We start from the raw sequence: 70,994 nt of genomic DNA, 5'->3' as shown, positions 1-70,994 counted from the left end.
GCTTTTCAGCTAAGGGTAAAATTATTTCCATTGTTTCTTATTATTGTTAGTAGGAGCATGACAATTAAACAATAGAGGCAGAAGCGCACTGACAGAGTTCATGTTCAGTGCACTTCTGCCTTACAGTTACATCGTACAGAGTTGAAGGTCCACACACACACACACACAAACCTCAAATCAGAGGGTGACTTATTCCAGAATATTCCCTATCAGCTGTTCTGTGGGACTCAAGGGTGCTTACACTGCCAAGCCACTGGTATGTAGCCAATAGCAATCAGTGAGATCTGGAAATGAAGCCAGTCCTCTAGCCCGAGTCTAGTACTTTTCAGACTGGGCTAGTAGAAAATATGTCCAACTAGCCCGCCCGGCTGGCTAGTGAAATGTTTTCTTTATAAACGTTGCATGGCGCAGATTTAGGACCTGAATGTTACCCGGGCTAGTAGAAACCGCAGTCTAGTAGCCCAGCTGGCCAGTACCCAAAATCCTTCAGTTCCATCCCACAAACCAAACTCTAGTCAGCTCTCCATCTCAAGACTGGTCAGTCCTCACTGCGCCTGTTGCAAAATGAGATGTTCAGACTTATCGTACATATTCATGTCAGATTCACCATGAATATACACTACAAAGTTAGTGTCCACAGTTAGGAACTGATGAAGGCAGTCCAGTCATTACTGACAGGTTGACTGGATGTGGGAACACCCGCCTTGAGTCCAGGGTGCAATCGCACATATTAAAACAACACATTTAACACTGGATACAAGTGGCTATTACCTTGTGTTAAATATTAATTAATTTGTTCATTCATTTGTTCATTCATTCACTTTCTCATACACGTTCATACCTACCTGTACATGCAGTACATACATACATACATATGCCCATTCATTCATAAATCCATTCACTCCATGTCCTTTCCTCTGCCTCAGATTCCAGGTGGGTGCAGGCCTGTACCGATGATGGATTACAGAATATTAGAACTGCTGCTCAGATGGTTAAATCTCTTCAGCCATGTTTCTCTGCTGCTCATGGCAGAGGGTGCTACCCAATTCACAATGGGCCATGGTCATGGCTAATGTCATTTGGGACTAATCAGAGAGAATGGTGGTCTGCTCATACGTAAGCCCTCAGAACAAATGTGTCTTTCTGTGGAATGCCTCTGAAAGCGCTGCAGTTCTGTAGGTCTGTGTGTGGAATGCCTCTGAAAGCTCTGCAGTTCTGTAGGTCTGTCTGTGGAATGCCTCTGAAAGCTCTGCAGTTCTGTAGGTCTGTCTGTGGAACGCCTCTGAAAGCGCTGCAGTTCTGTAGGTCTGTGTGTGGAACGCCTCTGAAAGCTCTACAGTTCTGTAGGTCTGTGTGTGGAACGCCTCTGAAAGCTCTGCAGTTCTGTAGGTCTGTCTGTGGAATGCCTCTGAAAGCTCTGCAGTTCTGTAGGTCTGTCTGTGGAATGCCTCTGAAAGCTCTGCAGTTCTGTAGGTCTATGTGTGGAACGCCTCTGAAAGCTCTGCAGTTCTGTAGGTCTGTGTGTGGAACGCCTCTGAAAGCTCTGCAGTTCTGTAGGTCTGTGTGTGGAACGCCTCTGAAAGCTCTGCAGTTCTGTAGGTCTGTGTGTGGAACGCCTCTGAAAGCTCTGCAGTTCTGTAGGTCTGTCTGTGGAACGCCTCTGAAAGCTCTGCAGTTCTGTAGGTCTGTCTGTGGAACGCCTCTGAAAGCTCTGCAGTTCTGTAGGTCTGTCTATGGAACGCCTCTGAAAGCTCTACAGTTCTGTAGGTCTGTCTGTGGAACGCCTCTGAAAGCTCTACAGTTCTGCAGGTCTGTGTGTGGAACGCCTCTGAAAGCTCTGCAGTTCTGTAGATCTGTGTGTGGAACGCCTCTGAAAGCTCTGCAGTTCTGTAGATCTGTGTGTGGAACGCCTCTGAAAGCTCTGCAGTTCTGTAGGTCTGTGTGTGGAACGCCTCTGAAAGCTCTGCAGTTCTGTAGGTCTGTGTGTGGAACGCCTCTGAAAGCTCTGCAGTTCTGTAGGTCTGTCTGTGGAACGCCTCTGAAAGCTCTGCAGTTCTGTAGGTCTGTCTGTGGAACGCCTCTGAAAGCTCTACAGTTCTGCAGGTCTGTGTGTGGAACGCCTCTGAAAGCTCTGCAGTTCTGTAAGTCTGTCTGTGGAATGCCTCTGAAAGCTCTGCAGTTCTGTAGGTCTGTCTGTGGAACGCCTCTGAAAGCTCTGCAGTTCTGTAGGTCTGTGTGTGGAACGCCTCTGAAAGCTCTGCAGTTCTGTAGGTCTGTCTGTGGAACGCCTCTGAAAGCTCTGCAGTTCTGTAGGTCTGTGTGTGGAACGCCTCTGAAAGCTCTACAGTTCTGCAGGTCTGTCTGTGGAACGCCTCTGAAAGCTCTGCAGTTCTGTAGGTCTGTCTGTGGAACGCCTCTGAAAGCTCTACAGTTCTGCAGGTCTGTGTGTGGAACGCCTCTGAAAGCTCTGCAGTTCTGTAGATCTGTGTGTGGAACGCCTCTGAAAGCTCTGCAGTTCTGTAGGTCTGTGTGTGCTACATCAGCCGCTTGTCATTACTACAGGCACTCTGTGTGTGTGTGTGTGTGTGTGTGTGTGTGTGTGTGTGTGTGTGTGTGTGTGTGTGTGTGTCACCATCAGTCCATTATCATTAGTCAGCTCTACAAGCACAACGCAACTTGGAAACCTGGTTATTGGATTATTATTGGACAAAAACATTCCATAACTGCAGGTAGCAGTAAATCACCAATGTGGCTTTATACCTTTCAGACTATACACAGTCCAGCACAGTCCATGGTGGTACACACCTGTTCAGTTTATTTACAAATGACCAAAACACTCATAGAAGTAGAGGAAATGTATTACTTTAAAGGGGAGATAGCTGTTAAAGGGGAGATAACTGTTAAAGGGGAGATAGCTATTAAAGGGGAGATAGCTGCCCATGCTGTCACAGAAGACCTAATTTGCAAGGTTAGCACACATTCTATCTTTCCATATCTATGCTGGAGCCTGTGTTTAATGCTGCGTTCGTAACCATGTGGGAGGTGGGAATTTACCATTTATGAAGTCGTAAATACTAGTTGGATACATTCACGTGCTTTGAACTTGTTGAGAATTTGATTTGATATATTAGGATCCCCATTAGACTACGCCAATGGTGACAGCTAGCCTTACTGGGGTCCGACATATAACAAAAAAGACATTACAGACAAAATACTTTACAATTTACATACATTTAAAAACATTAACATTTAGTGTGTGTGTGTGTGTTTGCATCTATCAGTTCCACATACATGTCAGTACATATACACAACAAGTAGGTCACATGGGAGAGAGGCGTTGTGCTGTGAGGTGTTGCTTTCTTAGTTTTTTTTTAAACCAGGTTTGCTGTTCACTTGTACTATATAAGATGGGAGTTCCATGCACTCATGGCTCTGTATAATACTGTACGTTTACTTAAATTTGTTCTGGACCTGGGTGCTGTGAAAATACCCCTGGTGGCATGTCTGGTGGGGTAAATGTGTGTGTCCGTGCTGTGTGTAAGTTGACTATGCAAACAATTTGGAATTTCCAACGCATTAATGTTTCTTATAAAAACAAGAAGTGACGCCTCAACTCTTAGCCAAGACAGACTCTCAAGCACAGTATTAATATCAGCCCTCTGATTACAATGAAGAGCAAGACGTGCCGCTCTGTTCTGGGCCAGCTGCAGCTTAACTAGGTCTTTCTTCGCAGCACTTGACCATATGTCTGGACAATAATCAAGATAAGATAAAACTAAAGCCTGCAGGACTTGCTTTGTGGAGTGTGGTGTCAAAAAAGCAGAGCATCTCTTTATTACCGACAGACCTCTCCCCATCTTTACAACCATTGAATCTATATGTTTTGACCATGACAGTTTACAATCTAAGGTGACACCAAGTAGAGTCCTCAACTTGTTCAACAGCCACACCATTCATTACCAGATTCAGCTGAGGTCTAGAACTTAGGGAATGATTTGTACCAAATACAATGCTCTTAGTTTTGGAGATGTTCAAGACTACCTGGCCACCCATTCCAAAACAGAATGCAAGTCTTTGTTAAGGGTTTCAGTGACTTCATTAGCTGTGGTTGCTGATGCATATGGTTGAATCATCAGCATACATGGACAAACATGCTTTGTTTAATGCCAGTGGCAGGTCATTGGTAAAAATAGAGAAGAGTAGAGGGCCTAGAGAGCTGCCCTGCGGTACACCACACTTTACATGTTTGACATTCGAGAAGCTTCCATTAAAGAAAACCCTCTGAGTTAAATTAGATAGATAGCTCTGAATCCACGATATGGCAGAAGTTGAAAAGAAATAACACATATGTTTTCTCAACCATAGGTTATGGTCAATAATATCAAAGGCTACACTGAAATCTAACAGTACAGTTCCCACAATCTTATTATTATCAATGTCTTTCAACCAATCATCATTTGTGTCAGTACAGTGCATGTTGAGTGCCCTTCTCTATAAGCATGCTGAAAGTCTGTTGTTCATTTGTTTACAGAGAAATAGCATTGTATTTGGTCAAACATTATTTTTTCAACAGTTTGCTAAGAGCTGGCGCAAAGCTGATAGGTCTGCTGTTAGAACCAGTAAAGGCCACTTTACCACTGTTGGGTAGCAGAATGACTTTGGCTTCCCTCCAGGCCTGAGGACAAAGACTTTCCTCTAGGCTCAGATTAAAAATATGACAGATAGGAGTGACTATAGAGTCAGCTACCATCCTCAGTAGCTTTCCATCTACGTAAGTTGTCAAGGCCAGGAGGTTTGTCATTATTATTTTTGTATTTATTTAACTAGGCAAGTCAGTTAAGAACAAATTCTTATTTACAATGACAGCCTATGAACACTGCCTTGCTCAGGGGCAGAATGACAGATTCTTACCTTGTCAGCTCGGGAATTCGATCTAGCATCCTTTTGGTTACTGGCCCAACACTCTAACCACTAGGCTACCTGCCGCCCCAGGTAATTTTTACACTTCTCCCATACTAACTTTACAAAATTCCAACTTGCAATGCTTTTCTTTCATTATTAGTTTTTTTTATACATGATTACGATGGCTCACTGTTCGTTGTTGGCATTTCCTGCCTAAGTTTGCCCACTTGATCAATGAAGTAATCATTAAAATAATTGGCAACTTAAAATGGTTTTGTGATGAAGCCATCTGATTCGATGAAAGATGGAGTTGAATTTGACTTTCTGCCCATATTTTTTTCCATCATTCTTTATATCATTGATCTTGGCTTCATAATACAGTTTCTTCTTCTTTTTGTTTAGTTTAATCACATAATTTCTCAATTTGAAAAGTCAGCTAGTCAGATGTGTAGCCAGACTTATTAGCCACTCCTTTTGCTCCCTCTCTTTCAGCCTTACAGGTTTTCAATTCCTCATCAATCCATGGAGCCTTAACAGTTCTAACAGTCCGTTTCTTAACAGGTTTATCAATAAACCTATCAAGTGCAGCGTCTGGGATGCTCCTCATTAATCACATCAGACCAACAAATATTTTGAACATCATCAACATAAGAGTCACAGATAAATATTTTGTATTATATTTTGTATTATTTTGTATTATATTTTGTATTTTTGAACATCATCCACATAAGAGTCAAAGATAAATATTTTTTCTCTTAAACACTATTTTAGGCCCAGCTTTTGGAACGTTGGCTTACCTGGATAAAGCTACTATATTGTGATCACTGCATCCAATGGGTACGGATACAAAAATGTGATCAATACATGTGGATTATCTTGTTCTTGTAGTGTTTGTAAACACCCTGGTAGGTTGATTAATAACCTGAACCAGATTACAGGCACTGGTTACAGTGAGAAGCTTCCTCTTGAGCGGACAGCTTGATCTTCTCTAAGCATTACAGGGATATGGCTCTGAATATATACAGTCCCACTTTCCCCATAAGCATTCCTGTCTCTTCTATAGATGTTATATCCTTGTATTGCTACTGCTGTATCATCAAATGAACTAAGTGAGTCTCAGAAATGGCTAATATGTGAATGTTATCTAAAGTTAGCAAGTTATTGAGTTCATTAACCGTATTTCCAAGCCTACATATATTAATATGGGCTATTTTCAGCCCTTTCCTGGGTAGCTTATTGGCTAATGACCAACACTAAAAGTACAGCTATCATGCTTGTAAACAAATTATAGAGTAAAACAATTATATTAATAGATTGCTTTTTATAAGTTAGAGGGCTGTTCAAGTGGTAAATTCCCACTTCCCACTTGGTTACAAACGCAGCATAAGGCTCCAGCATAGATGCCATAAAGTAATTGCCTGGGGAATCACCCCAAAACAGAATCAAACATTAAAAATACTTTAGTAGGCCAATCTCTGTAAACTGAGAATCTAGTTCATGCATGTTTCTATTTCTAATCAAGCCTCATTTAGTTGATTATTCAACTGGAAGTAACTGTTGAAAACATCTCTGGTTTAATATCTACCATATCATTTATTCAATCAATTTAGCTAAGCAAATGGAGTTAGTGAACTATGATGAGTAACCTTGCCTGAGACCTGAAGACTTGTGTTGGCTTTCTGAGATAATCTCATCAGAACCCTGTCATTCTGAAGATGGTTCATTAAGGAAATGAGACCTACAGATGTGTGTGTGTGTGTGTGTGTTCACCTGGGGTGTTCTTGGGGTGTGAAATCTGAACTCATGCTCATTTTCAGTGCAGTCCCTAGAGCATAAACACTCTTCCCGTTCTCATGAAATATTGAAGAGCCCTCACTCTTGTGGTTTATTGGGGAAGAGATACACACACACACACACACACACACACACACACACACACACACACACACACACACACACACACGCACAGGGGAGAGAGAAAACACACACACACACAGGCGATTTACAAACAGGTTAAACACAAGGAGACGGCCAAAAGACTGTGGAAGAGAGCAGTGATGGAGCATTCGGGAATTGTGTAAGTCTGCGTCCCAAATGGAACCCTATTCGCTATATACAGTGAGGGAAAAAAGTATTTGATCCCCTGCTGATTTTGTACGTTTGCCCACTTACAAAGAAATGATCAGTCTATAATTTTAATGGTAGGTTTATTGAATACTTATTTCCCTCATTAAAATGCAAATCAATTTATAACATTTTTGACATGCGTTTTTCTGGATTTTTTTTTTGTTATTCTGTCTCTCACTGTTCAAATAAACCTACCATTAAAATTATAGACTGATCATTTCTTTGTCAGTGGGCAAACGTACCAAATCAGCAGGGGATCAAATACTTTTTTCCCTCACTGTAGTACACTACTTTTAACCAGAGGCCTATGGGCCCCGGTCCAAAATAGTGCACTATAAAGGGAACAGGGTGCTATTTATGGATCTGCTTATATTTAACATATTTCCAGTTTGTTAGAACATGTATAAGGCCTGTTGTTCATGCTTTATACACTGCTCAAAAAAATAAAGGGAACACTTAAACAACACATCCTAGATCTGAATGAAAGAAATAATCTTATTAAATACTTTTTTCTTTACATAGTTGAATGTGCTGACAACAAAATCACACAAAAATAATCAATGGAAATCCAATTTATCAACCCATGGAGGTCTGGATTTTGAGTCACACTCAAAATTAAAGTGGAAAACCACACTACAGGCTGATCCAACTTTGATGTAATGTCCTTAAAACAAGTCAAAATGAGGCTCAGTAGTGTATGTGGCCTCCACGTGCCTGTATGACCTCCTTACAACGCCTGGGCATGCTCCTGATGAGGTGGCGGATGGTCTCCTGAGGGATCTCCTCCCAGACCTGGACTAAAGCATCCGCCAACTCCTGGACAGTCTGTGGTGCAACGTGGCGTTGGTGGATGGAGCGAGACATGATGTCCCAGATGTGCTCAATTGGATTCAGGTCTGGGGAACGGGCGGGCCAGTCCATAGCATCAATGCCTTCCTCTTGCAGGAACTGCTGACACACTCCAGCCACATGAGGTCTAGCATTGTCTTGCATTAGGAGGAACCCAGGGCCAACCGCACCAGCATATGGTCTCACAAGTGGTCTGAGGATCTCATCTCGGTACCTAATGGCAGTCAGGCTACCTGTGGCGAGCACATGGAGGGCTGTGCGGCCCCCCAAAGAAATGCCACCCCACACCATGACTGACCAACCGCCAAACCGGTCATGCTGGAGGATGTTGCAGGCAGCAGAACGTTCTCCACGGCGTCTCCAGACTCTGTCACGTCTGTCACATGTGCTCAGTGTGAACCTGCTTTCATCTGTGAAGAGCACAGGGCGCCAGTGGCGAATTTGCCAGTCTTGGTGTTCTCTGGCAAATGCCAAACGTCCTGCACGGTGTTGGGCTGTAAGCACAACCCCCACCTGTGTACGTCAGGCCCTCATACCACCCTCATGGAGTCTGTTTCTGACCTTTTGAGCAGACACATGCACATTTGTGGCCTGCTGGAGGTCATTTTGCAGGGCTCTGGCAGTGCTCCTCCTGCTCCTCCTTGCACAAAGGCGGAGGTAGCGGTCCTGCTGCTGGGTTGTTGCCCTCCTACGGCCTCCTCCACGTCTCCTGATGTACTGGCCTGTCTCCTGGTAGCGCCTCCATGCTCTGGAGACTACGCTGACAGACACAGCAAACCTTCTTGCCACAGCTCGCATTGATGTGCCATCCTGGATGAGCTGCACTACCTGAGCCACTTGTGTGGGTTGTAGACTCCGTCTCATGCTACCACTAGAGTGAAAGCACCGCCAGCATTCAAAAGTGACCAAAACATCAGCCAGGAAGCATAGGAACTGAGAAGTGGTCTGTGGTCACCACCTGCTGAACCACTCCTTTATTGGGGGTGTCTTGCTTATTGCCTATAATTTCCACCTGTTGTATATTCCATTTGCACAACAGCATGTGAAATTTATTGTCAATCAGTGTTGCTTCCTAAGTGGACAGTCTGATTTCACAGAAGTGTGATTGACTTGGAGTTACATTGTGTTGTTTAAGTGTTCCCTTTATTTTTTTGAGCAGTATATATGATGACATTCAGACTTAAATGGTTTATACTGTTCATAAATATATAAAACAGTATTTATGGGTAGGCTTACCTGTATTTATGAATAAAAATAGATCTATTTGTCAATTGTTGAAATTAGTTTTCTAGACTGTTGAGACGCACCCCAGGGGCCATATGAGACGCACCCCAGGGGCCATATGCACAGTGCAGTATCAAGCTTCTCAACGTAGGAGTGCTGATCTAGGATCAGGTCCCCCCTGTACATTTCTTTTTTTTCATTGTGATCTAAAAGCCTAAACTGATCCTAAATCAGCACTCCTGCTCTGAGATGCTTGGCCCCTGATCATGCAGAATGGCTGTGACATCAGAGCTACCTGCGTCATCGAAGCCAGACCTGTCACCTGACACTGACAGTCCTACACCTGTTGTATTCGGCGTACATGACAAATAAACGCTGATTTGATTTGGTAGGCCATAATTGTAAATAAGTATTTGTTCTTAACCGACTTGCCTAGTTAAATAAAAAATGTGCCCGTCCCATCTAGCCTTGTTACCTCTGTAATGAGCAGCCATGTTGAGCACACACATACACATACGTGTAGGTCTCATTTCTTGAATAAACCATCTTCACACTGGTTCTGATGAAACAGGCAGCTGTAGCTCTCTAGGAGAGATTGATCAAGCAGAGAAAGAGAGGATGGAGAGAGTGATGGAGAGAAGGCAGTGGTAGGTGAGAAAGTCTGTGTGTGGCTGCTATCCTACATATATGCTCCTGATCCATGTCATTATAAAGCTGGCTGATTCTGAGAGAGATGTACTGTGTGTACTGATGTACTGTGTGTGTGTTCTGTTCTGTACAGCTGGAGAAAGACTTCCTCCCCGCCATGGTAATAAACCAACTGCTGAAAAGACAGACAAACAGACAGACAGACAGACAGCCTTTGAAAGATGGGACTGTTTAGTAGTCGGGGCTTTACAAACTGAAACCAATGTTAAACACATAGAGGAACCGAATAACGTTTATGCAAAACCACTTTTGTGATTTCAGCAGATGAACAAACTATAAACCACCATGGGGATTTAATGAGTGGGCAGGTCGTGGTGGAAGTACAGCCAGTCTAAAATAATAAGATTGAGACAAGGTCTTTTGTAATCTCTCTTTTGCCCCCCTCCCCCACCCCCACTCCACTCCTTTCATATTTTTTAATGGTTCCTATTGAACAGAAGACCATAGAGAGAAGCCAGGAAAGACTGGAGGAGATCGAGTCGGAGGATTGGATTTGAACCCATGTCGACTCTGGTATACGTGTACCAGGGTCAGTGGCATTATAATCACTGGACCACACAGGTCACGTAATCTTTCTGGCAGGTGCCTTTTTTTTCTTGTTTAGATCATGGATGGATAACTGTGGATATGAAGGTCTTGTCTATATCATGGATGGATGATTATGGTTCTGAAGGTCTTGTTTAGATCATGGATGGATGACTATGGTTCTGAAGGTCTTGTCTATATCATGGATGGATGACTATGGTTCTGCAGGTCTTGTTTCGATCATGGATGCTTGACTGTGGTTCTGAAGGTCTTGTTTAGATCATGGATGGATGACTGTGGTTCTGAAGGTCTTGTTTAGATCATGGATGTATGACTGTGGTTCTGAAGGTCTTGTTAAGATCATGGATGGATGACTGTGGTTCTGAAGGTCTTGTTAAGATCATGGATGGATGACTGTGGTTCTGAAGGTCTTGCTTAGATCATGGAAGGATGACTGTGGTTCTGAAGGTCTTGTTTAGATCATGGATGGATGACTATGGTTCTGAAGGTCTTGTATAGATCATGGATGGATGACTGTGGTTCTGAAGGTCTTGTCTAGATCATGGATGGATGACTGTGGTTCTGAAGGTCTTGTTTAGATCATGGATGGATGACTATGGTTCTGAAGGTCTACTGTAGGTGTGTACATCCTTTTGTTACCTCCCAGGAACAAAAGTTTCCTGATCCAAATAATCATGGTCTTCAATAAATAAAAAAAATGGAGGACCAGCAATGTATGTTCAAGTGCGGTTACACAAAAAGAGAGAACATCTATTTAGTGTGTTTTGCTCTTGGATCTACGGTGAGCCATTCAAGTTTTCTGCGATTCATGCTGCTGCACTTAGCAATATCATGTCATTCAGTCTCAGTTTAAAACAGGCAAGACATTGATAAGCAAAACATAAAAAGACTCTACCAGAAAAGTATGGATTAATTCCCAAGAGCATCACAGCAATTAGACAAACATGGAAGGCAGTCACTAGGCAGTTCATTAACATTCTGCCAGTCAAACACTCATTCTCAGCATGCTCTCAGTCTCCAGTAATAATACTGTTATTCCTTTGTTAAGACAACGGAGGGGTTTTGGATCCCACTTCTGACACCAAAACTATGCTAGCTAGCTTTGTTGAGCAATAAACAAGCGTGTGTTCATTCAGCCGTCTTTATTCCTAACCGAACTTCCTGTGTCCCCTGATGGCAGCATAACCATCTCATTACAGAAGACCAGGAAGTTTGACAGTTTCAAAAAAATCTAAGATCTGAAATCACAGGAATCTTGAAATGGAAACAAGGTAGTGTCATCTGGTAGTAGTGTCATCTGTAGAGAACAGTTTATTCCTCACCAATTCAGGCACATTCTAAGACAACTCGTTTGACCATTAGGATTACTAGGGGTCTTTAGCAAGCACTTTAGAAGTCCAAACTGAACCCCGGCCCATTACTTAGGCCCTTGTTGATGCCCCCACTAGAAGATTTAAATGGATTGGATCAGTATTTAAACAAACACCTTGGATTAAGGGCTAATGATCCATTTGGAATGAGGCCACCAGGCTCAGCTCTACCACTGTCCTGTTGACTAGTTCACAGCTTCATGTCTTATGATAATATCATATCAACATACCAAACAATATCATCACAGCTAGCACAGAACGTTCCCTAAAGGTTCTCTTTTGGTTGTTTGAAATAACTTTCCCACAATGTTCTGGGAACCAATATCTGTTAGCTGGGATCACATAATATGATATCATGTACTGCATAATCCAATTTCATCCACAGGTTGGTGGCACCTTAATTGGGGCGGACGGGCTTGTGGTAATGGCAAGAGCGGAATCAGTATGTAAATACATGGTTTGATGCCATTCCATTTGCTCCGTTCCAGCCATTATTATGAGCCGTCCTCCCCTCAGCCTCCACTGATTTCATCGTCATACCATTGTAGACCAGTTGACTATTCACATCACAGTTAAAGGATAATTTTCCTATTTCTGAATTAGATCTATGTTTCTGGTGTAAATGGCATGTTCTAGAAGGGTCCAGTCACTGTTTTGTGTGATTTGTCTTGTTTTTCATACGTTTCTCCCAGCCATGATACACTTCCTCATTGCTCGTTGTGCAGTTTTTGGGCACATAAAAGACATGAACAAAAGCTCCAAAAACACCCAAATATGTCCTTTTAGAAATTGACTTTCAGTATAGTGATGTAGGTCTTTAGATGTTGTACACGTTAAATTGTGTCATTCCGAAATGTATCCGCAACATTATAATCCATTTTGGTCGACTTGCACTGTTTCCCCCCTGCAGCTGTGCAGGTTGAGCGTGTCCCTATAGTACATGGACACAGCCCACGCAGCACAGCTGCTAGAAGAAACGGCTCCAGTCGCACAAAATGGAAGCTAACGTTGTGGATAAAGTCTGGAATGACACCATTTAATGTGTACAACATCTAAACACCTACATCACTATACTGAAAGTGTGTCTGTTTCTAAAACGACATATTTGGGTGTGTTTTATTCATGTCTTTTGCGTTGCCCGATTACTGCACAACGAGCAAGGAAGTGTATCACGGCTGGGGTAAGTTTCTCAAAAACAAGCCAAATAGAGATTTACTTCAGAAATATGAAAATGTGCCTTTTAACTAGTCCAGGACATCATACAGGACCTCGTCTATCAGCACGTCGTTGTCGCCCACAGGTATGTCCTGACACAGCTGCTCCCTGAAGGCCAGAGCGATGGTGTACGGCTTCCCCTTGGGGTGCTTCATACAGCGTTCCAGGTATGTGTCGTAGAAGCCCTTTCCTCGGCCCAGCCGGTTCCCATTCCTGTCAAATCCCAGGCCTGGCATCAAGATCAGGTCAAGACCTCCTGCATGGGAGGAAGACATGAAAATACATGAATGAGGAGGCTTACTAGAATACCTTCTGAACTATTTATTAGATTTTTCAGAGAGCTGATGCCATCTCCCTTATGTGAGCACAATGTATACTTGTTATCTGGGTCAGGGGTTTTACAGCAGTGGTGATATAGGTCTATATTTAGCCATCTCTATGCATGTTTAAAACAGTATGTCTGATCTTCAAACTGAATTACAATACATCTTGTTAAACAGTTGCCTTTCCCCTGTATGGTGATCAAAGTACAACACTATGAAAGGATTGGTTGGTTCAAGAACATGAAAGGAGTTCCTCAAAGCTATAAAACAACACTGTTCATCCTATTTAAAACAGAAAACACTCCACCCCACAAAATAAATGTGGCTAAAAATGCTATTGTTGCTTCGTAGCAGTGAACTGCAGGCCTGCTTCAATAAATGCCAGAACTAAAACATGCATTGCCAGTTCTACAGTCTCCAGCATGATCAATTCTTTATAATTCCATCAGACCCAACAAGCTACAGATTCTCTGTGAGGCAAAAGATGGATGGTGTTCGCTGCAAGACTTCACAAGCCCTTGGATGAATATTTCACAACATCCTGGTGTAACCATAGCATCAAGTGCTCGCTGACAACCCAAAGAAATAACAGATGAGATGTTTCACAGAATCTTTCTTAGAACATCTGATATCAGGGCCCGTATGTATCAATCGTCTCAGGGTAGAAGTGCTGATCTAGAATCAGTTTTGGCTTTAAGATCAAAATGATTAAGATTACATGGACAGGGTGGACCTGATCCTAGATCAGCACTTTATGAATGCAGCAGCAGGTTTCTGGTGATGATGTGAACCTCTCACTTCATTCTGCTCGGTGTAGCCTGAGACTCTAATATCAAAAGCTCTTCCTGTTGTCACGCAACCATGACATTCAGTAATCATTTATGCAGATTAAGCAGGGACATTCTGCATACACGTTCCTCACAACAGCAGCAGGTTGTAGATGCTATACTGCTGCGGTCTCTTCTCCGGCCCTCCAGACTGCATGGCAACATTCATCTATTATTGATGCATGTAGCCTACTGTTGTTCACATGACTCATCTGGCATCACATCTACTTTAAATGGCAGTAAGGATGTAATGCTAACAATCGAACCCTGATAGTTAGACACGCACGCTCACACCCACACACACCCTCCCAATGTGTAAATAACACAGAGCCCAATCATAGGTCTCTGTTTTAATCTACTCCAGTCTTTTCTATTCCTAGCCAATAACAAAGATCTCGAATGAATGTTAAATCACTCACTTTCTGAAGGACATCTACTCCTGCTATGCCAAAATGCCATTGCTCTCTCTCTCCTCCCCCCTATTTCTATATGCTGTGTTCTCTCTCTCTGCTGTGTTCTCTCTCTCTCTCTCCCACCATCTATCTGCCGTGTTCTCTCTCTCTCTCCCCCATCTATCTGCCGTGTTCTCTCTCTCTCTCTCTCCCACCATCTATCTGCCGTGTTCTCTCTCTCTCCCCCCCATCTATCTGCCGTGTTCTCTCTCTCTCTCTCTCTCCCCCATCTATCTGCCGTGTTCTCTCTCTCCCCCATCTATCTGCCGTGTTCTCTCTCTCTCTCTCCCCCATCTATCTGCCGTGTTCTCTCTCTCCCCCATCTATCTGCCGTGTTCTCTCTCTCTCTCCCCCATCTATCTGCCGTGTTCTCTCTCTCTCTCCCCCCATCTATCTGCCGTGTTCTCTCTCTCCCCCATCTATCTGCCGTGTTCTCTCTCTCCCATCTATCTGCCGTGTTCTCTCTCTCCCCCATCTATCTGCCGTGTTCTCTCTCCCCCCCATCTATCTGCCGTGTTCTCTCTCTCCCCCATCTATCTGCCGTGTTCTCCCTCTAGCTCTCTGCCGTGTTCTCTCCCTCTCTCCAGCTCTCTGCCGTGTTCTCTCCCTCTCTCCAGCTCTCTGCTGTGTTCTCTCTCCCTCTCCAGCTCTCTGCCGTGTTCTCTCTCTCCCTCTCCAGCTCTCTGCCGTGTTCTCTCTCTCTCTCTCTCCAGCTCTCTGCTGTGTTCTCTCTCTCCCTCTCCAGCTCTCTGCCGTGTTCTCTCTCTCCCTCTCCAGCTCTCTGCTGTGTTCTCTCTCCCTCTCCAGCTCTCTGCCGTGTTCTCTCCCTCTCCAGCTCTCTGCCGTGTTCTCTCTCTCCCTCTCCAGCTCTCTGCCGTGTTCTCTCCCTCTCCAGCTCTCTGCCGTGTTCTCTCTCTCTCCCCCATCTATCTGCCGTGTTCTCTCTCTCTCTCCCACCATCTATCTGCCGTGTTCTCTCTCTCTCCCCCATCTATCTGCCGTGTTCTCTCTCTCTCTCCCCCATCTATCTGCCGTGTTCTCTCTCTCTCTCTCCCCCATCTGCCGTGTTCTCTCTCTCTCTCTCCCCCATCTATCTGCCGTGTTCTCTCTCTCTCTCTCCCCCCATCTATCTGCCGTGTTCTCTCTCTCTCTCTCTCCCCCATCTATCTGCCGTGTTCTCTCTCTCCCCCATCTATCTGCCGTGTTCTCTCTCTCCCCATCTATCTACCGTGTTCTCTCTCTCCCCCATCTATCTGCCGTGTTCTCTCTCTCCCCCATCTATCTGCCGTGTTCTCTCTCTCTAGCTCTCTGCCGTGTTCTCTCTCTCTCTCTCCAGCTCTCTGCCGTGTTCTCTCTCTCCCTCTCCAGCTCTCTGCCGTGTTCTCTCCCTCTCTTCAGCTCTCTGCCGTGTTCTCTCTCTCTCTCTCCAGCTCTCTGCCGTGTTCTCTCTCTCCCTCTCCAGCTCTCTGCCGTGTTCTCTCCCTCTCTTCAGCTCTCTGCCGTGTTCTCTCTCTCCCTCTCCAGCTCTCTGCCGTGTTCTCCCTCTCCCTCTCTCCAGCTCTCTGCCGTGTTCTCCCTCTCCCTCTCCAGCTCTCTGCCGTGTTCTCCCTCTCCCTCTCCAGCTCTCTGCCGTGTTCTCTCCCTCTCCAGCTCTCTGCCGTGTTCTCTCCAGCTCTCTGCCGTGTTCTCTCCCTCTCTCCAGCTCTCTGCCGTGTTCTCTCTCTCTCGCTCTCCAGCTCTCTGCCGTGTTCTCTCTCTCTCTCTCCAGCTCTCTGCCGTGTTCTCTCTCTCTCTCCAGCTCTCTGCCGTGTTCTCTCTCTCTCTCCAGCTCTCTGCCGTGTTCTCTCTCCCTCTCTCCAGCTCTCTGCCGTGTTCTCTCCAGCTCTCTGCCGTGTTCTCTCCCTCTCTCCAGCTCTCTGCCGTGTTCTCTCTCTCGAAGTATCTGAACAAGAGGAAAATGCTTTGAAGCCAAGTTTCAGATGCTCAGCAGGACGGCAATCCTTGCAGGTAGCAATTTGTGTTGTGTTGTCCACACACACACACACACACACACACCTTTGCTTTCTATGCACCCCAGGACAAAGAGATGTTCTTTATGAGGATGGAACTGCTGTTATGAAAAAAGGGGGAAATAATATGGTCTAAACCCTTCTGTCAGCTACTGGGAATATTCAAGGTACTTGGAATAAAGTGCCCTTCTGGTTGCTATGTGAAAACCATGACGATAATCAAAGCTAATCTGATGGCACGGCAAGACAGACCCCCCCCCCCATCTCTTCTCATGTATTTACATTTGCTTTGCATTATGGTCTATCGGTAGTTTCCTTGACAACAGCCATGATAGGTTCATGAGAGGTATTCAAGGCTGCAGGACTGAGTCAGAGTGGAGAGAAATTCAAACCAGCTGTTCACTGTCAGAGGGAGCCCTAAACTGAAGACGTGATTGGTTGGTAAACAGAGACTATAGAAAGTCTACACCCCCTTCAACTTTTTTCACATTTTCTTGCGTTTTTAAGTGGGACTGAAATAGATTTAACTGTATTCTTTTTATGTCAAGTTGAATAGAAAATTATATATTTTTTTACAAATTAATAAAAATTAAACAACAAATAGTAACTGCAAAAGTATTCACCCTCTTTGTTTAGGCAAACCTAAATTAGTTCAGAAGTATTTGGCTTAACAAATCACATAAGGACTCCCTCTGTGTGAAATAAGGGTTGACATGATTTTTTAATGACTATCCTTTCCTCTGTCCCCCATACATACAGTGAGGGAAAAAGGTATTTGATCCCCTGCTGATTTTGTACGTTTGCCCACTGACAAAGAAATGATCAGTCTATAATTTTAACAGTAGGTTTATTTGAACTGTGTGACACAGAATAACAACAAAAAAATCCAGAAAAACGCATGTAAAAAATGTTATAAATTGATTTGCATTTTAATGAGGGAAATAAGTATTTGACCCCTCTGCAAAACATGACTTAGTACTTGGTGGCAAAACCCTTGTTGGCAATCACAGAGGTCAGACGTTTCTTGTAGTTGGCCACCAGGTTTGCACATATCTCAGGAGGGATTTTTGTCCCACTCCTCTTTGCAGATCTTCTCCAAGTCTTTAAGGTTTCGAGGCTGACGTTTGGCAACTCGAACCTTCGGCTCCCTCTACAGATTTTCTATGGGATTAAGATCTGGACACTGGCAAGGCCACTCCAGGACCTTAATGTGCTTCTTCTTGAGCCACTCCTTTGTTGCCTTGGCCGTGTGTTTTGGGTCATTGTCATGCTGGAATACCCATCCACGACCCATTTTCAATGCCCTGGCTGAGGGAAGGAGGTTCTCACCCAAGATTTGACAGTACATGGCCCCGTCCATCGTCCCTTTGATGCGGTGAAGTTGTCCTGTCCCCTTAGCAAAAAAACACCCCCAAAGTATAATATTTCCACCTCCATGTTTGATGGTGGGGATGGTGTTCTTGGGGTCATAGGCAGCATTCCTCCACCTCCAAACACGGGGGTTATGAGTTGATGCCAAAGAGCTCCATTTTGGTCTCATCTGACCACAACACTTTCACCAGTTGTCCTCTGAATCATTCAGATGTTCATTGGCAAACTTCAGACGGGCATGTATATGTGCTTTCTTGAGCAGGGGGACCTTGCGGGCGCTGCAGGATTTCAGTCCTTCACGGCGTAGTGTGTTACCAAATGTTTTCTTGGTGACTATGGTCCCAGCTGCCTTGAGATCATTGACAAGATCCTCCCGTGTAGTTCTGGGCTGATTCCTCACTGTTCTCATGATCATTGCAACTCCACGAGGTGAGATCTTGCGTGGAGCCCCAGGCCGAGGGAAATTGACAGTTCTTTTGTGTTTCTTCCATTTGCGAATAATCGCACCAACTGTTGTCACCTTCTCACCAAGCTGCTTGGCGATGGTCTTGTAGCCCATTCCGGCCTTGTGTAGGTCTACAATCTTGTCCCTGACATCCTTGGAGAGCTCTTTGGTCTTGGCCATGGTGGAGAGTTTGGAATCTGATTGATTGATTGCTTCTGTGGACAGGTGTCTTTTATACAGGTAACAAACTCAGATTAGGAGCACTCTCTTTAAGAGTGTGCTCCTCATCTCAGCTCGTTTCCTGAATAAAAGACACCTGGGAGCCAGAACTCTTTCTGATTGAGAGGGGGTCAAATACTTATTTCCCACATTAAAATTCAAATCAATTTATAACATTTTTGATATGTGTTTTTCTGGATTTCTTTGTTGTTATTCTGTCTCTCACTGTTCAAATAAACCTACCATTAAAATTATAGACTGATAATTTCTTTGTCAGTGGACAAACGTACAAAATCAGCAGGGGATCAAATACTTTTCCCCCCTCACTGTATAACATATGTAAGGTCCCTCAGTCAAATATTCAATTTCTAGCACAGATTCAACTACAAAGACCAGGGAGCTTTTTCGAAAGCCTCATAACGGAGGGCAGTGATTGGTAGATGGGTAACAATAACAAATTAAACATTGAATATATCTTTAAGCATGGTCAAGGTAATAATGATGCAGTGGATGATGTATTAAACCACCCAGACACATCAACGATGAAGTCATCCTTCTGAACTGAGCTGCAGGACAGGAAGGAAACTGCTCAGTGATGTCACCATGAGGCCATCGGTGATTTTAAAACAGCTAGAGTTCAATGGCTGTGATGGGAGAAAACTGAGGATGGATCAACAACATTGTAGTGACTCCACAATAATGACCTAAACGACAGAGTGAAAAGAAGAATACAAATCAAATCACATTTATTTGTCACATACACATGGCTGCCTTTCAAAGGTCTTCGAAAGCCAAGTCAACAAACAGATTACTGACCCTTTCGAATCCCACCGCACCTTCTCCGCTATGCAATCTGGTTTCAGAGCTGGTCATGGGTGCACCTCAGCCATGCTCAAGGTCCTAAACGATATCGTAACCGCCATCGATAAGAAACAATACTGTGCAGCCGTATTCATTGACCTGGTCAAGGCTTTCGACTCTGTCAATCACCACATCCTCATCGGCAGACTCAATAGCCTTGATTTCTCAAATGATTGCCTCGCCTGGTTCACCAACTACTTCTCTGATAGAGTTCAATGTGTCAAATCGGACGGCCTGTTGTCCGGGCCTCTGGCAGTCTCTATGGGGGTGCCACAGGGTTCAATTCTTGGGCCAACTCTCTTCTCTGTATACATCAATGATGTCTCTCTTGCTGCTGGTGAGTCTCTGATCCACCTCTACGCAGACGACTCCATTCTGTATACTTCTGGCCCTTATTTGGACACTGTGTTAACAACCCTCCAGACGAGCTTCAATGCCATACAACTCTCCTTCTGTGGCCTCCAACTGCTCTTAAATACAAGTAAAACTAAATGCATGCTCTTCAACTGATCGCTGCCTGCACCTGTCCGCCCGTCTAGCATCACTACTCTGGACGGTTCCGACTTAGAATATTTGGACAACTACAAATACCTAGGTGTCTAGTTAGACTGTAAACTCTCCTTCCAGACTCACATCAAACATCTTCAATCCAAAGTTAAATCTAGAATTGGCTTCCTATTTCGCAACAAAGCACCCTTCACTCATGCTGCCAAACATACCCTTGTAAAACTGACCATCCTACTGATCCTCGACTTCGGCAATGTCATTTACAAAATAGCCTCCAATACCCTACTCAACAAACTGGATGCAGTCTATCACAGTGCCATCCGTTTTGTCACCAAAGCCCCATATACTACCCACCACTGCGACCTGTACGCTCTCGTTGGCTGGCCCTCGCTTCATACTCGTCGCCAAACCCACTGGCTCCAGGTCATCTACAAGACCCTGCTAGGTAAAGTCCCCCCTTATCTCAGCTCACTGGTCACCATAGCGGCACCCACCTGTAGCACGCGCTCCAGCAGGTATATATCTCTGGTCACCCCCAAAGCCAATTCCTCCTTTGGCCGCCTCTCCTTCCAGTTCTCTGCTGCCAATGACTGGAACGAACTTCAAAAATCTCTGAAGCTGGAAACACTTATCTCCCTCACTAGCTTTAAGCACCAGCTGTCAGAGCAGCTCACAGATCACTGCACCTGTACATAGCCCATCTATAATTTAGCCCAAACAACTACCTCTTCCCCTACTGTATTTATTTATTTTGCTCCTTTGCACCCCATTATTTCTACTTTCTTCCACTGCAAATCTACCATTCCAGTCTTTTACTTGCTATATTGTATTTACTTTGCCACCATGGCTTTTTTTTTGCCTTTATCTCCCTTATCTCACATTGTATATAGACTTATTTTTCTACTGTATTATTGACTGTATGTTTGTTTTACTCCATGTGTAACTCTGTGTTGTTGTATGTGTCGAACTGCTTTGCTTGATCTTGGCCAGGTCGCAATTGTAAATGAGAACATGTTCTCAACTTGCCTACCTGGTTAAATAAAGGTGAACTAAAAAAAATAAAAAAATAAAAAATGGTTAACAGGTGTTAATGCAAGTGTAGCGAAATGCTTGTGCTTCTAGTTCCGACCATGCAGTAATACCTAACAAGTAATATAACCTAACAATTTCACAACTACCTCATACACACAAGTGTAAAGGAATGAATACGAATATGTACATATAAATATATAAATGAGTGATGGCCAAACGGCATAGGCAAGATGCAGTAGATGCTATAGAGTACAGTATATACATATAAGATGAGTCATGTAGGGTATGAGAACATTATATAAAGTGGCATTGTTTAAAGTGGCTAGTGATACATTTAATTACATCAAGATGGCAAGATGCAGTAGATGGTATAGCGTACAGTATATACATATGAGATGAGTAATGTAGGGTAAGTAAACATTATATATATATAAAGTGGCTAGTGATAAATTGATTACATCAATTTTTCCATTATTAAAGTGGCTGTTGTTGAGTCAGTGTGTTGGCAGCAGCCACTCAATGTTAGTGATGGCTGTTTAACAGTCTGATGGCCTTGAGATAGAAGCTGTTTTTCAGTCTCTCGGTCCCCGCTTTGATGCACCTGTACTGACCTCACCTTCTGGATGATAGCGGGGTGAACAGGCAGTGGCTCGGGTGGTTGTTGTCCTTGATGATCTTTTTGGCCTTCCTGTGACATCGGGTGGTGTAGGTATCCTGGAGGGCAGGTAGTTTGCACCCGGTGATGCGTTGTGCAGACCTCACTACCCTCTGGAGAGCCTTCCGGTTATGGGCGGAGCAGCTGCCGTACCAGGTGTTGATACAGCCCGACAGGATGCTCTCGATTGTGCATCTGTAAAAGTTTGTGAGTGTTTTGGTGACAAGCCAAATTTCTTCAGCCTCCAGAGGTTGAAGTGGCGCTGCTGTGCCTTCTTCACCACTCTGTCTGTGTGGGTGGACCATTTCAGTTTGTCCGTGATGTGTACGCCGAGGAACTTAAAACTCTCCGTCTCCAATACTGTCCCGACAATGTAGATTGGGGGCTGCTCCCCCTGCTGTTTCCTGAAGTCCACGATCATCTCCTTTGTTTTGTTGACATTGAGTGTGAGGTTATTTTCCTGACACCACACTCCGAGGGCCCTCACCTCCTCCCTGTAGGCCGTCTCGTCGTTGTTGGTAATCAAGGCCACCACTGTAGTGTCGGCTGCAAACTTGATGATTGAGTTGGATGCGTGCATGGCCACGCAGTCGTGGGTGAACAGGGAGTACAGGAGAGGGCTGAGAACATACCCTTGTGGGGACCCAGTGTTGAGGATCAGCGGGGTGGAGATGTTGTTACCTACCCTCACCACCTGGGGGCGGCCCGTCAGGAAGTCCAGGACCCAGTTGCACAGGGCAGGGTTGAGACCCAGGGTCTCTAGCTTAATGACGAGTTTGGAGGGTACTATGGTGTTAAATGCTGAGCTGTAATCGATGAACAGCATTCTTATATAGGTATTCCTCTTGTCCAGATGGGTTAGGGCAGTGTGCAGTGTGATGGCGATTGCGTCGTCTGTGGACCTATTGGGACGGTAAGCAAATTGGAGTGGGTCTAGGGTGTCAGGTAGGGTGGAGGTGATATGGTCCTTGACTAGTCTCTCAAAGCACTTCATGATGATGGATGTGAGTGCTACAGGGCAGTAGTCATTTAGCTCAGTTACCTTATCTTTCTTGGGAACAGGAACAATGGTGGCCCTCTTGAATTATGTGGGGACAGCAGACTGGGATAAGGATTGATTGAATATGTCTGTAAACACACCAGCCAGCTGCACTGAGGACGCGGCCCGGGATGCCGTCTGGGCCTACAGCCTTGCGAGGGTTAACACGTTTAAATGTTTTACTCACGTTGGCTACAGTGAAGGAGAGCCCGCAGGTTTTGGTAGCGGGCCGTGTCAGTGGCTCTGTATTGTCCTCAAAGCGAGCAAAAAAGTTGTTTAGTCTGTCTGGGAGCAAGACATCGTGATCCGCGACGGGGCTGATTTTTCTTTTGTAGTCGGTGATTGACTGTAGACCCTGCCACATACCTCTCGTGTCTGAGCCGTTGAATTGCGACTCCCCTTTGTTTCTGTACTGACGCTTAGCTTGTTTGATTGCCTTGCGGAGGGAATAGCTACACTGTTTGTATTCGGTCATGTTTCCGGTCACCTTGCCCTGATTAAAAGCAGTGGTTCAGAATACATGCATAAGTATGCAACAAGGCACTAAAGTAATACTGCAAAAAAAACAAGGCAAAGAAATGCAAAGCCTTATGCCAAATCCAACGCAACACATCACTGAGTAACTGCCTCCTTATTTTCAAGCATGGTGGTGGTTGCATCATGCATCATTTACACCAGACACTGGGAGAGGAATTCACCTTTCAACAGGACAATAACCTACAACACAAAGCCAAATCTACTGGAGTTGCTTACCAAGAACACAGTGAATGTTCCTTTGGCCAAGTTACAGTTTTGACTTAAAATCTGCTTGAAAATATATGGCAAGACTTGAAAATTGCTGTCTAGCCATGATCCCCAACACCTTGACAGATTCTGAAGAATTTTGAAAAGAATAATGGGCTAATATTGCACAATACAGGGTTGCAAAGCTCTTAGAGACTTACCCAAGAAGACTGACCACTGAAATCGCTGCCAAATGTGTTTCTGACATGTATTGACACAGAGGGGTGAATACTTATCTAATCAAGGTGTATTAGGGTTTTATTTTTCATTCATCTTTAAAAATGTTTGCATTTTTTCTTCCACTTTGACATGAGTATTTTGTGAAGATTGTTGACAAAAAATAAAAATTAAATACATTTTTATCCCACTTTGGAATGCAACAAAATGTGAAAAAAAAGTTAAAGGGAGTGTAGACTTTCTATAGTCACCAACGCCAAAAGAAGTGAACCCGGTTACTAGTGAACCCGGTTACTAGTGAACCCGGTTACAAGTGAACCCGGTTACAAGTGAACCCGGTTACAAGTGAACCCGGTTACAAGTGAACCCGGTTACTTGAGCTGGTGAGTGGAGTGCATGAGGCGAGTGAGAGCGATAATTAGAATTGACACAGGTTATTGCCAGACAGGAGTGAATTCATACATATGTAACCGGTGTGAAATTGCTAGCTAGTTATAGCGGGGTGCGCGCTAATAGCGTTTCAAATCGGTGACGTCACTCGCTCTGAGACCTTGAAGTAGTTGTTCCCCTTGCTCTGCAAGGGCTGCGGCTTTTGTGGAGCGATGGATAACGATGCTTTGAGGGTGGCTGTTGCCGATGTGTGCAGAGGGTCCCTGGTTCAAGCCCAGGTAGGGGCGAGGAGAGGGACGGAAGCAATACTGTTACACATACACAATGAAGGAGCGTGGTTATGACCAGTTTGGTTCCAGAAGTCATGATGACATTATTTGCACAGCTCAAATAGACTCAGAGAATGCACAACAAACACATTTCCTCCCCAGGCGTTGGTATTTCATATCTTATCTAATGATTAAAACTGTGACGGTCTGGATTAAAATAGTTGAGGTTGACAGAGGAAAAAATAAGTATTCACCATCCAAGAGATTACAATGCTAATAACCGTTATCAATATGATCTTTCTTATTATACAGCAGCAGCAGAGTTGATTGCAATAGAATTATGCAACGTCACCAATGATTCACAGTGCTTATTTGGTGCTCAGGGTAGATGTTACCAGATCTAGGATCAGTTTATCCTCCCCCTAACCAATGATTAACCTTTAGGGGGTAAATGACCTTGGATCAGTGTTGGGGCAATTCCATCCATCCCCTTGCATAGTATTTCGATTAAGTGTCACATGACAGGAGTGTGGCCAGACGTAAGATTGTTATTGCAGGAGACTACCATTTTGATAAGTCTCGATGATGGTACTATACCACCATCTTGTGGAGGAAACCAAAACAGGAACTTTTGTCTGACACTAATATGATGTCACATGTTGGAGACCATCCCAAATGGCACCCTTTCCCCTAAATAGTGCACTACTTCTGAACAGGGCCCATAGGGGAACAAAGATTAACTGTGTATAAGGGAAGAAAGATGAACATTGCAAGGCCATGCCAGGATGTAGGTAATTCAAACAAATAGGTCATAAGTGTGTTATGATACACACAGCTGGTAACATACAACAGGCAAACTAAAGTACAATGTGTTAACACACACTGTGAGGATCGTATCACCATGGGGCACCCTGTGTGTGTGTAAATGTTTTCCAACCTTACCAGGCCCACAAATTCCTGACAAGTCACCAGAATGTCCTGACAAGGTAGGAAAACAGTCAGGACTTTTTTCATGTCCTGAATTTGTTAACATTTTATTTTACGCTTAAGGGTTAGGTTTAAGAGTTAGGTTTAGGTTAGGCATTTGGGTTTGAGTTAGGTTAAAGGTTATGGGTTAGGGAAACTAGGATTTTGATTGGGAATATATTTTTACTCCCCAAAAAGTAAAAAATGAATCATGAAAACTAAGCTCTGTGTGTGTGTGTGTGTGGCCCTATGTGCGTACTGAAAGAAGGTACCATTACGCTTACCTGACTCGGTAGGATATAAAGGATATTTTGTTGTTGTGTAAAACCAATAAAGAGATCACAGAAAAATAGAATAGGTTCTCACACAAAGTGGACAGACTCCAATATCTTCTTCTTTGTGATTTCTTTATTTATTATTGCAGCAGCAGGGCAAAAAGCTTGTGTGTGTGTGTGTGTGTAGGTTAACACTAACCTGTCTCCAAGGCCTCCTCTCTGGTGTTGTCGTTGGCGGCAGGCTGTCTGATGTTCCAAGAAGTCAGAGGCAGTGACATCATATCCTCCATGCTGGTGAGCTTCACCATGTCCATGTGGTTACTGGTGCCCTGGGTCAAGTACTTGGGCATAAAGCAGGTCTTACCGTGCTTAAACAAGTCCTGAATTATCTCCTCGGTTCTCACCTCGTCATGCATGCTGAGGAACACAGCGATGCGCTCACAGCTAGCATACATGGGGTGCTTGAAGAGCTGGTTGAGAGGAGAGTATAAACGGGTCAGTGTAGGCATAGTTTTTCTATTTTCCTGTCATTTACGGAGCAAATTACATAAGAAAATTGCATGTAAATTAACCATTCAAAAGGTGCTGTTAGGTTTGATGAAAGTAATTAGGTATGAGGTGTGAGACTGGTAATTATATGATTACAGCATTAAGGTACTGCCAGTTTAACACTCTAGGAGACAGTACGGCCTATGAAAACCATGTGAGGTCACCAACTGGAGACATCTGACAAACGAATTGTTTGAGTTATTTGATTATTTTAAAAGCAATATCGTCTATCTGTTAGTAAAAGGCAAGTTACATATAATTGAAAGCATTCATGGCTAGGTGTCTTCTGCTTGCAGGTATTGACAATACTAAACACTAAAGTAGCTATAGAGAGCAATAGTAATGGAATGTTTTTGGAGGCACCAACTCCACCCTGGTTCACACTAAATCAGGCTTTGGTTCCGCAGGCTGTCTAGCCACGCACCCAGGTGCTGATGGGGAGGGCTCCAGGGGTCCTCGGGAGTGGGCTGGGGGTCCATGGCCAGGTTGGGTAAGACCCCCTAGGGGGGCCAACACCCCCCCACCTGGGATCCACCACAAGGGGGCGCCACTGGTCGTTTTAGGACATTTTTAACCACGGGCACCAGGGAACCATTGTACAAAGCCTGTGGGGAAATTAATGGAATTTTTGGGATAAACGCCAAAAATAAGGTATGTGGTAAACACAGGCTTAGGAGGTGTTATATGTCTGTTCTATGAGATCATCTCCATCAGCTAACATTACTTTGTGATTTTCAACAACAAAAAATCTGAAAAAGCACATAAAAGGCTTCATAATTCATAAAGGTCATGTTAACTGACTGATATCTCATAGAGCAAAACATACCAGATATCCTAATGCAACATTCAAATGAACTGGGAACTCGGAAATCTCAGACTTCTGTGAAAAAAAAGAAAAAAAACTCTGACTGGAATTATTTTTTGAAAGGTCAACTGGGAATTCCAAGTTCGAAACTCTGGCATCTTCCTAGAGCTCCGAATTTCCGAAATGAAGACCACCAACTTCGTGATTGACCTCGTTTTTTCCAAGTTCCCATTTGTCGTGAAAGCACCAAAAACCTCTCAGATCTTATTTTCGACATTTATCCCAGAACCCCATTTTTTCCGCATTCAATTTCCCATTGGAATGGCTGATTAATTTTTTTTTTATAATAATAAATGCACTAGCACATTGTAAATGTGATACCCAGTTTTTTGTTACATGATTGTTTATATCTCACTGCAGTTACCTTTTGCGAAATGACTCGAGACTGGCGAAGTTTCTCTTGATCGTCCAACGCAGCTACTCGTTTCTTTATTTCTCTCCTCATAGCTTGTTTGGCTGCACGCAAGGCGGCCATGCTGGCTAATGTAAAACTCGTGTTGCAATGTGTGTGAGTTCAGAGAAAGCAGCAAGTTAGGCTGGCCTTGAAATGAGCAAATTCTACATTTGGATTGGACTCAGCTAGCCACGTAATTGATTTGCCAATCAATCATTAAACGGACTGCAATAACATAATAATCACCTATATGGCTATCACGCTACCCCACCGCATTATTTGACAGCCCAGTGACGTGTGTCGGATTGTCTGTGACGTCACCACCAATTTTACAGTCGGAGTTGAAGTGAAAAAGTAACAAATAGACAGTGTCTGGTTGGGGGTAGGGAAGAGGCGAGAAAAGACGACCCAACAACACCGCGTAGAGTTAGCAAGCCTACAATCCTGGTTGTTAGATATCGTTAGTTTTTCCTACCTAGCTAGTCTTTTCCGAAGTCCAACAAAGTTATCGTGGGCTAGCTACTTACGAGTAGAAACGTAACGTTTAACAGAAGGTAAGGCAACGTCAGTTCAAACATGCTAGCTGGCTATCCAGTAGATGTCGCACAAACTTTTAACGATGCTTTGGATCTTTATTTAGCTACAGCATCTAATGTTCTGGTACAGCTAAGTTATTTAATTAACGTTAGTGTGACTATATATACACGATATACTATCCTGCCAGTGCTACTACGTTAGCTAGCTAGTTAATGTCGTTAGCTACTGTAACTGTATCATACAGTGTATGACCTCGGTCCTTGAAAACTAGGTTAGTGTCCACTTATCCAAGGACGGCTAGCCAGCACAAAACTTTAACACTTGATGCTAGCTAACGTTAGCTAGCTATCTTTTTTTTTTTTTTTAAATGTTACATTCCCTGTTTTAAAGTTGGATTTTTAACTATAATAGGTCAGTAGAGACGATAGGCAGTTAACTACATCAGAATCATGTTGATGTCAGCAACTTCTTAGACATACAGTAGATAACGTTTGCTTAACGTCACACGGATAAATGGCAGCTAACGTTACATTTACGTTATGGCTGGTGACAATTTGTTATTATACTTCTTTTCTGTCACTATTGTATGGGGGGGGTGGGGTGTATACTTTCACATACCCTGTCCAACCAGCTGTGTTTTTAAAAGGCTGTAAATGATTGACGTTTAATTTGTGCAAGACGATAATATATATGGGCGTGGTTGGCTAAACAAACAGCCAATGACAATGGATTATGTCTAGTCAGTTGAGTGTGTTCTGTTGTGGGATCATTCTACGTATGATGTCGGATCTAATCTGCTGGTGTAGAGACGAAGAAAGAGAGGAGTAGGAGAGGGGGAAATTGGTACGTTTCTTGAGGTTGGTCCAATACAAAGTTACATGATTGTGATAGACACCCATTTCAGGTTTATTCTCAACCAACGTTATTTGTCTCTGCCTAAGTTGCCTGTTACAAGTTTGCACTTATCCGAACAATACTAGGCACCGTTGAGACAAGCAGTAAAACCATAATACAGGCTAGGCTGGGGATTTATAACATTTTTCACGCAGTTCCGTGTGATTTTAATCGCAATTTACTACACTCACTGCAAGCTACTGTAAGAGCTCCTGACTAGGTTCATTGTTGCAAGTTTTCATTGTCTGATTTATATGTTTGGATAATGTTGATGGCAGCATTTATTTTCCCAGTTTGATATTGTAACTAATGTGCTTGGGACTAGGACAATCAAATAGCTTTTTTGACGTTATAGTACAATGCCCTTTGCTTTGTTGCATCTCAGAGCTTATATTGGACTATTTTGAGTCCCAATGGAGGAACCATACTTCCTCTGTTGCTGCTAGGTCCGTCTACTACTAGAGACCCAGTGTTGCTGTATCTGTAGCAAGACAGCTGTTCAGTTAAAATGATGGCACACTAGCTAAATAAACAAAGCCAATGGCAAATCGTAATGTAGGCTAACACCTGTGATGTCATGTGGATGTAGGCTAGCCTATCGCAATGGGTTTCTGTGACTTGGATAGTGTTGGCCTATTCAAACACTAGTAGGCTATTACCCCAGCCTATAAGAACAGTTATTGAGTTATATTTGTTCCCCCAAACCACATTATGCCATTTGAGATAAATGGAATCAGTTGGCAATAACAAGTCCCTGGCCGATACCCTCAGATTACATTCTTGCTAGTAGAGGAGAGAGTTCTTTCCACAGCCAAGGTGACGGTATCGGCCTATCTCTGTGAGAGTCAGCATGTAGCCTATAGTCATGTGTGACAGTCTTTGTTGAACTGGTTCACTGTGGTTGCACAACTAGGCCAGTGACATAACACTGTCCTTAGCCTATGCTGTGATGTGTGCAACAAGGCTTCAGCTGGAGTTCATACATTTGTTTTCCAGATTTCAGCTAAACTGAATGTGTAGGTCTACACATGTTTTGGCATTTATATAGGCCTTATGTCTCTTACCTGTTAGCTAAGACATGATTAGGGAAGATGTTCAGGCTAGTTTACATATTGGATTCCTCACCATGTTCGTTAAAGACACGTTACTGTACTGCGTAACAATGGCATGCCAGACCTAGTTTCAGCTCCAGGTAGGCCTAATGCTTGTTGTGTTCTCTGAATTATTCACCTCTCACCAGGGTCGAGTCCTAAATGGCACCCTATTCTCTATATAGTGCACTACTTTTGACCAGGACCCGTAGGGCTATGTAGGGAATACTATGGTGCCATTGTTTTGGACTGGAGCATCTCTCATTGGCCTGCTGTAAAGACAGTCCACATCGTTTCTATGTTCAACCTGAGAAAGTAGCCTGCTGTGTGTGAAGTCCACTTCTTATCGCTTCCACGTAGCATACTCAAGCTTGATCTGATTTCGGTCTATGCATTGATGCATTGATGACGTTTGCGTGTGTGTGAGTTTCTCTCTCACGTGTGTGTGTTTGTTTGGGATTGTTACTATTGTAGAGTTTAAATGGCAGATTACATAACATAATCTAGACTAGAGGAGGCCATCGTGAAATCTCACTGTAATTAATCTGGTGATTGGCATCAAGGGGGCAGGGGTAGAGAAATGGGGCAATGATTGGTGTAAAGAAGGGGAGTGAGGAGGGACTTCAATTACAGTAATATTGAGAAGGACAGAATGGAATGGTGCTGATCTGCGGAACCTGAGATCTGAGCCTGTATTTATCAAGTCTCAAAGTAGGAGTGTTGATCTAGGATCAGTTGAGCCTTTCAGATCATAATGAATCAAATTATTATGGACAGGCAGGATCTGATCCTAGATCAGACACTTCATAATAGTGGTCGACCGATTAATCGGAATGGCCGATTTAATTAGGGCCGAGTTCAAGTTGTCATAACAATCGGTATTTTTGGCCACCGATTTTATTTTTTATTATTTTTAATTTTTTATGGAAAAAAAAAATGTATTTTGTATTTTTTTAACACCTTTTATTTAACTAGGCAAGTCAGATTACGAACACATTCTTATTTTCAATGAAGGCCTAGGAACGGGGGTTAACTGCCTTGTTCAGGGGGGATTCGGGGATTCGTTTTTGCAACCTTCCGTTTACTAGTCCAATGCTCTAACCACCTGCCTTACATTGCACTCCACAAGGAGCCTGCATGGCAGGCTGACTACCTGTTACGTGAGGGCAGCAAGAAGCCAAGGTAAGTTGCTAGCTAGCATTAAACTTATCTTGTAAAAAACGATCAATCTTAACATAATCACTAGTTAACTACACATGGTTGATGATATTAGTTTATCTAACGTGTCCTGCATTGCATATAATCGATGCGGTTGCTGTTAATTTATCATTGAATCATAGCCTATTTCGCCAAACGGGTGTTGATTTAACAAGCGCATTTGCGAAAAAAGCACTGTCGTTGCACCAATGTACCTAACCATAAACATCAATGCCTTTCTTTAAAATCAATACACAGAAGTATATATTTTTAAACCTGCATATTTAGTTAATATTGCCTGCTAAAATTAAATTGTGTCACATCTCTAGCGTTCATTGCACGCAGAGTCGGTGTATATGCAACAGTTTGGGCCGCCTGGCTCGTTGCGAACTAATTTGCCAGAATTTTACGTAATTATGACATAACATTGAAGGTTGTGCAATGTAACAGGAATATTTAGACTTGGGGATGCCACCCGTTAGATAAAATTCGGAAGAGTTCCGTATTTCACTGAAAGATAAAAACGTTTTGTTTGAGAGATGATAGTTTCCGGATTCGACCATATTAATGACCAAAGGCTCGTATTTCTGTGTGTTTATTATATTATAATTAAGTCTATGATTTGATAGAGCAGTCTGACTGAGCGGTGGTAGGCACCAGCAGGCTCGTAAGCATTCATTCAGACAGCACTTTTGTGCGTTTTGCCAGCAGCTCTTCGCTGTGTTTCAAGCTGTTTATGACTTCAAGCCGGGTGTGTATAATTTGTGGAACGTTCCAACAGGAATCTATTCCAAAAACTTCGTAAATAACAAGGTTGCCAAAAAACAACTCATACAAAGTTGTATAGCGGCAGAATAAGATACCGGGTGGGGAGGGGTCTATTTCATTGTGTTTTTCACTCCTCACGTTTATTCCGAAAACTGTCTGTCCTCACTCTGGTTGCCTATTGACAAACATTAAGAATAAGCTCTGTGGTGAGTTGATGCCTATTCGGCAGCTAGTTAGCTAGGTTTGTATGTGTTGCTACTTTGTATGCGTTGTTGGTTGGCAACCTCTTACTTTACGTTTTTTGGAACAGGTTCCTGTTGGAACGTTCCACAAATTATACCCACCCCTTCAAGCCTATCAACTCCCAAGATTAGGCTGTTGTAACCGATGTGAAATGGCTAGCTAGATAGCCGGGTGCGCGCTAATAGCGTTTCAAACTCACTCGCTCTGAGACTTGGAGTAGTTGTTCCCCTTCCTCTACATGGGTAACGCTGCTTCGAGGGTGGCTGTTGTCGATGTGTTTCTGGTTCAAGCCCAGGTAGGAGCGAGGAGAGGAACAAAGTTATACTGGCAATACTAAAGTGCTTATAAGAACATCCAATAGTCAAAGGTATATGAAATACAAATGGTATAGAGAAATAGTCCTATAATTCCTATAATAACTACAACCTAAAATTTCTTACCTGGGAATATTGAAGACTCATGTTAAAAGGAACCACCAGCTTTCATATGTTCTGAGCAAGGAACTTAAACCTTAGCGTTTTTACATGGCACATATTGCACTTTTACTTTCTTCTCCAACACTTTGTTTTGCATTATTTAAACCAAATTGAACATGTTTCATTATTTATTTGAGGCTAAATATATTTTATTGATGTATTATATTAAGTTAAAATAAGTGTTCATTCAGTATTGTTTTTTTTTTTTTTAAACGGCCGATTTAATCGGTATCGGCTTTTTCGGTCTTCCAATAATCGGTATCGGCGTTGAAAACCATAATCGGTCGACCTCTACTTCATAAATACCGGCTCTGGATAAGTTGTATTAGTCGTATGTACAGGATACACATGGTATACACCGTCCAACGAAATGCTTACTTAGGACCTCTACATGTCTCTTCCATCAGTAGGCTATTTCAAATCAAAGGAGAAAAATCACACCGGCACGGCACAAATTCTGAACGTGGCACAGGACCTGAGCAAAAGGAGAGCCTATAGGTGGTCTATGGGTTCAGGCTGTAGCAATAGAAAGAGCGTGAATCTCAGCTCACTGTTAGCATGATCTTCATTGAGTTAACCTGCTGTTGTATCGCTCGCTTTCTTTTCACCGTGGTCATCTTGGTATTTCAGCCCCTCTGTGAGTGGTTGCTATCCACCCTGATTAAAGACAGTCCCTGAGATTACCACTGGATTATTCTCTCTCTCAAATCACTCTGTTTATGTAAAAGATAGAATTATGATGGTGAAGTCCATGTCACGATGAAGTCAAATGATGTCCTCTCCGTACTACCTTAAGAGCCCGGTACGATGCTGACAACACTTTGGCGTCACACGTCCACACTCTCTTAAACTTGTTATGCTTTCTGTATATTTTCCTATGCATTCTCAGGGTAGTGAAGCAGCCCTCCCTATCCTGTCTCCCATGGAGGAAATGGCAGTGTACTAAACCATACACCAGATGTCCAACCCAGCAGATGCACCATTACATCACTACTACCCAGATCAGTGTTACCATATCCAGGCTTAGTTTAGACTACGTCCCAAATGGCACCCTATTCCCTATATTTAGGCTCCTGAGTGGTGCAGCAGTCTAAGGCACTGCATCTCGGTGCTAGAGGCGTCACTACAGACACTCTGATTCGATTCCAGGCTGTATCACAACCGGCCGTGATTGGGAGTCCCATAGGGCGGCGCACAATTGGTCCAGCGTTGTCCGGGTTTGGTCGGTGTAGGCCGTCATTGTAAATAAGAATTTGTTTTTAACTGACTTCCCTAGTTAAGTACATAAAATATAGTGCACTACTTTTGAGCAGGGCCTAACATAATGTAATTTGGGATGCATCCTTATGTAGCTAATGCGACATTAGCAGAGTTTTCATTTCTGTGGCTTCTTAGATGTTTTAACATAGTAGCCTAAGTGTTACAAAGAGTGTAGGCTATCAACATGACTATGGAGCAGTAGCCTGTATCGAATTAGGCCTAATGCTGTTTCCCCGCACCGAAAATGAGGCCACATAGAATGTATTAGACCCAATTATATAGCCTAGTGCAGGGATCATCAACTAGATTCAGCCGCAGGCAGATGGTCAGGGGGCCAGAACCTAATTACTGTAAACTGCAAGAAGCCCAAACAGATAATTTGACTAATAGTCATTTCAAACCTTACTTACATTTGCGTATGATCACATATCTCTTTATTATGTGTGGAAATACTTTGGAAAATATCTCTAATTTAGAGCTGATTTGCTGGTGTTTTTAGTTTTTTGTCCCTTTTTCTTGCTCAGAAAACTTGGGGGGGCAAATAAATTGAACTGCGGGCTGCCAGTTGGGGAACCCTGGCCTAGCTAACCCTGTTAGCCTACGCCGAGGCTGTATTTGACCTGTAGTTAGTCTCTCTGCTCTCTAGTCTCTCTGTCCCGAGGCTGTATTTGACCTGTAGTTAGTCTCTATGCTCTATTCTCTCTGTCTCTAGGCTGTATTTGACCTGTAGTTAGTCTCTAGTCTCTCTGTCTCTAGGCTGTATTTGACCTGTAGTTAGTCTCTAGTCTCTCTGTCTCTAGGCTGTATTTGACCTGTAGTTAGTCTCTATTCTCTCTGTTTCTAGGCTGTATTTGACCTGTAGTTAGTCTCTCTGTCTCTAGGTCACCCATATCCAGTTGTACTGGTGACATAAGCAGCCTCATTCCCTACCCCTCTACTTCTCTTCTCTCAAGTCTGTGTCAGCCTGTCACTTGTTATACAGGAGAGTAACTGTGAGGCTTAGGTTTCTCATCTGATTTTTAATACAGCACATTTTAACTCTGCACTTAGGCTATATGTAGTTTTGGCTGCCTTACAAGGGCAGGCTGGCCCAGAGAGAAACAGAAGTGAGCGTTACACCATACACACTCAGCAGTCGGTCAGAGATTGGGCGTGACCAAAGACACAGATTAGTAGTAGCTACTTTTATCTTCCACTTTCAGCAATTAACCTACATAGGAGAGCTATGTGTTAATATCAGATAGCCTAAGTACCAGTGATGATACATTTTCAGTGCTTGGGTCATTGTGTTGCCATAAAATGATCCAGGGCATCGTGATGCAACAAACAACTTCTAGAACTTGAGTCCAAGTCTAGGGAATTGTGACCAACTTGTTTTGGTTTACACCACTTTCAATGCTACAGCCGGCTGGCTAGAGATTGTCTTCTAATCTTCCTTCCTTCCGGTCCTGTGTGTCTCAGTTGGTAAGAGTATGGCACTAGCAACACCACAGTTGTGTTCAATTACCACAAGGATCACACACTTTTATCCAAGGTGACTTTTAGAATAAGTGGGTGCTAAGTGGTATAGCCTTTTGCAGCAGCACACTGGGCATCTCCGCTCTCTTTTCAAGAAACTAGCCTTTGGCTTTCACCAATACCTAAGCATTTTTTAGACCTAGGCAGCAGCCAATCCTGAAATGGCGTGATAGCCATATTGACCTTTGAACTCTCCCCTCTTGACCTCCACAGGAGGGACATGGCCCAGGAGACCAACCAGAACCAAGGGCCGCTGCTCTGCACCACGGGCTGCGGTTTCTACAGCAACCCGCGAAACAATGGCATGTGTTCGATGTGCTACAAGGACTTCCTCCAGAGACAAAACAACAATGGACGAGTCAGTCCACCAGGTGAGTAGGAAAGAAATTCCACAGAGCTTTCCAGTATCTTATTGATCATTTAGTTAATCAATCAAAAAAGACCTGTTAGACCAAAATATTGACACTGACCTTTTTGACTGAGTGAGCATGATTTCTGGTGTTTGGGACTTATTATTTCACAATGAAGTCAGTTTACAAAAAACGACTGAAGTTTGTTTGAAAGACTAATGATAGCGACAGTAACTCCAGACCGTGACTGTAACTTTAGACAGTGTCTCATTTGAGTGAGTGACTTTTGCCACAGATGATCCATTATATTGAGCAGATACCCAATTAAAAGAAATGTGTTAAAAATGGAAGGCAGTCAGGAGGAGGTAAGATCAAGTTGGCCCATTCTAGCCAATGAGAGGGCAGATGCCTGTATGAACAACAGGCACAACTCCAATAGAAGGTGTTGTTTCTCTGAGTTTCCGGGATGTCATGTATCCTACTTATATCAGTACACTCGTAACAACCTAAGCATTATAAAATGTAAATTCCATCAAATAAGCCATTACATTTTATGTTAATCAAATTCTACAAGGGGCGAAAGAAATGCACACCTATTTAGGTGAGGTGCTGGCTAGCGGAGTAGAACACCCGTTTAGGCGAGGTGCTGGCTACCGGAGTAGAACACCCGTTTAGGCGAGGTGCTGGCTAGCGGAGTAGAACACCCGTTTAGGCGAGGTGCTGGCTAGCGGAGTAGAACACCCGTTTAGGCGAGGTGCTGGCTAGCGGAGTAGAACACCCGTTTAGGCGAGGTGCTGGCTAGCGGAGTAGAACACCCGTTTAGGCGAGGTGCTGGCTAGCGGAGTAGAACACCCGTTTAGGCGAGGTGCTGGCTAGCGGAGTAGAACACCCGTTTAGGCGAGGTGCTGGCTAGCGGAGTAGAACACTTGAAACATTTAAAGGAGAGCCCACACTCTAGGAGCTCAGATCCAATAATTTAATAACCTAATATCCAACGTTTCGACCGACAAGCTGTCTTAATCAGGGTAAGATTCTATCAAATTCTACACTCATTGACCTACATCCAAAAACTCCTTGCTTGGTGAGTGATAAATAAAACTGCCACCTGCTGGAGAAGACAGATTTTTGGGCCCAGTTGTCCCTCTCGCTTTGCCTCTTCCTCTCCGTTTTGGGACTGCTCTGATGTAAGCGTGTGTTGTCGTTGCAGTGTCGTCCTCGGCGGCGGTTAGCAACCTGGGGGAGTCCCTCCTAGCCCAGTGCTCAGAGAGCAGTACTGTAGACGTGCCGTCAGCCACGACCCACACAGCCATCAGGATGAACAGGTACAGTAGGTATAGAGCTACTCTTCTCTGAAACACGCTACAAGCATGATCACACCTCCACCACACCACCACCATGTCTATGGTGTAGCTGCCAAGCCAGCCATGCAACATACAGTATAGGATACACAGGCCATGTGGAAATGATTGTAATAAAGTAGCCTATGTGAAACGTAGGTACACTAGATGTATACAGCCCTTTCTATAAAGATGTAGTTATTACTGTACGTACGCAATGCCCCAAAAAAACACATGGCAATCCTGCATACTTGCACACCAGTTTATAATTGTGGGGCTGCACACGTCTGTGTATTTCTGCTACGCAATTAAGTAGAATCATTTTGCGTCGCTATTTGTAGTTCTTGCATTGCTTACTACGTACGGTCAAGGCTAGTATTACGGTGGATTATTATTATTTTAAACCTGGATCATTTATTTCCTGTTACAAAATTCAAAGATGTTGTGTCATTTTAAATTAGTGTGTCAATCATGAAGTGGTTTCTCTGTGGAAGGGAAGGTTATTTTTGCACCATGGTCTTCCTCTATCCCATTGAAGTACAGTACAAGGAAGTCAATCATCACGAGTTCTGTCTGAATAGTGTGATGTCATCTCCCTGGACGCTTCTGCCTCTTCTAAGATTCCACTTGCCATGTCCGTTTCCCTCCCAGTGTGTGTGTTAACCACAGAAGGTGTCTTATCTAATGAGCTCTGTCTTTGTCTATCTGTACCATACCTAGCCTGCTGAAATCTACAGGGACACTGTTTTCTCAAACACACAGAAAATGATTTGAAATAAAAAAAAATCACTGTCTAGAATTGAGTACTGCTCATTTCTCTACAGTCGTTACGGTTTTATCCATTTAATACACTTTTTATTGCTTCAACATTGAAAGCTTGTAGCTCTATCTATAACCACAGAGACCCTATTATGAAGCCACAGTGGACAGCTGCCACTAAGTCTTTCTGGATAAGAGCGTCTGCTAAATGACTCGTGAATGCCAGTCGTTCTGACTGAGGTGGGCATTAGTGGTGAAATGCTTTGTAATATGATTGCCATAGTTGATGACAATGAGCTGCATGTCATTGGATTTTACAGTCAGTTTTCTTCCTTCAGTGCATTTTCAGAAAAATCCTGAGTAGGATTAAATTGAAGTCTTCAAGTGCATCATTTTCATAATACTGTATATAACTAGTCTAGTCTTCTAATCTAGACTACCAACTGATGGATCATGCTTTAGGCTAATTGAACACTTCCATTTTTTTTCTTCTTCCAGGGTTGTATCTAGCCAGTCATTCTTAACGGCAGCACCAGCTACTCATTCAGAAGAGGAGAGTACAGCCACGTCTGAAGACCTGAAAACAGAAGAGATACAGGGTGTGTATTACCAGCGCGTTTCACACAAACCTTTTCTTATAGGGATGAGTCGATCCTCATTTGAGATCTGCACGTGTAACTCACATTTCTGTGCTAGATGTCATTGACATGAATGCACAATTTACACATTGTTTTCTCATTGACATCAATGCATGGTTTACATAAAAGACTTGAGTTATGCAGGCGAATCTCAAGTTAGGATTCAGACAATAGTGCTGTTGCTTTGGTACCCTCTCATGTTCCTGTGAATAGCCTGAGGTCTCACACACACACACCAAATGCAGGCTCACTACCATGGGAACCCTTCACCTCATACCCTCTTGCAGTCAATCTCAGTCCGTGGGGTGGTTTTACACACAGACACACATTGTTGTCCCATCTCTATTAGCTTAGAGATCGGTAGTAGAGAAAGCCCAAAGATCAGCCTAGGGATTTCAGGAAGGATTTCAGACACAATCCTCTCCTGCTGGATTACAGTTACACTGGTTCTCTAGTGTTTCTGTCTACCCTCTTCTAGAACAGTTACACTGGTTCTCTAGTGTTTCTGTCTACCCTCTTCTAGAACAGTTACACTGGTTCTCTAGTGTTTCTGTCTACCCTCTTCTAGAACAGTTACACTGGTTCTCTAGTGTTTCTGTCTACCCTCTTCTAGAACAGTTACACTGGTTCTCTAGTGTTTCTGTCTACCCTCTTCTAGAACAGTTACACTGGTTCTCTAGTGTTTCTGTCTACCCTCTTCTAGAACAGTTACACTGGTTCTCTAGTGTTTCTGTCTACCCTCTTCTAGAACAGTTACACTGGTTCTCTAGTGTTTCTGTCTACCCTCTTCTAGAACAGTTACACTGGTTCTCTAGTGTTTCTGTCTACCCTCTTCTAGAACAGTTACACTGGTTCTCTAGTGTTTCTGTCTACCCTCTTCTAGAACAGTTACACTGGTTCTCTTTTCAAGTATTCGTTTCGGTATTTCACTATGGGATACGCCCCCAGCATTTGTGTGATATATAGCACAGGGCAGTCGGTCGTCAGGATAAGCTTGTCTGGCAATACGGGACTCAGTATATCCCATAGTGAAATACCGAAACTAATAGTTGAAAGAGAACTATAGGTTACGACTGTAACCCCGGTTCTCTGATAGTATGAGTCAGGTATTTCACCAGAACACCCTCCTTGCATGAGCAGGGAAGAGGTGTGGCTTAATCGTTAATGGCTCAGATATGTTGCGTTGGGCTCTTTATAGGGTAGGAGGGACACCCTTTCCTGACTCGCACGTCTCGACGTCCAGCCAATCATGGCTGGCGTAGTGTAATACGGCTTCTGACGAATACGCTGGGGGCGTATCCCATAGTGAAATACCTCACTCATACTATCAGAGAACCGGGGTTACAGTCATAAGCTATAGTTCTCTAGTGTTTCTGTCTTCTAGAACAGTTACAGTACAGACACCCAATTCAACATTTGTTAAAGAGGAACTGTGTTAGAAGGGTAGAAAATACCCCAAAGTGTTTTAAGCTTTGTCTTGAATTACAAACCAGTTGCTAAAGTTTGAGTGTGTATGTCCCTACGTGTGTGTGTCTCTGTGTGTCTCTGTGTCCCTACGTGTGTGTGTGTCTCTGTGTGCCTACGTGTGGGTGTATGTCTCTCTGTGTGTGTGCCTACGTGTGTCTGTGTGTGTGTGTGTCTCTGTGCCTTCGTGTGTGTGTGTGCCTACGTGGGTGTATGTCTGTGTGCCTACGTGTGTCTCTGTGCGTGTATGTCTGTGTGTGCCTACATGTGTGTGTATGTCTCTGTGTGTGTGTGTGCAGAGCGAGCACCATGTAGAGCAGCTGTAGAAAGTGAACAGCAGGAGCCCAGCACAGCAGGTAGCTCAGGGACTCGCCCTAATAGACAGGACAGTCAGCCAATGAGAAGCCAGGACAGAAAGTCAGTCAGAAGGCCTGCCCCAGAGGACAGCTCTCGCAAGAGGAAGCTAGAGGAGTCAGATGGAGAGAAGGGTGAGTGAGGACAATCGCGACAAATGGCACCCTTATTCCCTATTTCTGACCATTGCCTATGGGGCCTAAAGTAGTGCACTACTGTGTGTATAGGGTGCCTTTTGGGACGCACACAGACAGAACAGACGCTGTCAATGGTTGTTATAATGACTTATAAGCTTTTAGAGGGGATTGAGTGAGTTCTAGAGAGCGGTGAGAGTGAGAACAGCTGCTAGCTGCTTCCCCTGTACCAAGGGTGACCAAAACCTGGGTCGTATTCATAAGTGCACACCGTAGCAAAACGTTTTGCGATGGAAAACGAAAACAAGTGTTTCTTACTGGACAAGTTCAGGTACTCCCCGTTTCGGTACATTTCCTTCCGTTTGGTTTCTACTTAATCCCAATGGCTACCTTTCCTTATCTCCTTTCCTCCACGACCACTTATCTTCCATGTCACGATGGGTGAAAGGGTATTGTAGAAACCCCATCCAGTACTATTCACAGGTAATGAAGAAAGGACACTCTTTGAGAGGACCGGGACACAGTCCCAATCTTCAGGCCCCTTCTAAAAATCATCCCTTCATATCCATATGGTCAAGACTGTACAATATGGGTTTTGTATCAACTTAAAAAGGACACGTGTGTGTGTGTATATAAAAAATGTTTACTTTGTTAATAGGAGGAAAAAATATCAAGAAACGAACAATAAAGGAACTGGTTAGTACTTTAACACTTCATTCTTACAGTTGAATGTTTACTGTGTGAATACGTTTACCCAAAGGCAAGTACTGGCACCATGCAATAACCCAGTCACTTCTGTTGTGTTGTGACTTCTCTTCACCATGACAGGGAAAGGGCGCTGGCTTTGTGCCAGATAAACTAAGCTTTTCTACCCATTATGTTCAAAAGTGAAGAAAAACAAATGCGTTGTAAAAATGTCTGCATTTTTCGGCTGTTTTTTTATTTCCTACTGAAAATATGTTAAGTGGCAACAAGCATAGTAGGCTTTCGCTTCGATCACATGACAGCGTCCTTGCGCAAAATAGTGCGCAACATCTGGATATGTATGCGCCGAAAGTTCAACATTCACCTTCTGCTACCATTTCTGTCATGTCGTCTACACAGACAGTTTGACACATCGATAAATCCAACGTATGCACCACACCGAACGCACTGCAACTGCCTCTGCAATGCAATGCTGCAGGGCAAACGCAGCGTTTTCATTGGAAATGAATGTTATCCTGGTGTACCAAAATGCAATGACGCTGTCGGTGTGATGGAAGCGTTAGTCTGTAGCACAGTGAAATGTAGTGCCATCACCTGAAAAGCATGGGTATTGGCTATTCCTTTAAAGCTGCAGTAGTATTGCTGAGCTGAGAAGGCGAGACTGTAAAGTTGTTGTTCTGTGTGATCCATCCAGTGTCTGTATCGGTATCCGAGGACACGGACCAGGCCTCGGTAGACGGACTGGACAAACCCTCGGACTCAGACGAACCCAAAGCCGCCAGGAAGAATCGCTGCTTCTCCTGCCGCAAGAAAGTCGGCCTCACGGGTAAGGTTCTGACACATTCTCCTGTTGGCTTAGTGAAGTGACTTAATAGTTCCCATTTTCTCGCTCTGTCTCTCTCTGTGTCTGTCTCTAAGTACTTGATATCCTGGAGATACATTTGGCGATCAGCCATTTTTTTTCACCTTCAAACTCTTCCGTCTGTGTACCCAGGCTTCGACTGCAGATGCGGCAACGTGTTCTGCAGCATGCACCGGTACTCAGACGTTCACAACTGCACCTTCAACTACAAGGCCGACGCAGCGGAGAAGATCAGGAAAGCGAACCCTGTCTGCGTCGGGGAGAAGATACAGAAGATCTGAAAACGGGTTTGCCGCGAATCGATGTCCACCCGGAAGTCTGCGGTTTAGATTAACCATTGACCACCTTTTCGTTTCTCCGTTTCCTCTTTTGATTTGAAGTTGTTTATGTGAGCAACGCTCCATTCCCATCGGACCCTTTAAAATCATGCATGCCAGCTGCAAAAAAATAATATTTGTAAATGTATTTTTACTTAACCTGTTTCCTTTTGTAGTTTTAATTATTTTATCCCTTAAATGTTGTGGTTTATGAAAAACCGGAAGATTTAAAGTTACAGTATTTAGATTGATTAATTGGGCTTTAATTACTTTGTTGGGTACTACTGGAAAGGCTGTGCTTTTCTGGTGTTAAAAAAAAAAAAATACAAAAAACAAGCATGTTAAAAAGCCTGAAGGATCTTTCCATTCCTCCTTTTGGACTGTATGTTGCCTGACAAAGGACGGAACAGGTTGTGTTTTACATTATCAGCGAGAGAGCAGAAACCAGGATTGTGCTGTTGCTCCCAGACCTTTTTGTATAATTGAGTCATTTTAAAGACTCTGTGATCTGCTGTGTAAAAGAGTTTATGTTTATCATATGATTATGAATAGCCTGTATGCATGTTTCCGGTTGTGCGTTTGAGGATTATAAAGTTCATTTATGGGTGCACAGGAGTATGACCTGAATCTATTGTTCTGTATTTATGTTAGTTTATTCACTGTCTTAACTTTGATCTGAATAAAGCTCTAACACATTTTTGAAAATTTGAAACATTATGCATTTGGTACAATTTTCTCAGAAACCAAATGAGGTAAGGTCCAAAAAGTGGTTTTCGATGTTAATAAGTACTGTCATAATGCCTTTACACAGGCAGCCCAATTCTGGTATTTTTTTATCACTCATTTGCATTTTGACCAGTCAGATCAGCCCTGAAAAATATGACTGAAAAGATTTTATGTGATTGATCAAAATGCCAATTATTGGGAAAAAGATCAGAATTGTGCTGCCTGTGTAAACGCAGCTTAAGTCTACTACATTGATATCACAAAATATCATCACTAGTAACTTTAAACTTTTTTTAATAGGGTAATATTTATTACACCCCAACCAATAAAGGTTAATCAGTTGTAGACCGCATCATTTTTGCTGAGTCATTTTCAAACCGTTTTGGGTTATTTACCGTTCTTGAAAAAGGGTGGATATAAGAGAGCGTTTTCTATTGGTCGTTGGTTCATTGTGTGAGAGGCGGGCAGTCCTATGGCTGCGGTCAGCATCTGGAAGAAGTTACTCACGCTGTTGCTTACCTTGGAGAGTATACCGGAGTACAACTGCAATTTCAAAATGTCTTTTGTAAAAATTGACGAGAAGTCCGACTTCTCCTATCACAATTTACCATACGGCGTGTTCTCGACACCGGATAATGTGAGTATGACGATAAATGTGTTGTACTTTTAGTTGAATCGGTTTTCCTACACCGTCTCCTGTGCCATAAAACTATGGCATGTAAATTGATTTTCTTGGGATAAAATGTTACAAACCACTGTGGAAACGTTAAGTTCTCTTGGATGAAACATTGTAGTTTACAAAGTAGCTTCTCCATTATCGTTACATTTCGCTATTTCATTGCTGTTTACTGTTTTCACAAATCTCTCGTCACTCTCAGCCCAGGCACCGGATTGGGGTTGCTATTGGAGATCAGATTTTGGATTTGAGCGTTATAAAATCTCTCTTCAGAGGTCCTGTGCTCTCCAATCAACAGGATGTGTTTGACCAGGTAAGGCCATCAAAATGTATAATGCTCCTCAATGTCTCGTGTTGATGGTTGATATTTCTTATCAGCAATGATGGCAATATTATGCATTGACCTGGTAATGTAACATGGCACGTTTACTATGTATCTCCACTAGTTTACTTATAGCTACATGGGTCTACCTTATGTAGCCAATAGTGCAGTATGCTAGGAGGGTAGGTCTATTCAATGGCCACGATGCATTGCTTTTCTTCCTTGAGAAAATCCATACCCGTGCCATAATCGAGTCATCAACTAGGATGTATGCTTCATATATTGTGGACTATACAGTACATTAAATCTACAAGTGAGTAGTGTGAATTACTTTGGAGTGTCACCTCTCGCCCTCTACCTGTGAATGGGTCCCTAATACCACTATTGTCTAGAGGCCTTGTGTGCTGCTGCCTCCCAACTGTCTCCCCCTTCAGCTGGGTGCTGCTCTGACATAACAGGATCGGTTAAAGCACAATGGTGAATTCCTACTAGGAATTGGCTTTCGCCTGTCCAGTTCTGTCACATTAGTGCTGACAGGGGAATGAGACAAGGGGAGAAAGTCTCATCATGCTGTTGAAATCACACTAGGCTTCAACAGGAAATGAAAGAAGAAGAAGAATATTTTCAGTCATGATTTCACTACTTGAATTCAATCTCAAATGCACAGGTTCCCCCGAGGATATTTTCCCTCCTGGAACCCGGTTCCCCCTATTTCCACCCCTGGGGGTGTCAATGAAGAGACCTGCTTGCATGAGTGAGAGCTGCCCCCACACCAACTTCAAAACAAATTGGACTTGCATTCAACTTGCAAACATGCCTGTTTTCTCTTGAAGTTTCTTCCTTTTAGGTTGTTTTTCCTTGCCACTGTGCTGTTACTTGGTCCTTGGGGGTCCAGGCTGGGTTACTTGTTATGAGGGCTATATACAGTATAAAATAATACTTTAGATTTTTATGCGTTTCCTCCATCATATGTTCCAACCTCTCGACTAGCCGACCCTGAATGCGTTCATGGGTCTGGGGTACGAGGCATGGAGGGAGACCAGGAGGAGTCTACAGCAGCTGCTGTCTGCCAACGAGACCACGCTCAGAGACGACGTCAGCCTCAGGAGCAGGTCAGCCTCCAGCACTTCTGTAGCACTTTTTACAATTATTTATTGGATTTTGCCATATGTAAGAAGCACTTCTATATTCTATAGCACTTCTATATTCAATAACACTTCTATACTTTATAGCACTTCAACAGTTCGGCAAAGTAGGATCATGTCAAATATATTGAATTATTATATTAATTGTTTAGGATATGGTTTTTGGCCGCAATCAAAATCACATATTCCCTCTATAATGTGTGTGTGTGTGTGTGTGTGTGTGTGTGTTTATGTCTCAGAGCGTTTTTCCATCAGAGTTCAGCCATGATGCATCTGCCTGCTGAGATAGGTGAGTTGTTAAACAGTAGGACAAGAGGCAAGGAGAGGAAGCCACTTTAGACTATTGACATGCACCTCATATTTCACTCCTCCTGTCTCTTCACTGAGCTTGATGTATCCTACAGTTGTCCCTAAGCATAGATCTAGGATCAGATTTATGGCTCTGCCATTGCTAACTTTAACTCTCAGTGGTATTAAACAAAATCTGACCCTGTATCAGATGAGAGGGTCATCCAATGTGTTTGAGAAGGAAGCAAGGAGATTGGCGCGAGGAGTCAAGACAATGCAATTTAGGTGTTTTGTATGATGCTTGAACAAGAGGGGGCGCTGTTAACCAATAGAAGTTTACTAGTGATTGAGAGATTTGTTTGCTATCTAATTGTTGATATAAAAAAAAGTTCTGAAGGCTGATCATTGGTTCACTGTATATATTTAACAATGTCACTTAATTTACCTTTTTCTCTCTCTCCATCACACACACAAACATGCATCTATATATAACCACACACAGGTGACTACACTGACTTCTACTCATCCAGGGACCATGCCACCAATGTTGGCATTATGTTCCGAGGGAAGGAGAATGCCCTGATGCCCAACTGGTATGATATGACAACCAACATCGATCTGTGACCCAAATGGCATCCTATTCCCTTTATAGTGCACAACTTTTTTATTTTTTAAATGTATTTAACAAGTTAAGAACAAACTCTTATTTACAATGACGTACTACCCCAGCCAAACCCTAACGGCGCTGTGACAATTGTGCGCTGCCCTATGGGACTCCCAATCACGGCCTGTGGTGATATAGCCTGGAATTGAACCAGGGTCTGTAGTGATGCCTCTAGCACTAAGATGCAGTGCCTTAGACCACTGTGCCACTCGGCCCAAATAGCTCTTGTCAAAAGTAGTAAACTACAAAGGGAATAGGGTTCCATTTGGGAAGCAGACGGTTGTCTGTTCCACTACTACACTGAGTGGACAACACATTAAGAACACCTGCTCTTTCCATGACAGACGATCCAGGTGAAAGATATGATCCCTTATTGATGTCACTTGTTAAATCCACTTCAATCAGTGTAGATGAAGGGGAGGAGACAGGTTAAATAATAATTTAATCATTGAGACAATTGCAACATGGATAGTGTATGTGTTACGTTCAGAGGGTGAATGGGCAAGACAAATGATTTAAGTGCATTTGAACGGGGTATGGTAGTAGGTGCCAGGCGTACCGGTTTTTGTCGTGAACTGCAATGCCGCTGGGTTTTTCACACTCAACAGTTTCCAGTGTGTATCAAGAATGGTCCACCACCCAAAGGGCATCCAGCCAACTTGACACAACTGTGGGAAGCATTGGAGTCAACATTGGACAGCATCCCTGTGGAACGCTTTTGACATCTTGTCTGCAGTCCAACACTGCACCATCCTTCCAGTCAGTCAGTGAGTCTGCTGTCCAGCACGGCACCATCCTTCCAGTCAGTCAGTGACTCTGCAGTCCAACACTGCACCATCCTTCCAGTCAGTCAGTCAGTGAGTCTGCAGTCCAATACTGCACCATCCTTCCAGTCAGTCAGTCAGTGAGTCTGCTGTCCAACACTGCACCATCCTTCCAGTCAGTCAGTCAGTGAGTCTGCAGTCCAATACTGCACCATCCTTCCAGTCAGTGAGTCTGCAGTCCAACACTGCAACATCCTTCCAGTCAGTCAGTGAGTCTGCTGTCCAACACTGCACCATCCTTCCAGTCAGTGAGTCTGCAGTCCAACACTGCACCATCCTTCCATTCAGTGAGTCTGCAGTCCAACACTGCACCATCCTTCCAGTCAGTCAGTGAGTCTGCTGTCCAACACTGCACCATCCTTCCAGTCAGTCAGTCAGTGAGTCTGCTGTCCAACACTGCACCATCCTTCCAGTCAGTCAGTCAGTGAGTCTGCTGTCCAACACTGCACCATCCTTCCAGTCAGTCAGTGAGTCTGCTGTCCAACACTGCACCATCCTTCCAGTCAGTCAGTCAGTGAGTCTGCAGTCCAACACCGCACCATCCTTCCAGTCAGTGAGTCTGCAGTCCAACACCGCACCATCCTTCCAGTCAGTGAGTCTGCAGTCCAACACCGCACCATCCTTCCAGTCAGTGAGTCTGCAGTCCAACACCGCACCATCCTTCCAGTCAGTGAGTCTGCAGTCCAACACCGCACCATCCTTCCAGTCAGTGAGTCTGCAGTCCAACACTGCACCATCCTTCCAGTCAGTCAGTGAGTCTGCAGTCCAACACCGCACCATCCTTCCAGTCAGTCAGTGAGTCTGTAGTCCAACACCGCACCATCCTTCCAGTCACAGTGAGTCTGCAGTCCAACACTGCACCATCCTTCCAGTCAGTCAGTGAGTCTGCAGTCCAACACCGCACCATCCTTCCAGTGAGTCTGCAGTCCAACACTGCACCATCCTTCCAGTCAGTCAGTCAGTGAGTCTGCTGTCCAACACTGCACCATCCTTCCAGTCAGTCAGTGAGTCTGCTGTCCAACAACACACCATCCTTCCAGTCAGTCAGTGAGTCTGCTGTCCAACACTGCACCATCCTTCCAGTCAGTCAGTGAGTCTGCTGTCCAACACTGCACCATCCTTCCAGTCAGTGAGTCTGCAGTCCAACACTGCACCATCCTTCCAGTCAGTCAGTGAGTCTGCAGTCCAACACTGCACCATCCTTCCAGTCAGTCAGTCAGTGAGTCTGCTGTCCAACACTGCACCATCCTTCCAGTCAGTCAGTCAGTGAGTTTGCAGTCCAACACTGCACCATCCGTCCAGTCAGTCAGTCAGTGAGTCTGCAGTCCAACACTGCACCATCCGTCCAGTCAGTCAGTGAGTCTGCAGTCCAACACTGCACCATCCTTCCAGTCAGTCAGTCAGTGAGTTTGCAGTCCAACACTGCACCATCCTTCCAGTCAGTCAGTCAGTGAGTCTGCAGTCCAACACTGCACCATCCGTCCAGTCAGTCAGTCAGTGAGTCTGCTGTCCAACACTGCACCATCCTTCCAGTCAGTCAGTGAGTCTGCAGTCCAACACTGCACCATCCTTCCAGTCAGTCAGTGAGTCTGCAGTCCAACACTGCACCATCCTTCCAGTCAGTCAGTGAGTCTGCAGTCCAACACTGCACCATCCTTCCAGTCAGTCAGTGAGTCTGCAGTCCAACACTGCACCATTCCTCGCTTCAGACACCACAGCTGCTGTTCATATGGCTGCGGTCTTTGTCACGGTTGGGAACCTTTGTGTAGAACCTCTCTTCTTTCTGTCTCTCTTTCCATTTTCCTTCATTTCTGACTCTCTCTTTCTCTCTGGATCCATATCTCTGTATTTGTACAATGCTATTTAACTAGCTGTTTGTTTGACTGACTGACTGACTGTTTGTTTGGCTGGCTGGCTGGCTGACTGACTGTTTGGCTGACTGACGGATTGACTGACTGTTTATTTGACTGGCTGGCTCACTGGCTGACTAACTGACTAATTGCCTATTTATTGGACTGGCTGGCTGGCTGAATAATTGATTGGTAGCCTCAAGGTTAGAGTGTTGGGCAGTAACCAAAAGGTTGCTGGTTCCAATCCCAGAGCTGATAAGGTGAAAGAAACTGGTTGCTGTGCCCTTGAGCAAGGCACTTAACCCCAATGTCTCTAGGGGTGCTTGACAATGGTGACCACACTCCCTGTGGCTGTCTTAGGGGGAGTTGGGATATGCAAGAAACACTTGTGTGTGACAGGACAAATATAACCCCCCCCCCAAATGATTATTATGTTTGTTTGACTGACTGATTGTGTCCCTCAGGTTGAGGCTGCCCGTGGGGTATCATGGCAGGGCTTCTTCCATAGTGGTGTCTGGGACCCCCATACGCAGACCCTCTGGACAGATGAGACCCGACCAATGTAATGAAACACAACGCCTAGTCTGAAAATCAAAACAGACTCTGATTTCAAAGAGACTCACACTCTCTCACACACACACACAACAACAAAAAACCTGTCAGACCAGTGTCACTGTTTTTGTGTCCCTCACTAACGGTCCTCCTCTTCCATTGTGTTCTCTCTTAGCTAAGCCTCCTGTGTTTGGCCAGTCCAAGCAGGTGGACATTGAGCTGGAGATGGTCAGTATACAATTTATATAGCTACACTTTATTACAACCAAGGAGATGGTTCATATCAATGGCATCACAAAACAATGATCTGTCGCTCTCACTCTCTCTCTCTCTCTCTGCCTTTTATTTCCTTTCTCTGTCTCTCTCTCGCTGGCTCTCTTTCTCTCTCTCTCTCTCTCTCGCTGGCTCTCTTTCTCTCTCTCTCTCTCGCTGGCTCTCTTTCTCTCGCTGGCTCTCTCTCTCTCTATGTCTCTCTCTCGCTGGCTCTCTTTCTCTCTCTCTCTCTCGCTGGCTCTCTCTCTCTCTATGTCTCTCTCTCTCGCTGGCTCTCTTTCTCTCTCTCTCTCTCGCTGGCTCTCTCTCTCGCTGGCTCTCTCTCTCGCTGGCTCTCTCTCTCGCTGGCTCTCTCTCTCGCTGGCTCTCTCTCTCGCTGGCTCTCTCTCTCGCTGGCTCTCTCTCTCGCTGGCTCTCTCTCTCGCTGGCTCTCTCTCTCGCTGGCTCTCTCTCTCGCTGGCTCTCTCTCTCTCTCTCTGGCTCTCTCTCTCTCTGGCTCTCTCTCTCTGTCTCTCTCTCTCTATGTCTCTCTCTCTCTCTCTCTCAGGCATTCTTTGTAGGTGGAGGTAATCGTCTTGGTGAGCCCATTCCCATAGAGAGAGCCCACCAACACATCTTTGGCATGGTGCTAATGAATGACTGGAGTGGTAAGGCCTAACACACACACTTATACACACACTCACTCGCAGACTCATGCACACACACACACACACACACACACACACACACGAGTACACACATAGCCACTAACAACTACACACACACACACACACACACACACACGAGTACACACATAGCCACTAACAACTACACACACACAAACACACACACGAGTACACACTCACAAGCTTACTCACTCATGAGAACACTCACAAGTCATGATAACACACACACACTTATTTACACACTCATATGTGCATACACACACACCTACACAGCCCACCTCACTGGAAGACAGAAATTAATAAGCACCATACAGTATTTCTTCATTTTCAAATGAATGCATCTATCGACTATAGCAGCCAATAGTAGAATCATTAGCCAAAAATTATACATCAGTAAATGTAAAATTCTAACGTCAATAACACTAATTGAAAAGCATCCACTTTCCACAATAACACTAACTTAAGTTCCTTAATTTAGTTCTGCATTATACATGTTGATGTAAAAAGTTCATATTTAATCACTGGGATCAGGGTAAGTTACTCAGGAAAACATGACAGGTTATTGATTATTGATGAGGTAGAAGGATCTCAGGAGGAGTGGTTTTGACTGTAGCCTTGAGATTTCAAGATCGTCTTCTCTCCATCTCTCTCTTTCTGTCACGATCTGTCTCTCTCTGTCTCTTTCTCCATGTTTTTTCCTCTTTCTGTCTCTCTCTTTCTCTCTCCTTCCTTCGTTCTCTCTCTTTAGGTTAAGCTCCCACTGTATACTGTCTCTATTCTCCTCCTGGGAAAATGGAGAACGAACTGTTTGCCAAATATATTTTCCAAAATTGTATGTGTTTGTCAAGCCCATAACCACTATCATTTCGTAGTTAGCTCCCTTGCTAAGGCGTCATTACGACCAAGGTTGTTAGTCAACTAAGCGAGAACACTTTCTTGCCCGCACATGTTTTGATCTCAACGGTAGTAGGCGCGGGCGCATTGACGAGCCAGGAAACGTCCAGTGTTGCGGTAGTTCAGTGCGCGTCGCTGCATGGATGGAAACAGACATGGCAGAGAGAGCTGTTCCACTGATACCATCAGTTATGTTAGACTGTTCAAGTTTAGTAGGCCTATGTTAATTAATCAGTTGTTGATCTGTCCTCTTGATATAGCTGTATGTCAACAGTATAATGACATAATAGTCAGTTCACCAATGACAACAAGGCATGTTGAATGAATGGCAGCTAGTAGTCAGACCTAACTGGAAGGATGAGGTCAGGGATGGAGATCTGGAACCAGCTCATATAGACCTAGTCCAGTTGTTTCATATTCCAAATAGCCTGTAGTTAGCTACACTACTATATTGCATCCAGTCATTTAATTATTCAGAATCCCCCCGTTTACATTTTTCCTAGACTATCCACATAAAGACACCTATTATATAGAATAATAATTACCCCTAAAGTTAACCTAGAAACATGTGAGTGTCATTGAGACCACCTCAATTTCATTTAGGATCAAACCGCAGACTTCTGTGTTGGCTACATTGTTTGATATATTTGAAGACTCCAAATACCATAACAGTCTATGGGCTACCATTCATACTGAGGCAGTCTTCTGCCAACATCATTAGGCTAAACAAGGTGCATTTGCCTATGGTTTGAGCAGTGTGGGTGTCACACATGTGCCGTCGCAGGGCCAGGGGTGCCGGTTACGTGCTGAAGTGGTACTCATTAAAAATTCTTCAAGGTTGGCAGGTCTGTCTCAGTCACACCCATATACAATACTGTTTCCTGTTGATTCAAACAAGTTGTTTCCTTCCCACCGGCTTCAGTCACTCCGCTTTAATGAAATCCAATTAAAAGAAACGCGTGTTTTTGCCATGAGGGAACTCCTTATGAGAAATTATACTTTTGTTTCTGTGTGCATGCACGTGTGTGCATGTGTGTGTGTGTGTGTGTGTGTGTGTGTGTGTATCAACTCAACCATTAAAGAGATACACAGTCAGGGACCAACTGACATTCTGACTCCTCACCTTTTCCAATAGCAGCACTCTCTCTCTCTCAGCCCCGCCTCCGCTCTTAGCTTATTTAAATATTGAAGATATCTCATCTTTGCAAACCTGTTACCTCTTAACACTAGGTCGAGACATATCACCATGACTCGCTGAGTTGCTGTGGTTTAGTGAGACTTTCAAGGCAGAGCAAGTGTCATTTCAGCACATTGACTAGTGCTGTGTCCCAAATGGCACCCTATTCCCTATATGGTGCACCACAAAAGGAGTGCACGGTAGGGAATCAGTGGCGTGAAGTACTTATGTAAAAATACTTTCAAGTACTTAAGTCGATTTTTGGGGTATCTGTACATTACTATTTATACTTTCTTAAATGTGTACTTTTACTCTACTAGCTACATTCTTAAAGAAAATAATGTACTTTTTACTCCATACATTTTCCCTGACACACAAAAATGTGAACTATTGAACTATTAGCAGGACAGGAAAATGGTCCAATTCACACACTTATCAAGAGAACATCCCTGGTCATCCTTACTGCCTCTGATCTGGTGGACTCAATAAGCACCAATGCTTTGTTTGTAAATGATGTCTGAGTGTTGGAGAGTGCCCCTGGCTTTCCGTAAATGTAAAAAACAAGTGTGCCGTCTGGTTTTGTAACGGAGTGAGTGACTGGTTGCCGGGAAGTCAGGCGCAGGAGAGCAGAGATGGGTGATAACAGGAGAACTTTAATATACACCCTGGCCCAAAGGCACAGGCGAGGCAGCACAAAGCACAACCACGGTAACATGAACCGGATTAAACAAAACAAACAAACCTAGCGCAAGCCAGTCTGTAGCCTAACACCCTACACAAAGAACAATTCCACACACAGACATGGGGGAAACCGAGGGTAATATACATTTAGTCTGATGAGGGAATGTGAACCAGGTGTGTGGGAAAACAAGACAAAACAAATGGAAAATGAAAGGTGGAGCGGCGATGGCTAGAAGACCGGTGACTTTGACCACCGAACAAGGAGAGGGACCGACTTCAGTGGAAGTCGTGACAGGTTTGCTTAATATAAGGAATTTGGAATGATTTTTACTTTTCTTACTTAAGTATATGTAAACTAAATACTTTTAGACTTTTACTCAAGTATTATATTTCTTGTTGACTTTTACTTATACTTGAGTAATTTTCTGTTAAGTTATCTTTACTTTTACTCAAGTATGCCAATTGGGTACTTTTGCCACCACTGTAGGGAATAGTCTTCACCTTATTGTTCGTTTGCCAGAGCCCATGTTGACTCCAATGCTTCCCACAGCTGTGTCAAGTTGGCTGGATGTCCTTTGGGTGGTGGACCATTCTTGATACACACAGGAAACTGTTAAGCGTGAAAAACCCAGCAGCGTTGAAGTTTTTGACACAAACCAGTGTGCCTGGCACCTACTACCATACCCCGTTGAAATGCACTTAAATCTTTCGACTTGCCCATTCACCCTCTGAATGGCACACATACACAATTCATTTCTCAATTGTCTCAAGGCTTAAAACTCCTTCTTTACCCTGTATCCTCCCCTTCATCTGCACTGATTTAAGTGACATTGATTAGGGATCATATCTTTCACCTGGTCAGTCGATGTCATGGAAAAGGCAGGTGTTCATAATGTTTTGTCCACTCAGTGTATGGAGCTCTGAGGGCTTTGGTCAAATATAGTGCACTCTATAGGGAATAGGGTGCCATTTGGGGTGCATCCTCCACCCCTGCGGCTACAGCTGACCAGTCATTTACAGCAAAGATACAGTGAGGCTGAATGACTGACTGATTGATATCTTAACTGTCAGTTGTGAGAAGTCATTTCTCAGACAGATGTAAGGGAGTCTGAGCCAGGTTCCACCTGGGTTAATATGTAGAGTAGAGGGGTACTGATAGTTGAAATAGATTTTCCTGCTGACTGCAGTACATGATCATTTATCACATCCGTCAACACAATATTTCATAAAATAGTTCCTGGGTTGTCAATAGTCAAAAAGACCAGTAGTTCAGTTGAACATCACACAACTAACTTCACCTACACAATACCAAGGTTTTGAAGCTATGTCTATGTACAGGTAGTGTTAGTACAGGTACTTTAGCTGTGTTGGTCAACGATCATCCAATCAACATAGCATGGATCACCACTGGGCAGGTTACATAGTATTCAAACCTAGCTGTAATCTGTGTATCCACTGAGGAATATTCAGTAAATACCAGTTCAATATCTAATGGTAAAATAAAGGGTAACCTCTCTTCTTCCTGTGTGTGTTCCAGCCAGGGATATCCAGGCGTGGGAGTACGTTCCTCTGGGTCCGTTTCTGGGGAAGAACTTTGGGACAACCATCTCACCCTGGGTGGTTCCCATGGAGGCCCTGCTGCCCTTCGCTGAGCCCAACACTGTCCAGGTGAGGAACACAAACAGCATAGTAGTGTAATATAGTATTGACCTGGTGGTCCTACTGCCCTAAAGTATACTATGGGTGGTCTGGATGTATTTTACATTACATTATGGGTGGTCTGGATGCATTTTACATTTCATTATACTACGGGTGGTCTGGATGTATTTTACATTTCATTATACTACGGGTGGTCTGGATGTATTTTACATTTCATTATACTACAGGTGGTCTGGATGTATTTGACATTACATTATACTACGGGTGGTCTGGATGTATTTTACATTTCATTATACTACGGGTGGTCTGGATGTATTTTACATTTCATTATACTACAGGTGGTCTGGATGTATTTGACATTACATTATACTACGGGTGGTCTGGATGTATTTTACATTTCATTATACTACGGGTGGTCTGGATGTATTTGACATTACATTATACTACGGGTGGTCTGGATGTATTTTACATTTCATTATACTACGGGTGGTCTGGATGTATTTGACATTACATTATACTACGGGTGGTCTGGATGTATTTTACATTTCATTATACTACGGGTGGTCTGGATGTATTTTACATTTCATTATACTACAGGTGGTCTGGATGTATTTGACATTACTTCCAGACCACCCATAGTATAATGTAATGTCAAATACATCCAGACCACCCATAGTATAATGTAATGTAAAATACATCCAGACCACCTGTAGTATAATGTAATGTAAAATTCATCCAGACCACCCATAGTATAATGAAATGTCAAATACTTCCAGACCACCCATAGTATAATGTATTTGACATTTCATTATACTACGGGTGGTCTGGATGTATTTTACATTACATTATACTACAGGTGGTCTGGATGTATTTGACATTACATTATACTACGGGTGGTCTGGATGTATTTGAGTTTACTTTTGATGAACCTGTTTGGTTCCAGCTAGAACCCTTTTGGGCTCCATTTTCTACATGGAACCAAAAATGGTTCTACTATGGGGGACAGCCGAAGAACCCTTTTTTCTAAGAGTGTAGTGGCTCTTCATGCTTTCTATTTCCACTTCCTGTTTCAGGATCCAAAGCCCCTCCCTTATCTATGCCATGACGATGCCTTCACCTTCAACATTAACCTGTTTGTGTCATTGAAAGGTATGTTGGGTTTTACACACACACAGTAAAAAGGAATTGTTGGTGCCTTGCCTGGTAATTAAGCACACACACACACACACAGAAGGGAGGTGATGATTTACCATTAAGAGCTTTGTATTCCTAATGACCAGGACTGTTCATTCTCTCTGTCCTGACTTTCACTCTCTCTCTCCTGACTCTCTCTCTCTCTCCTGACTCTCTCTGTCTCTCCACTGACTCTCTCTCTCCTGACTCTCTCTGTCTCTCTCCTGACTCTCTCTGTCTCTTCACTGACTCGGTCTCTCTCCACTGACTCGGTCTCTCTCCACTGACTCGGTCTCTCTCCACTGACTCGGTCTCTCTCCACTGACTCGGTCTCTCTCCACTGACTCGGTCTCTCTCCACTGACTCGGTCTCTCTCCACTGACTCGGTCTCTCTCCACTGACTCGGTCTCTGTCTCTCTCCACTGACTCGGTCTCTGTCTCTCTCAACTGACTCGGTCTCTGTCTCTCTCAACTGACTCGGTCTCTGTCTCTCCACTGACTCGGTCTCTCTCCACTGACTCGGTCTCTGTCTCTCCACTGACTCTCTGTCCTGACTATCTTTCTCTCTCTCTCCACTGAATTTGAGACCTTGAATAAGGGTTTCAAATTTGGGGAAATGACACTGTCTAATTGTTTTATATTTTTCACATTTTGTCAGGAAATGCAGCTCCGTCTCAGGTTCTGCTGTTGTGCAGTGGTTGCACAGCCTTTCCTCTACAGGGAGCCAGGTTTTCCTGTGTCTACCCTTCTCAATGGCAAGGCTGTGCTCACTGAGCCTGTACTTTGTCAAGGTTTTTCTAAGGTTTTGATCAGTAACCATGGTCAAATAGTTAGCCATGGTGTACTGTTGATTTAGGGCCAAATAGCACTGCATTTTGCTTTGTGCTTGTATTTCCCAATAAGCAATGTAGTTTTGTTTTGACTGTGTTGTAATTTGGTTTATTCTGATTGATTGGATGTTCTGGTCCTGAGGCTTCAGTGTGTTAGTAGAACAGGTTTGTGAACTCAGCCCCAGGACCAGCTGGATGAGGGGACTCTTTTCTTTGCTCAGCTCTTGGCATTGCAGGGCTTGGTAATGATATGAGAGGGGTCACTGTATTTTAGATGTTTCCAAAACTTAATTGCTCTTTTTTGAGTTTTTATTATTATTGGATATTGGCCTAATTCTGCCCTGCATGCATTGTTTGTAGTTTTCCTCTGGACATGTAGGAGATTGATGTGACACTCTCTCTCTCTCTCCACTCTCTCTCTGTCCTGACTATCCACTTACTCTCTGGCATGACTATCTCTCCTGACTCTCTGTCCTGACTCTCCACTGACTATCTCTCTTGACTCTCTCTCCTGACTATCTCTCCTGACTCTCCACTGGCTATCTCTCCTGACTCTCCACTGGCTATCTCTCCTAACTATCTCTCCTGACTCTCCACTGGCTATCTCTCCTGACTCTCCACTGGCTATCTCTCCTAACTATCTCCTGACTCTCTCCTGATTCTCCACTGACACTCTCCAGTGACTCTCTGGCCTGACTCTCTATCCTGACTCTCCACTGCTCTTCCTATGTATTTTCTGAGGTATTATTGAGGGGGTATATCAGGTGTTGATATCCTGTCTCAATTAACTATTGTGGGTTGTTTTTTTCAGGAGAGGCAATGAAGGAAGCAGCCACTATATGCAAGTCCAACTTCAAGGTAAGCAGTTGGTGAAGTGGACTTGTCTAAATATTGGATAGTTTACTACAGTTGCATCAATGTGCAGAGTTGTGGACTGGAGTCACATATTTGATGACTTCAGACGCGACTTGATAGAAAATAAAATAACTAGAGGCTTGACTTGACTTGGAGCCTCAAGACTTGGGACCCGAGTTTGACTTGAGACTGATGACTTGAAATGATTTGGCCAGGGTTTGTCACTCATTTTGTGGCACAGAGTCTGCATTACTCTCTACGTAGCCAGAGACAGTAGCCACAGCATCGCACATTGCAAAAAAAACGTGCAACAGATTGGCTAGTGAAATGCACACTTGGCCCTCTGATTGGCCCAACAAACGGTCAATTAATACAGGTCTGGTGAGGTAGCGCAGTGTTTCTCGAAGCGTAAAAGGATTTGGGGGGTCGTGAGCAATGTTCCCTCTAATCTTTTCTGGCACTGAGATAATTTAAGTTCTGCTGAGCGCAAACTTGAACATTGTGAAAATTCTGTGCAACTTCCAGCACTTGTTTACTGTGATCACTGAAGCTGCACTCGTTTTAAGTTAGTTTTAACAGTGGCCAAGTAGGCTACTGTGGCTATTTGATCATATTGTAGGCCTACCAGAGTGGCCCACCATCAAAAAACAATGGAGATGTTTTGTGCTCTTGTAGGAAGCAATCAATCACCTATTGCTGACTACAAATGATCTATAACTGGGATAATACCTCACTAAATAGCAAAGGATATTAACTAAATGTACACTTGTGGCTACATGCAGCTCTTGTTTTGATCTCAAAACAAGTGGATCTACTCACGACCACAGCTGTAAACACAGTCCAGTTCAAAGTAAATGGCATAGATCCATATATGGCAATGGTCTCTTTGCATACAGGCCTACTGCAGCTCTGATTGGTTATGCCACCGGTCTGTGTAGAGTACAGGCTGAGTTGTTGCAATAGAATCCTTCTGCGATGCGTTCTGCCTACAACAACATCTCTAGCATGGTTAGTTTTGTTTCACTATGTTGCATTGACAGTGGCTAATATTGTGTTGATTCGATCACGATTGCCAGAGTAAAGGGAAACCTTCATAGTGTTAACTAACAGGGAAAACTCTAGAAAGCTGAGTGAAGTTTAATCTCGTGGCTGATATTTCTTCTGTGCGCTGCACTGCATTCGCGGACTACTGCACCCCCCTGAAAGTTTAGAGGGAATGTTTGTTGTGAGTATGAAACTGAAGTTTTGAAACATATTTTAATTGGCTACATACATTTTATAGTTATACCTTTGCCTATTTGAGCTGGTTTCAGGCATAGGCCACGGTATTACACCAAATGATTGTCTAAAAAACATTTCATCCGTGCTTCAGAACCACCAAGTTGCACGCCTTGACTGTTGACCAATGAACAGTGATCAGCATTAGCACACAAAGGCTCATATCCAGATTAGTCTTCAGAAAGCGCTTGTTACATTTTCTCCGGTTTTGCCTGGTAAAAACAGAGTGAGCCTAAATGTATATTATCCATATAAAAGTGGATAATATAAAAATATTATCCATATAAAAGTCTACTATGGACACATCTTTTCCAGAACAATAACCTTAGGCTACGTGGTGATTTCATTTATCATTTTCATATTTCAAATAGTCCTAGTTTGGGTGGTAACTGGCTATATGTCTGAAGATATCTGTAACATGACACTGCCTTGAATGTTATGGGATGAAGATGTAGAACCAACATATTCGGGTGAATGTATTATGATATGTGTGAGGAAGAAAGGATCTTCCCAGTTGGCAACGAGCTGCAGGCAGGCGGCCCTCCAGAGAGACAGGCAAGGTGCAGACAGACCATGCTTTCCTGTTCCTGCAACCTCCGCTGCATTCAGGCCTATTATCCTGGTTTCTCTGGACACCAGAGGAGTGAGAAGATATCCCTAGTTGATATTGGCTGCTAACATGAATGACTTTCATCAAGAGATGCAGGTGTAAAAAGTTTATTTCTGTGTCTTGCGCTTTGAAAAATGCATCGCTGTTTATGGCTGTAATGACAGGCTACATTTGCTCAGCGTTTGAGCGGGCGGGCGGGTCGCAAGCTTTGAACCATATACAAATACATTTTTACATAATAAAAATACATAGTAGACAGAATAAAGAAAAGGGCTGTCTGGTAGCCTCAATAAATAGACAAAATATTGTAGTTGAACAAGTCATATATATATATATATATATAACAAGTCATGCACTTCGAATACATAGACTAACTGTTCTACTTCAGACTTGGTTGGGGCAATTCCATTTCAATTTTTCAATTTGTCAATTCAGTAAGTACACAAAAATTCAAATTATTTTCAATGAGGAACATTTGGAATTTGGTTTACTTTCTGAATTGGAATGCAGCTCTTATGGAATGCAGGACTGGCCCAGGGGTTTTGACTAGCTGTAAATGAGTACTGTTATCATTGAGATACATTAGTGTTTACTGCATTAAAGGGATAGGTCACTCTATTTTCATAAGGTGTTAATATTTGTAATGTCAGAGGCAGTTAAGAGTGCAGTAGTGACAGCATCTACGATGAGCCTTACATGTCTGCCAGAGCCACCACAGGCTGACAGTTAGCATTGACCATTGAGTTTCAATGTTTCAATGCAGCATCCTCCAATGTAAATGCCCATGAAATGAAAGACTTAGCATAGATACTGTCACACAACTGGTCTCTAGACCACTTTTAAGGTAAGATACACATTACAAAACACAACGATTATATTACGATCATATATTACTAAATATAATGATTTATGAAAATTGGGTGGACTACCCCTTTAACCAGAAGACGATAGAAATAAAACAAATCCTGTGTGATTTAAGTCTCATTATCCCTCTCTCTCTCCTGCCTCCTAATGGCAGCTGTCTTATCTGCCGTTGTAGGCAAGTACTCAGTACTCACACACAGACTATGGTTATGTCCCAAAAAGCACACAAATCCCTACATAGTGCACTACTTTTGACCATCAGTGGAGCCCTATGGGCCCTGTTCTAAAGTAGTGCACTATGAAGAGAATAGGGTGCAGTTTGGGACGTAACCAATATATTGGTGAGGTGAGTGAGTAGAGTCTATCAGCTTCTCTGATGAGAGCGGTTAGTCTCCAATATGTACATGTGTTCTGGGGAAGGGTGGATTGGGGAGCAAGTGTTTATATTCTGCAGCATGGTATACACATGGTGTATGTTGGTGTGTGTCTCTTTCTCACTAATTTCTCTCTTTCCCTCTCACTTCTCTCCATCTCTCTCTTTCTCTCTCCAGTATATGTACTGGACTATGAAGCAGCAGTTAGCTCATCACACAGTCAACGGCTGTAACGTCAGACCTGGAGACCTGCTGGCCTCAGGAACCATCAGTGGACCGGTGAGTGTGTGTGTGCATGCATATACGCTACCGTTCAAAAGTTTGGGGTTACTTATACATTTCCTTGTTTCCCATGAAAACATACATGAAATTAGTTGCAAAATAAATATGAAATATAGTCAAGAAGTTGACAAAGTTATAAATAATGATTTTTAATTGAAATAATAATTGTGTCCTTCAAACTTTGCTTTTGTCAAAGAATCCTCCATTTGCATCTATTTCAGCCTTGCAGACCTTTGGCATTCTAGTTGTCAATTTGTTGAGGTAATCTGAAGAGATTTCACCCCATGCTTCCTGAAGCACCTCCGACAAGTTGGGTTGGCTTGATGGGCACTTCTTACCTACCTTACAGTCAAGCTGTTCACACAACAGCTCAATAGGGTTGAGATCCAGTGACTATGCTGGCCACTCCATTATAGACAGAATACCAGCTGACTGCTTCTTCCCTAAATAGTTATTGCATAGTTTGGAGCTGTGCTTTGGGTCATTTTCCTGTTGTAGGAGGAAATTGGCTCCAATGAAGCCCCGTCCACAGGGTATGGCATGGCGTTGCAAAATGGAGTGATAGCCTTCCTTCTTCAAGATCCCTTTTACCCTGTACAAATCTCCTACTTTACCACCACCAAAGCACCCCCAGACCATCACATTGCCTCCAGCATGCTTGACAGATAGCGTCAAGCACTCCTCCAGCATCTTTTCATTTTTTCTGCATCTCATGAATGTTCTTCTTTGTGATCTGAACACCTCAAACTTAGATTTGTCTGTCCAGTGTCTGTGTTGCCCATCTTAATCTTTTCTTTTTATTGGCCAGTCTGAGATGTTGCTTTTTCTTTGCAACTCTCTCGTCTTCCCTGTGTCTCAGTTGGTAGAGCATGATGTGTGCAACGCCAGGGTTGTGGGTTCGATTCCCACGGGGGGCAATTACAACAACAAAAAAGACAAAAAATATGCATGAAATGAAATGTATGCATTCACTACTGTTAGTCGCTCTGGATAAGAGCGTCTGCTAAATGACTAAAATGTAAATGTAACTCTGCCTAGAAGGCCAGAATCCTGGAGTTTCCTCTTCAGTGTTGATGTTGAGACTGGTGTTTTGCAGGTACTATTTAATGAAGCTGCCAGTTGAGGACTTGTGAGGCGTCTGTTTCTCAAACTAGACACTCTAATGTACTTGTCCTCTTGCTCAGTTGTGCACCGGGGCCTCCCACTCCTCTTTCTATTCTGGTTGGAGCCGGTTTGCGCTGTTCTGTGAAGGGAGTAGTACACAGCTTTGTACGAGATCTTCAGTTTCTTGGTAATTTCTTGCATGGAATAGCCTTAATTTCTCAGAGCAAGAATAGACCGAGTTTCAGAAGAAAGGTCTTAGTTCCTGGCCATTTTGAGCCTGTAATCGAACCCACAAATGCTGACGTCCAGATACTCAACTAGTCTAAAGAAGGCCAGTTTTATTGCTTCTTTAATCAGGACAACAGTTTGCAGCTGTGCTAACATAATTGCAAAGGGGTTTTCTAATGATCAATTAGCCTTTTAAAATTATAAACTTGGATTAGCTAACACAACGTGCCATTGGAACACAGGAGTGATGGTTGCTGATAATGGGCCTCTGTACGCCTACGTAGATATTCAATAAAAAACCTGCCGTTTCCAGCTACAATGGTCATTTACAACATTAACAATGTCTACACTGTATTTATGATCAATTTGATGTTATTTTAATGGACAAAAAAAAGTGATTTTCTTTCAAAAACAAAAACATTTCTAAGTGACCCCAAACTATTGAACGGTACTGTATGTGTTATTCTGTGTGTGTCTGAGCATTTTGCATCTGAATCAGTGTTTACATGTGTTCACATTTTACTGTGTATGTTCTGATGACTTGTTGTTGTTGTTGATGATTCAGTATTGACTGTCTCTGTCTGTCTGTCTCTCTGTCTCTCTCTCTCTCCTGACTCACTCTCTCTGTGTCTCTGTCCCTCTCTCTCTCTCTCTCTCTCTCTCTCTGCCTGTCCCTCTCTCTCTCTCTCTGCCTGTCCCTCTCTGCCTGCCTGTCTGTCTGTCTGTCTCTCTCTCTCTCTCTCTCCTGACTCACTCTCTCTCTCTGTGTCTCTGTCTCTCTGTCTTTCTGTCTCCTCTGTCTCTCTCTGTCTCTCTGTGTCTCTCTGTCTCCTCTGTCTCTGTGTCTCCCTGTGTGTAGGATCCAGACAGTTTTGGTTCTATGTTGGAGTTGTCATGGAAGGGTTCTAAGACCGTGGACCTGGGAGGAGGAGAGACAAGAACCTTCCTAAAGGATGGAGACGATGTCACTCTTACAGGTGGGTGGAACCCTATTATACACACTGTTACAGATGGAACCACTACAGAAACCATGATACAACCTTACTGAGCTCTCTACAAACACTGTTACAGACAGATCCACTACAGATACCATGATACAACCTTACTGGGCTCTCTACAAACACTGTTAAAGACAACCTCTACAGAAACCATGATACAACCTTACTGAGCTCTCTACAAACACTGTTATAGACAGAACCTCTACAGATACCATGATACGGGTTGTCTGTGTTGTCCTTTAATTTATTTTTCCTTCTCTCTCTCTCGCTCTTTCTCTCTCCTCTCACCAACCCTCTCTCTTTCTCTCTCTCCTTCTCCTCTCCCCCAACCCTCTCTCTCGCTCTCTCCTCTCCCCCAACCCTCTCTCTTTCTCTCTCTCTCGCTCTCTCTTTCCTTCCTTCTCACCCCCCCTCTCTCTCTCTCTAGGTTACTGTGAGGGGAATGGGTATAGGGTGGGTTTCGGACCGTGTGCTGGGACCATTCTACCAGCCCTGTAACCATGAGAATCATCCACCCTCAATGTCTCTTCCATCCTGGGGGGGAGTAATGTTGTTACTGAAGTCCTTTAAAAGAGACAATCCGGGATTTTAAATACACCAAATCATTCAGATGGATGAACGTACCAATCCAGGATTGACCCTTTAAATGTTCATTTTAATGAAGGATTCTTGTTTATCATTCTAAAGTATTGTTACCAGAAGCAGTATTATATTCCATAATGTTGTAACTATGTGGTTTGGGACCTGACATCTAAAAGCTATAAATGTTTAAACTCTTCTGTGACATTGTGTTTTGTTTTCATGCTGTTGACTTACTGAGTGACATCTTTATGGTGGAAAATACTGTAGGTTAAAATCTGTGCAAAACTATTGTAAAATGCATTACAATCTGTCAGTATAATTTAATTTGACACTTTCTTGAACAATGTGCGTTATGAAAAGGTGATTATTTAACTAGAGCGATGCATAAATAGTGGCCTTTTTATTTTGCGCATTGCTGAATTGTCAAATTAAAACATCTCACTCGCTCACTCTCTCTCTCACCAGACAGTTTTAGCTATCCTTTTATAGGGTCGCTCCACCAAGTTTAACTTGGTCAATAGACTATAGTAAGTGCCTTTGAAGTGCTAAATTAAGTAACAGGGTTAACGATTTATTCTTAAATCAGCCTTAAATTCCCTTGTGACAGGGGGAATGGAAGCTGATTTTGTTCCTTTGACTTTGTCAAAAATAGCTTGGGCTTTACAATGATGGTACAAATTGGGAGACATTTTGGGACTAAGTGGGTTGAAATCTTCCTAGAATTGACACATGGTTGATGGAGGGCCCTGACAAAATGCAGAATTGTAGCACTTTAGCAAGCCTTTATATTAAAAATAAATCTAATTTATTGAATTCTCCATGGCTATGTTTACACAACCACCTGAAGAACCCAGTTCTGTTTCTATCCCCATATCCAATATTTTCTTCTGACAGTCCACACTCAGTTTTACATGTGACCCATATCAGATTTGCACGTTCATGATGTAGCCTCTGAAGTAGCACACAGATGCAATGCTCATTTCCTGTCACTGTTCCTTAACATTTTGGCCGTGGTTGTCATGGTAATAGCAGGTCATGTACAAACACTTCAGAACAAAAAAAAACCTGATTTGAGCGTCCAGACCGAGGTCACATGTGGAGCCGAATTGTATCAGGATTGAGATCCAAATAATTGGCAAAAGATGGGGGCCGGTTGGGAATCAGCTAACTACCTACATTTTACACATTTTGCCATGGTGCAGAGACAACATTTTGCTGTTTTATAATGCTATTCTACACATTGAGTCATGAGGCTAAAAGAAAATGTTGCAGATTTAAAGCTAATTTCCTGCAATTCTACACTTTTTGCTCTCACATGCTATCTAGGGGCCCCCGACCTCCAAGTCTGTCCGTCCCTGCTTGTGTGTGTGACTGTGAGCCTGTGTGTATGTCAGATATGGACATTACTGGATATTTTGTGCCACAGTGCATTTTCAGGAAGGATGTACGACACCAGGCAAGTTTCACAATGAACAATACTTGATTTGGAAAAGGGTAGGCAGCACTAACTCTGATTCATTTCAGATTGACAAATGGCATTTACTCTTTATTAGTTATTAGTCTCCAAGACAAATACAATTCTGACTTTTTTCTACCTTCAGGATATTTAATGAGTGGGTTCAAAAGTGGCGCAGCTGTCTAAAGCACTGCATCTCAGTGCAAGAGCTGTCTCTATAGTACCAGATGGCTAACACAGTATTGTGGTTCACAGGAGACCTAGGTTCAATCTTGTTGGTCTCATTAGGAAGCAGGTAACATGGAAGGATACTTATTTCAAAATGTGGAATGGAGACATTGGCTTTGCAGCCTTTTAATATAACATTCAGTGTTCAATACAAAATAAGTTAATTAAACTAGATCTTATATTCAAAAGCAGTGTTTTATGTTGTGGTCCAGCCTTGGAGTGGAAATGTAGGCCTGAATTTTTGACTGGGGAAAGGTAACACTAAAAAATATATGTTTAGAAGAAGTGGTGTGCATATTGCAAAATAGAAAATGACTTTTCATGGCACTGACAATCCAACAGATTCAGTCCCCACTAAAGCTGTTCTATCAAAAAACTTTTTAATTGTTTATAATGCATACAACATTTACCTTAGTTTATTCCTCATGCCAGTCTTAAACTGGAGAGAAATAGGGTCAGATATCTCTCCCTTCCACCATGATAAACAAGTTCTTGAGAGAAGTTACGGTATACCTGACATTGTTTAAATTAATGTCGTAGTTAACATGAATCAATGCATTAATCGATTAGGCTACATTTCATTGTCTGTAATAAAGGTATTATTGTACAGCCTGGGGGTAATATACACTACATACAATACAACACAGACACTGTAAAGTCTTTCCAATAATAAATAGACCTCATACACATGATCACTAGATTCTCCTTCTGGTTAAGATACTGGATATCAGCTAATACACCACAGATAGAATTGTACAGTTAATGAATAGTCATGAATAGTCATGATTAGAAATGACAGATTACATCACAAAATAACTAACAGATTACCTTTGTTAATGCTCAGGATGCCAAACCAGCATATCAAATATATAAATGCAGATCTAGACTAATGCCCAGATATTTGTTATTGTCAACAGTCTCCCCATACTGATACTTTACAGTCTGTTGTTGAGGGGAAGATTGACTAGCAATATCAGAATCATTCGTACATTTTATGTCTGCTCTGATGGGTGCTCTGACAGTCATATTTTCATTGTGAACTGAGCTGAATTGACAAAGCTGCATCAGTGTCCCAAGAATATATTAGTTCTCAGAATCTGAAGACAGGTTCATTTCCTCTGAGACTTTTGCATCAACGTTGGCAAGTTCAGACTGGGAGGCAGTGTTACTCCACCTCCTTTTGACACAAATGAATGTGACCAATAGAATAAGAATCAGCAGCATCACCAGTAGAACTGAGAGGGTGGACAGGTGTAGTTGTGTCTCTTCTTTAGCTCCTCAGTACTGACCTCCAGACTCTTCCTCAGCTGGTAGGTCCCATCTCCACTAGGCAGCACCTCCCCCCCTGTCAGCTCCTGTTCCGCCACTGGCTGGCCGTCTCTCAGCAGGGTCAGGTTGATGTGGCGGGGGTAGAAACCAAACACCAGGCAGCTCACCTGAAACCCTCCAGAAACCTCTTTCTTTATCAACCTGAGTCTGGGAGGAACTTTACGCATCACAATGTTCTTCTCTCTTTTCAGGATTGTCTTCAGTGTTCTGATGCAAAGGGTAAGTAAAACATTCTCATAAAGAATTTTTTCTTGTGCTTGCCTCATCCCATCCCATCCTTGAAGTAGTTTACCAGCATCATATGTAAAATGTGTAATGTTGTAATATATTGCATGATCTGCAAAAACTGCATTGAAAGTGTTCTTTGTCATGATCAGGGCTGGTTCACCATTGTCAAACATCTCACAGCCAGCCATTCTTTGCTGAACTTGAACACCTTCTGTGAGATTCAAGTGGTGCTTTAGGTGAAAGTATCTCTCCTTCATGTGGTGGTACATAACTCCAAATACAAAATCTCCGTTCTTAGCTTCGTCATCATGTATTTTGTTAGGGGTGTTATGACCCCTGTAGATGAAGTGTTTCATGTTGGAGTCATAGTAAGCCACTTGAACATCATCCAACATCACCACAACCGTAAACTCAGGGAAAGGTGTCTCTCCGCTTATATATGTTGCAAGTGCCCACAGAGAATGTGATCCTGAACCTGGGAGAGGAGTGATATTATACACAGATATGGACATTTTATATTTTATAACATTAAAAAAAATCATTAAATGAGGTAAGAGAAAGTAAATAGTCCATCTTACCTGAGTTGACAATGGTGTAAAAGGAAAGAACAAACAAAAATACAGACAGTTTGCCCATGATTTAGAAAATGTTTCCTCGTGTAGCAAGTTTCTAAGCTCTAAAGTGTGTCTGACAGACTTCCCCCTTCTTTTAGCTATGAAAAACAATATGCTACGCAGTTGGCTATGTGGCTTTTTGGGAGACCATACCAAATTCACATAGAAATGAGTTATAGATCTGTCATTCTCATTGTAGCAAGTCTGAGAAGCAGTAGATCTGTGACATTTCTGCTATTTCTATGCTTCCTGTTATTAAAGAGCAACTTCCCCTTAAAAGTAACTTCTCGTTTAGAAAATGGCCAATGTGGCATCGATATGAGTCAGAAACGTTTATTCTAGTGTCAAAATTGACAACAAAGTGTAAATAGGATAACTTTGGACATAAAGTCAGTCTCGTCCAAAACGGAGATTTGCGAGATTATAGGAAAAAAATGTATGTCACTGGAATTACTAAAGCCAGTGATAATGTATGCATCCCAAATGGCACCCTATTGTCTATATAGTGCACTACTTTTGACCAGGGCCAATAGTGAAGCATGTAGGGAATAGGGTGCCATTTGTAACGTATCCTCTGAGCACCTGCCCTTTACGTAATTAATAGAATGTAGGTTAGATATACAGTAGATGTTTATGGCTTTTACATGGAAAAATGCACAAAGCAAGTTTAGGGAATCTAATATGGCCAGTGGTCCTAGGCTTTAGCTCAAATGGCTAACACAGTACTGTGGTGTGCAGGAGACCTAGGTTCCAACCTAGCTGGTTTCATTAGGAAACAGGTAACATGGAAGGATACTTATTTCAAAATGTGGAATGGAGACATTGGCTTTGCAGCCTTTTAATATAACATTCAGTGTTCAATACAAAATAACAGTTAATTAAACTAGACCTTATACACTGCTCAAAAAAATAAAGGGAACACTAAAATAACACATCCTAGATCTGAATGAATGAAATAATCTTATTAAATACTTTTTCTTTACATAGTTGAATGTGCTGACAGCAAAATCACACAACAATAATCAATGGAAATCCAATTTATTAACCCATGGAGGTCTGGATTTGGAGTCACACTCAAAATTAAAGTGGAAAACCACACTACAGGCTGATCCAACTTTGATGTAATGTCCTTAAAACAAGTCAAAATGAGGCTCAGTAGTGTGTGGCCTCCATGTGCCTGTATGACCTCCCTAAATCAAATCAAATCAAATTTATTTATATAGCCCTTCGTACATCAGCTGATATCTCAAAGTGCTGTACAGAAACCCAGCCTAAAACCCCAAACAGCAAGCAATTCATGTGAAAGAAGCACGGTGGCTAGGAAAAACTCCCTAGGAAAAACTCCTTAGAAAGGCCAAAAACCTAGGAAGAAACCTAGAGAGGAACCAGGCTATGAGGGGTGGCCAGTCCTCTTCTGGCTGTGCAGGGTGGATATTATAACAGAACATGGTCAAGATGTTAAAATGTTCATAAATGACCAGCATGGTCAAATAATAATAATCATAGTAGTTGTCGAGGGTGCAACAAGCACGTCCGGTGAACAGGTCAGGGTTCCATAGCCGCAGGCAGAACAGTTGAAACTGGAGCAGCAGCACGGCCAGGTGGACTGGGGACAGCAAGGAGTCATCATGCCAGGTAGTCCTGAGGCATGGTCCTAGGGCTCAGGTCCTCCGAGAGAAAGACAGAAAGAGAGAAAGAGAGAATTAGAGAGAGCATATTTAAATTCACACAGGACTCCGGATAAGACAAGAGAAATACTCCAGATGTAACAGACTGACCCTAGCCCCCCGACACATAAACTACTGCAGCATAAATACTGGAGGCTGAGACAGGAGGGATCAGAAGACACTGTGGCCCCATCCGATGATACCCCTGGACAGGGCCAAACAGGCAGGATATAACCCCACCCACTTTGCCAAAGCACAGCCCCCACACCACTAGAGGGATGTCTCCAACCACCAACTTACCGTCCTAAGACAAGGCCGAGTATAGCCCACAACGATCTCCGCCATGGCACAACCCAAGGGGGGGCGCCAACCCAGACAGGAAGACCACGTCAGTGACTCAACCCACTCAAGTGACGCACCCCTCCCATGGACGGCATGGAAGAACACCAGTAAGCCAGTGACTCAGCCCCTGTAATAATGTTAGAGGCAGAGAATCCCAGTGGAAAGAGGGGAACCGGCAAGGCAAAGACAGCAAGGGCGGTTCGTTGCTCCAGCCTTTCCGTTCACCTTCACGCTCCTGGGCCAGACTATACTTAATCATAGGACCTACTGAAGAGATAAGTCTTCAGTAAAGACTTAAAGGTTGAGACTGAGTCTGCGTCTCTCACATTGGTAGGCAGACCATTCCATAAAAATGGAGCTCTATAGGAGAAAGCCCTACCTCCAGCCGTTTGCTTAGAAATTCTAGGGACAATTAGGAGGCCTGCGTCTTGTGACCGTAGCGTACGTGTAGGTATGTACGGCAGGACCAAATCGGAAAGATAGGTAGGAGCAAGCCCATGTAATGCTTTGTAGGTTAGCAGTAAAACCTTGAAATCAGCCCTTGCCTTAACAGGAAGCCAGTGTAGGGAGGCTAGCACTGGAGTAATATGATAACATTTTTTGGTTCTAGTCAGGATTCTAGCAGCCGTATTTAGCACTAACTGAAGTTTGTTTAGTGCTTTATCCGGGTAGCCGGAAAGTAGAGCATTGCAGTAGTACAGCCTAGAAGTAACAAAAGCATGGATTCATTTTTCTGCATCATTTTTGGACAGAAAGTTTCTGATTTTTGCAATGTTACATAGATGGAAAAAAGCTGTCCTTGAAACAGTCTTGATATGTTCTTCAAAAGAGAGATCAGGGTCCAGAGTAACGCCGAGGTCCTTCACAGTTTTATTTGAGACGACTGTACAACCATCCAGATTAATTGTCAGATTCAACAGAAGATCTCTTTGTTTCTGGGGACCTAGAACAAGCATCTCTGTTTTGTCCGAGTTTAAAAGTAGAAAGTTTGCAGCCATCCACTTCTTTATGTCTGAAACACAGGCTTCTAGCGAGGGCAGTTTTGGGGCTTCACCATGTTTCATTGAAATGTACAGCTGTGTGTTGTCCGCATAGCAGTGAAATTTAACATTATGTTTTCGAATTACATCCCCAAGAGGTAAAATATATAGTGAAAACAATAGTGGTCCTAAAACGGAACCTTGAGGAACACCGAAATTTACAATTGATTTGTCAGAGGACAAACCATTCACAGAGACAAACTGATATCTTTCCGACAGATAAGATCTAAACCAGGCCAGAACTTGTCCATGTAGACCAATTT

At 43.3% G+C, this 70,994-nt stretch overlaps 3 protein-coding genes and 1 pseudogene across 12 annotated transcripts; 2 read left to right on the top strand and 2 right to left on the bottom strand.

Moving 5' to 3' along the window:
• Positions 1-11,483: 11,483 nt before the first annotated feature.
• On the bottom strand, positions 11,484-27,604 carry LOC106562590 (5-formyltetrahydrofolate cyclo-ligase). Of its 2 annotated transcripts, XM_045689468.1 has the most exons (4): positions 27,320-27,591; positions 26,515-26,695; positions 25,741-26,011; positions 11,484-13,197 (listed from the first exon to the last, which is right to left on the bottom strand). In XM_045689468.1, the coding sequence occupies exons 3-4, from the start codon at positions 25,994-25,996 to the stop codon at positions 12,971-12,973; spliced, it is 483 nt and encodes a 160-aa protein (XP_045545424.1). In that variant the 5' UTR covers positions 25,997-26,011; positions 26,515-26,695; positions 27,320-27,591; the 3' UTR covers positions 11,484-12,970. The 2 variants fall into 2 exon arrangements, with proteins under 2 accessions (XP_045545424.1, XP_045545423.1); XM_045689467.1 differs by lacking the exon at positions 26,515-26,695 and having other exon boundaries at positions 27,320-27,604.
• Positions 27,605-27,648: 44 nt separating this feature from the next.
• On the top strand, positions 27,649-42,965 carry zfan6 (AN1-type zinc finger protein 6). 8 transcript variants are annotated; one of them, XM_014127532.2, is made up of 7 exons: positions 27,649-27,903; positions 35,547-35,704; positions 36,891-37,005; positions 38,278-38,378; positions 40,181-40,369; positions 41,769-41,900; positions 42,069-42,965. In XM_014127532.2, the coding sequence occupies exons 2-7, from the start codon at positions 35,554-35,556 to the stop codon at positions 42,215-42,217; spliced, it is 837 nt and encodes a 278-aa protein (XP_013983007.2). In that variant the 5' UTR covers positions 27,649-27,903; positions 35,547-35,553; the 3' UTR covers positions 42,218-42,965. The 8 variants fall into 8 exon arrangements, with proteins under 8 accessions (XP_013983007.2, XP_013983003.2, NP_001134329.1 ...); XM_014127528.2 differs by having other exon boundaries at positions 36,891-37,014; XM_014127529.2 differs by lacking the exon at positions 27,649-27,903 and adding an exon at positions 28,477-28,729 and having other exon boundaries at positions 36,891-37,014.
• Positions 42,966-43,339: 374 nt separating this feature from the next.
• On the top strand, positions 43,340-64,029 carry LOC106562592 (fumarylacetoacetase). The gene is made up of 14 exons (XM_045689466.1): positions 43,340-43,616; positions 43,858-43,968; positions 44,968-45,089; positions 45,362-45,411; positions 45,913-46,003; positions 49,213-49,310; positions 49,476-49,528; positions 50,121-50,220; positions 54,528-54,658; positions 55,723-55,798; positions 57,464-57,510; positions 60,811-60,912; positions 63,107-63,224; positions 63,673-64,029. The coding sequence occupies exons 1-14, from the start codon at positions 43,452-43,454 to the stop codon at positions 63,741-63,743; spliced, it is 1,335 nt and encodes a 444-aa protein (XP_045545422.1). The 5' UTR covers positions 43,340-43,451; the 3' UTR covers positions 63,744-64,029.
• Positions 64,030-65,874: 1,845 nt separating this feature from the next.
• Positions 65,875-67,844, bottom strand: LOC106562659 (major histocompatibility complex class I-related gene protein-like; annotated as a pseudogene). Its single transcript, XR_006757565.1, has 2 exons — positions 67,647-67,844; positions 65,875-67,543 (listed from the first exon to the last, which is right to left on the bottom strand). The product of XR_006757565.1 is annotated as a major histocompatibility complex class I-related gene protein-like (transcript).
• Positions 67,845-70,994: the final 3,150 nt, after the last annotated feature.

Source organism: Salmo salar, chromosome ssa11, assembly GCF_905237065.1.
Source record: "Salmo salar chromosome ssa11, Ssal_v3.1, whole genome shotgun sequence".
Classification (NCBI taxonomy): domain Eukaryota; kingdom Metazoa; phylum Chordata; class Actinopteri; order Salmoniformes; family Salmonidae; genus Salmo; species Salmo salar.
Note: the sequence above shows the minus strand (reverse complement) of the source record. Positions and strands in the feature narration are given on the sequence as shown.

What these genes read in the sequence shown, in the direction of transcription:
- LOC106562590 (XM_045689467.1), bottom strand. Translation starts at nt 27,430, where the DNA reads ATGGCCGCCTTGCGTGCAGCCAAACAAGCTATGAGGAGAGAAATAAAG. An exon ending in CTCGAGTCATTTCGCAAAAG is followed by an intron (nt 26,012 to 27,319) that starts GTAACTGCAGTG and finishes CCTCTCAACCAG; the next exon opens with CTCTTCAAGCACCCCATGTA. An exon ending in AGAGGAGGCCTTGGAGACAG is followed by an intron (nt 13,198 to 25,740) that starts GTTAGTGTTAAC and finishes CCTCCCATGCAG; the next exon opens with GAGGTCTTGACCTGATCTTG.
- zfan6 (XM_014127528.2), top strand. Translation starts at nt 35,554, where the DNA reads ATGGCCCAGGAGACCAACCAGAACCAAGGGCCGCTGCTCTGCACCACG. An exon ending in AGGATGAACAGGTACAGTAG is followed by an intron (nt 37,015 to 38,277) that starts GTATAGAGCTAC and finishes TTCTTCTTCCAG; the next exon opens with GGTTGTATCTAGCCAGTCAT. An exon ending in GAAAACAGAAGAGATACAGG is followed by an intron (nt 38,379 to 40,180) that starts GTGTGTATTACC and finishes GTGTGTGTGCAG; the next exon opens with AGCGAGCACCATGTAGAGCA.
- LOC106562592 (XM_045689466.1), top strand. Translation starts at nt 43,452, where the DNA reads ATGGCTGCGGTCAGCATCTGGAAGAAGTTACTCACGCTGTTGCTTACC. An exon ending in GCTAATGAATGACTGGAGTG is followed by an intron (nt 50,221 to 54,527) that starts GTAAGGCCTAAC and finishes TGTGTGTTCCAG; the next exon opens with CCAGGGATATCCAGGCGTGG. An exon ending in CTGAGCCCAACACTGTCCAG is followed by an intron (nt 54,659 to 55,722) that starts GTGAGGAACACA and finishes TTCCTGTTTCAG; the next exon opens with GATCCAAAGCCCCTCCCTTA.